This window comes from Triticum aestivum, chromosome 2D (genome assembly GCF_018294505.1).
Source record: "Triticum aestivum cultivar Chinese Spring chromosome 2D, IWGSC CS RefSeq v2.1, whole genome shotgun sequence".
Classification (NCBI taxonomy): Eukaryota; Viridiplantae; Streptophyta; class Magnoliopsida; order Poales; family Poaceae; genus Triticum; species Triticum aestivum.
In genome coordinates this window covers 597,566,420-597,638,508 of record NC_057799.1, presented here as the reverse complement: position 1 = coordinate 597,638,508, position 72,089 = coordinate 597,566,420, and the positions used below count along the sequence as shown (strand labels likewise).

The window sequence follows — 72,089 nt, the reverse complement described above, 5'->3', positions numbered from 1 at the left end:
GGTAAGGTTCCCGGAGTCTACGACGACTGGGAGGAGTGTCGGAGACAGGTTCACCGTTTCAGCGGTAACAGTTACAAAGGGTACACCACTAGGGCGGAGGCGGAATCTAGATACGCGCGCTATCTAGCGGGAGAGAGGAGGGAGCGTTGGAGGAACCGGATGAAGACCAGTTTCATCGCGATGATGCTCATCGTGATGACCGCATCTCTCTTCTATGTGATGGTAGTTTAGATGATCGATATCGACTTGTAATGTGAAGACAAACTCGCTACTCGCGGTCTCGAGACTTGTAATGTTCTATCTTCGTTCGGTCTTTTGAATTCGGAGACTAATATGATGAATTGTATTCGGAGACTAATCTTCTATTGTATTCGATGAATCTGCTGTTGCTGTGTCCTGCTGCTTATTTTCTGTCCAATAATATATTTTGTAATCTGTGCAAAAATCAGAAAAGAAAAAAATCAATCCCTAATATACATACTAATGGCGCATCACGCCAACGTGCGCCATTAGTATGCCAAAGGATACTAATGGCGCATCTCAGAGCAGTGCGCCATTAGTATGCCAGAGGGTACTAATGGCGCATCACCCAGCAGTGCGCCATTAGTATGCCGAAGGATACTAATGGCGCATCACACTGCAGTGCGCCATTAGTATGGCAAAGCACATGGGTATATATGGCCCCCTGGGAGGCATACTAATGGCGCACCATGGCCTATACTAATGGCGCACTGCCCGGTGCGCCATTAGAGTACCAGATACTAATGGCGCACCAGCGGTGCGCCATTAGTAAAAATTACTAGTGGCGTGATGCTAGTGGCGCACCAGTAGTGCGCCATTAGTAGGCAAAACTGGTGTGCCACTAGTAAGCCTTTTTCTAGTAGTGTCACCGGGTATACCTGCAAGCTTAAATAATCCACAAACTTAATCCACATATATTAGGTGCTCATCAGGATGCTTTGTTCCATCTCCTACAAAAGGATTAGCTAGCAGTTTTTCTAACATACCCGAAGGAATCTCAAAGTGGACATTTTCATTTTCAGTAGGTTCAGTAGGTTGAGGAGCAACTCTTTGCTCTACTGGTCGAGGTGAAGATACCCCAAACAAGCCCCTCAGAGAATTACTTTCCATAGTAACAAGTGACAGTAAATTTCAGCACACTATATAATTTTTTCCTTACCAAATTCCACCTACCAAAGGCGCTTCACTCCCCAGCAACGGTGCCAGAAAAGAGTCTTGATGACCCACAAGTGTAGGGGATCTATCGTAGTCCTTTCGATAAGTAAGAGTGTCGAACCCAACGAGGAGCAGAAGGAATTGATAAGCGGTTTTCAGCAAGGTATTCTCTACAAGTACTGAAATAAATGGTAACAGATAGTTTTGTGATAGGATAATTTGTAATGAGCATAACAAAAGTAAATAAAATGCAGCAAGGTGGCCCAATCCTTTTTGTAGCAAAGGACAAGCCTGGACAAACTCTTATATAGAGAAAAGCGCTCCCGAGGACACATGGGAATTATCGTCAAGCTAGTTTTCATCACGTTCATATGATTCGCGTTCGGTACTTTGATAATTTGATATGTGGGTGGACCGGTGCGTGGGTGCTGTTCTTACTTGAACAAGCATCCCACTTTTGATTAACCTCTATTGCAAGCATCCGCAAGTACAACAAAAGTATTAAGGTAAACGTAACCATAGCATGAAACATATCGATCCAAATCAGCCCCTTACGAAGCAACGCATAAACTAGGGTTTAAGCTTCTATCACTCTAGCAACCCATCATCTACTTATTACTTCCCAATGCCTTCCTCTAGGCCCGAATAATGGTGAAGTGTTATGTAGTCGACGTTCACATAACACCACTAGAGGATAGACAACATACATCTCATCAAAATATCGGACGAATACCAAATTCACATGACTACTAATAGCAAGACTTCTCCCATGTCCTCAGGAACAAACGTAACTACTCACAAAGCATATTCATGTTCATAATCAGAGGGGTATTAATATGCATATAGGATCTGAACATATGATCTTCCACCAAATAAACCAACTACCATCAACTACAAGGAGTAATCAACACTACTAGCAACCTACTAGTACCAATCCCGGACTTGGAGACACGAATTGGATACAAGAGATGAACTAGGGTTTTGAGAGGAGATGGTGCTGGTGACGATGTTGATGGAGATTGCCCTCTCCCGATGAGAGGAGCGTTGGTGATGACGATGGCGATGATTTCCCTCTCCCGGAGGGAAGTGTCCCCGGCAGAACAGCTCTGCCGGAGCTATAGATTGGTTCCGCCAAGGTTCCACCTCGTGGTGGCGGAGTCTCGTCCCGAAAGGTTGCTTATGATTTTTTCCTCGACGAAAGACTTCATATAGCAGAAGATGGCCACCGGAGAGCCAACAGGGGGCCCACGAGGCAGGGGGCGCGCCCAGGGGGGTAGGGCGCGCCCACCACCCTCGTGGCCAGGTGGGGCCCCTCTGACATACTTCTTCCGCTCAATATTTTTTATTATTTCCAAAAATAATTTTCTTGGAGTTTCAGGACTTTTGGAGTTGTGCAGAATAGGTCTCCAATATTTGCTCCTTTTCCAGCCCAGAATTCCAGCTGCCGGCATTCTCCCTCCTTATGTAAACCTTGTAAAATAAGAGAGAATAGGCATAAGTATTGTGACATAACGTGTAATAACAGCCCATATTGCAATAAATATCGATATAAAAGCATGATGCAAAATGGACGTATCACTAGCCCATAAAAATTCTTCGTGGAGTTTCCTGGAATTTGGGCTCCGTCTGATATTGATTTCCTGCGATGTAAAAAACATGCAGAAAACAGCAACTGGCACTTGGCACTATGTCAATAGGTTAGTACCGAAAAATGATATAAAATGACTATAAAATGGTTATAAAACATCCAAGATTTATAATAAAACGGCATGGAACAATCAAAAGTTATAGATACATTGGAGACGTATCAGCATCCCCAAGCTTAACTCCTGCTCGTCCTCGAGTAGGTAAGTGATAAAAATAGAATTTTTTATGGGGAGTGTTGTTTATCATATCATATTCTTTTCTTTATAGCATGGACATTTGGACTTTTATGTGATTCAAAGCAATAGTCTAGTTTTGACATAATAATTTAGATACTTAAGCATATCAACAAGCAACCATGTCTTTCAAAATATCAACGCTACAATAAGTTATCCCGAGCCCATCATGCTCAAACATTGATCCATTCATGAAACACACTTGAATATTAGCTACACCCAATACTTTTATAAGAAAAGATGGAGACTCAAATTCAAAATAAAAATTGCATAAAGTAAAAGAAAGGCCCTTTGCAGAGGGAAGTAGGGATTTGTAGAGGTTCCAGAGCTCAAAGCGAAAAAATTAGAGATAAAAACATTTTGGGAGGTGTATCCATCCCACCAACGAAAACGACTTAGAGTTCCCAACACTTTCCATGCTAGATATGCCATAGGCGGTTCCCAAACAGAAAATAAAGTTTATTTTTTTCCACCATACTTTCACTTTCCATGGCTAGCCGTATCCACGATTTCCCTCCATACCAACACTTTCCAAGGAATTTATTATTTGACAACATAAAGTAAATTCATTTTTGCATTTTGGGACTGGGCATCCCTAACACCTTTGCCTTACTCTCGTGCAATGACAAGTGAATAAACACTCACCGTGAGAATAACACATCCAGCATGGAAAATATTAGCCACCAGTCACCGCTCCGCGAGCGAAACAAACACACAAAAGAGAAGTTTATTTTGAAATTAGAGATGGCACATGAAAATTTGCTTAGAACGGCAAAAGAATACCGCATATAGGTAGATATAGTGGACTCATGTGGCAAAACGGGTTTCAAGTATTTTGGATGCACAAGTAGAGATCATACTTGGTGCAAAATGAAGGCTAGCAAAAAGATTGAGAAGCGACCAACCAAGAAACGAATAATCTCATAAGCAAGCATTAAGCATAATTAACACCGAATAATGCACCACAAATTGGATATAATTTCATTGCATGACTATTGACTTTCGTGCTTGCATAGGGAATCACAAACCTTAACACGAATATTCTTACTAAAGCATAATTACTCATCAACACAACTCACATATCTCATCATCATATCTCAAAACTATTACTAAGAATCAAGTTTATTTTGTCCAATGATCTTCATGAATTTTTTTTACTTATCCTTCTTGGATATCTATCACTTTGGGACTAATTTTCATGTGTTGCTTTTCATAAGCTTAAATAAATATAAGTGAAGATCATGAGCATAAAAAAATTCTTTCTCTCAAAATAATTTAAGTGGAGCAAGAGAGAATTTCTTCAAAAATACTAAGCATACCATGCTCAAAAAGATATAAGTGAAGCACTAGAGCAAGTCCTAGCTCATAAAAGATTTAAGTGAAGCATAGAGAGCAATTCTAACAAGTCATGAAATAATTTTGGATCTCTCAAATAGGTGTGTCCAGAAAGGATTGATGACTTTAAACACAAAATAAAACAACAAAGACCCATATCATACAAGACTCTCCAAGCAAAACACATATCATGTGACGAATAAAAAATTGCCTCGAGTAAAATACCGATGGTCGTTAGAAAAAGAGGGGATGCCACTCGGGGGCATCCCCAAGCTTAGTTGGTTGCTCATTCTTGGATAATGGCTTGGGATGATAGGGCATCCCCAAGCTTAGGCTCTTCTATCCTTCTTTCATCCATCGTAAGATAACCCAAAACTTGAAAACTTCGATCACACAAAACTCAACAAAACCTTCGTGAGATCCGTTAGTATAAGAAACCAAACCACTACTATAAGTACTGTATCAAACCAATTCATATTTTGTTTTTGTATTATATCTACTGTATTCCAACTTTTCTATGGCAAAAACTCATCAAAGAAAACCATACAGCCATCAAAATAAGCACACAACACAAAGAAAACAGAATTTGTCAAAACAGAATAGTCTGTAGCAATCTGACTTTTTCGAAAACTTCTGTAACTCCAAAAATTCTGAAAAACTAAGGAGACCTGGGTAATTTGTATATTAATCTTCTGCAAAAAGAATTAGGGCAAAAGCTCTTTCTGATAAAAAAATGAGAATTGTTTTCGTGAGCGCAAAGTTTCTGTCTTTTTCAGCAAGATCAAACAACTATCACCCAAGAAGATCCTATCGGTTCTACTTGGCACAAACACTAATTATAACAAAAAACACAATCATAACTGTATCATAATTGTGCAAACACACAAGAACAGAAATCAAAAAGCAAAAATAAATTTTATTCATTGGGTTGCCTCCCAACAAGCGCTATAGTTTTACGCCCTTAGCTAGGCATAAAGCAAGGATCTAAGTTTTGTCATCTTTGGTTCGAGATCCATAAGATGCCCTCATGATTGATTCATATGGTGGCCTAATTTTTGTTCTAGGAAAGTTTTCCATACCCTTCCTCAAAGGAAATTTGAACTTAATATTGCCTTCTTTCATATCAATCACGGCACCGATGGTTCATAAAAACGGTCTACCAAGAATAAATGGACAAGACGGATTGCAATCAATATCAAGAACAATAAAATATATGGGCACATAATTACTATTTGCAAGAATAAGAACATCATTAATTCTTCCCATTGGCTTTTTGATAGTAGAATCCGCCAAGTGCAAATTTAAAGAACATTCTTCAAGATCGGTAAAACCAAGCACATCACATAAAGATTTCGGAATTGTAGAAACACTAGCACCCAAGTCACACAAGGCAAAACACTCATAATTTTTAATCTTGACTTTGATAGTAGGTTCCCATTCATCATGCAATTTTCTAGGAATATATACTTCCAATTCCAACCTTTGTTCCAAAGCTTTCATCATAGCATCAACAATATGTTTAGTAAAAGCTTTGTTTTGTTCATAAGCATGGGGTGAATTTAGCATGGATTGCAACAAAGAAATATAATCAATCAAAGAGTGGGTGCATCACTAGCTAAAGTCTTGACCTCTCCAAACCCACTTTCATCAATTTTCTCAACAAGATTTTCACCCTCCGAAATATTGGGACGCCTTCTACGTAAAGTTGACTCTTCTCCAGTCCCTTTTTCATCAATCTTAACTTTACTAAACAAGGAATCAATAGAAGAAACACCAATCATTTTAAGATCTTCATCACTTTTGTCCTCTAACGAGATTGGTTTAGCGACCATTTGATTTACTAAGGTAGCTTGTGCATCGGATATTTTTCCTAGCAAACTTTCGGCAAAAGCATACTTAGATTGGATATTGAAAACTTCTCTACTAATACCATCAAGTTGTTTTGTAATAGCATCTAGCACAACGGAGTGCTCCTTAAGTTCTTCAGTAAAATACTTATTATGCTCAAATTGTGTAGTCATATATTCCTTAGTACTTTTCTCAATCTCAAGCAAAATATTTGGGTAAGGAACATCATAATATTTTCTTTGAGGCATCATGACTACGCAAACAAGAAGCACAAAAAACATATCTGGCAAGAAAATGACGAACGGAAAAAGAGAGGCGAATAAAACGGCAAAAAAAATTGTGAAGTGGGGGAGAGGGAAACGAGAGGCAAATGGCAAATAATGTAAATTGCGAGGAGATGAGATTTGTGATTAGGAACCTGGTATATGTTGAAGATCCTCCCCGGCAACGGCGCCAGAAATTCCTTTTGATGTCGCTTGAAGCTACGTCGGTATTTCCCCAAAGAGGAAGGCATGATGCACCACAACGGCGGTAGGTATTTCCCTCCGATATGAAACCAAGGTTATCGAACCAGTAGGAGAACCAAGCAACACAACGTAAACAGCCCCTGCACACAAATAACAACCACTCGCAACCCGACGTGTTAAAGGGGTTGTCAATCCCTTTCTGGTAACGGCGCCAGAAACGGCGTGCGGACGGGAGAAAATTGTAATAGATTTAATAAATAGATCGCAAATAAAATAAAGTGCAGCAAAGTGTTTTTGTATTTTTGGTTTAATAGATCTGAAAATAAATGCAAGGAAAAAGTAGATCGCAAAGGCAAATATGAGAAAGAAGACCCGGGGGCCGTAGGTTTCACTAGTGGCTTCTCTCGAGAAAGATAGCAAATGGTGGGTAAACAAATTACTGTTGGGCAATTGATAGAACTTCAAATAATTTTGACGATATCCAGGCAATGATCATTATATAGGCATCACGTCCAAGATTAGTAGACCGACTCCTGCCTGCATCTACTACTATTACTCCACACATCGACCGCTATCTAGCATGCATCTAGTGTATTAAGTTCATGGAGAAACGGAGTAATGCAATAAGAACGATGACATGATGTAGAAAAGATCTATCAATGTAGAGATAGACCCCATCGTTTTATCCTTAGTAGCAACGATACATACATGTCGTTTCCCTTTCTGTCACTGGGATCAAGCACCATAAGATCGAACCCACTACAAAGCACCTCTTCCCATTGCAAGATAAATAGATCAAGTTGGTCGAACAAAACCCAAATATCGGAGAAGAAATACGAGGATATAAGAGATCATGCATATAAGAGATCAAAGAAACTCAAATAACTTTCATGGATATAAAAAAATAGATCTGATCATAAACTCAAAGTTCATCAGATCCCAACAAACACACCGCAATAAGGGTTACATCTTATGGATCTCCAAGAGACCATTGTATTGAGAATTCAGCAAGAGATAGGAAGCCATCTAGCTACTAACTACGGACCCAAAGGTCTACAAGGAACTACTCATGCATCATCGGAGAGGCACCAATGGAGGTGGTGAACCCCATCCAAGATGGTGTCTAGATTGGATCTGGTGGTTCTGGACTCTGCGGCGACTGGATGAATATTTCATCGACTCCCCTAGGGTTCTGGGATTTTTGGGGTATTTATAGAGCAAAGAGGCGGTCCGGGGGGCACCCGAGGTGGGCACAATCCACCAGGGCGCGCCTAAGCCTCCTGGCGTGTCCTGGTGGGTTGTGCCTCCCTCGGGGCACCCCCAGGCGTAGCCAGGGCCCGTTGTGTTCCTTCTGGCCCATAAAAATTCTTCGTGGAGTTTCGTGGCATTTGGGCTCCGTCTGATATTGATTTCCTGCGATGTAAAAAACATGCAGAGAACAGCAACTGGCACTTGGCACTATATCAATAGGTTAGTACCAAAAAAGATATAAAATGACTATAAAATGATGATAAAACATCCAAGAGTGATAATAAAACAGCATGGAACAATCAAAAATTATAGATAAGTTGGAGACGTATCAATGTGCTTTGTGAAAGTCCAATTAAGCGTCTTGATCTATCTCTATAGATCTTGATGCCCAATATGTAAGCAGCTTCACCGAGGTCTTTCATTGAAAATTTCTTATTCAAGTATCCTTTTATGCTATCCAGAAATTCTGTATTATTTCCAATCAACAATATGTCATCCACATATAATATTAGAAATGCTACAGAGCTCCCACTCACTTTCTTGTAAATACAGGCTTCTCCAAAAGTCTGTATAAAACCATATGCTTTGATCACACTATCAAAGCGTATATTCCAACTCCAAGAGGCTTGCACCAGTCCATAAAAGGATCGCAGGAGCTTGCACACTTTGTTAGCACCTTTAGGATCGACAAAACCTTCTGGTTGCATCATATACAACTCTTCTTTAAGATATCAATTAAGGAATGCAGTTTTGACATCCATTTGCCATATTTCATAATCATAAAATGCGGCAATTGCTAACATGATTCAGACAAACTTAAGCATCGCTACGGGTGAGAAGGTCTCATCGTAGTCAACTCCTTGAACTTGTCGAAAACCTTTCGCAACAAGTCGAGATTTTTAGATAGTAACATTACCGTCAGCGTCAGTCTACTTCTTGAAGATCCATTCATTATGTATTGCTTGCCGATCATTGGGCAAGTCAACCAAAGTCCACACTTTGTTCTCATACATGGATCCCATCTCAGATTTCATGGCCTCGAGCCATTTCGCGGAATCTGGGCTCATCATCGCTTCCTCATAGTTCGTAGGTTCGTCATGGTCAAGTAACATGACCTCTAGAACAGGATTACCGTACCACTCTGGTGCGGACCGTACTCTGGTTGACCTACGAGGTTCGGTAGTAACTTGATCTGAAGTTTCATGATCATCATCATTAGCTTCCTCACTAATTGGTGTAGGAATCACAGGAACTGATTTCTGTGATGAACTACTTTCCAATTCGGGAGAAGGTACAATTACCTCATCAAGTTCTACTTTCCTCCCACTCACTTCTTTCGAGAGAAACTCCTTCTCTAGAAAGGATCCATTCTTAGCAACGAATATCTTGCCTTCGGATCTGTGATAGAAGGTGTACCCAACAGTCTCCTTTGGGTATCCTATGAAGACACATTTCTACGATTTGGGTTCGAGCTTATCAGGTTGACATTTTTTCACATAAGCATCGCAGCCCCAAACGTTAAGAAACGATAGCTTAGGTTTCTTGCCAAACCACAGTTCATATGGTGTCGTCTCAACAGATTTAGATGGTGCCCTATTTAACGTGAATGTACCCGTCTCTAAAGCATAACCCCAAAACGATAGCGGTAAATCAGTAAGAGACATCATAGATCACATCATATCTAATAAAGTACGGTTACAACGTTCGGACACACCATTACGCTGTGGTGTTCTAGGTGGCGTGAGTTGCAAAACTATTCCACATTGTTTAAAATGAAGACCAAACTCATAACTCAAATATTCACCTCCATGATCAGATCGTAGAAACTTTATTTTCTTGTTACGATGATTTTCCAGTTCACTTTGAAATTCTTTGAACTTTTCAAATGTTTCAAACTTATGTTTCATTAAGTAGATATGCCCATATCTGCTCAAATCATCTGTGAAGGTCAGAAAATAACGATACCCGCCGCGAGCCTCAACACTCATTGGACCGGATACATCAGTATGTATTATTTCCAACAAGTCTGTTGCTCGCTCCATTGTTCTGGAGAACGGAGTCTTAGTCATCTTGCCCATAAGGCATGGCTCGCAAGCATCAAGTGATTCCAAAAGCCCATCAGCATGGAGTTTCTTCATGCACTTTACACCAATATGACCTAAATGGCAGTGCCACAAATAAGTTGCACTATCATTATTAAATTTTCATCTTTTGGTTTCAATATTATGAATATGTGTATCACTACAATCGAGATTCAACAAAAATAGACCACTCATCAAGGGTGCATTACCATAAAAGATATTACTCATATAAATAAAACACCATTATTCTCTTATTTAAATGAATAACTGTCTCGCATCAAACAAGATCCAGATATAATGTTCATGCTTAACGCTGGCACCAAATAACAAATACTTAGGTCTAAAACTAATCCCGAAGGTAGATGTAGAGGTAGCGTGCCGACGGCGATCACATCGACTTTGGAACCATTTCCCACGCGCATCATCACCTCGTCCTTAGCAATCTTCATTTACTCTGTAGCCCCTGTTTTGGGTTGCAAATATGAGCAATAGAACCAGTATCAAATACCCAGGCGCTACTATGAGCATTAGTAAGGTACACATCAATAACATGTATATCAAATATACCTTTGACTTTGCCATACTTCTTATCCGCCAAATACTTGGGGCAGTTCCGCTTCCAGTGACCAGTCCCTTTGCAGTAGAAGCACTCAGTCTCAGGCTTAGATCCAGACTTGGGTTTATTCACTTGAGCAGCAACTTGTTTGCCATTCTTCTTGAAGTTCCCCTTCTTCCCTTTGCCCTTTTTCTTGAAACTAGTGGTCTTGTTAACCACCAACACTTGATGCTCCTTCTTGATTTATACCTCCGCAACCTTTAGCATCGCGAAGAGCTCGGGAATTGTCTTATCCATCCCTTGCATATTATAGTTCATCACGAAGCTTTTGTAGCTTGGTGGCAGTGATTGAAGAACTCTGTCAATGACACTATCATCAGGAAGATTAACTCCCAGTTGAGTAAAGTGGTTGTGGTACCCAGACATTCTGAGTATATGTTCACTGACATAACTATTCTCCTCCATCTTGCAGCTATAGAACTTATTGGAGACTTCATATCTCTCAATTCGGGCATTTGCTTGAAATATTAACTTCAACTCCTAGAACATCTCATATGCTCCACGACGTTCAAAATGTCGTTGAAGTCCCGATTCTAAGCCGTAAAGCATGGCACACTAAACTATCGAGTAGTCATCAGCTTTGCTCCGCCAGACGTTCATAACATCCGGTGTTGCTCCTGCAGCGGGTCTTGCACCTAGCGGTGCTTCCAGGACGTAATTCTTCCGTGCAGCAATGAGGATAATCCTCAAGTTACGGACCCAGTCCGTGTAGTTGCTACCATCATCTTTCAACTTAGTTTTCTCTAGGAACGCATTAAAATTCAAGGGAACGGTAGCACGGGCCATTGATCTACAACAACATAGACATGCAATTACTATCAGGTACTAAGTTCATGATAAATTAAAGTTCAATTAATCATATTACTTAAGAACTCCCACTTAGATAGACATCCCTCTAGTCATCCAAATGATCATGTGATCCATATCAACTAAACCATGTCTGATCATCACGTGAGATGGAGTAGTTTTTAATGGTGAACATCACTATGTTGATCATATCTACTATATGATTCATGTTCGATCTTTCGATCTCAGTGTTCCCAGGCCATATCTGCATATGCTAGGCTCATCAAGTTTAACCCGAGTATTTTGCGCGTGCAAAACTGGCTTGCACCCGTTGTATGTGAACATAGAGCTTATCACACCCGATCATCACGTGGTGTCTCGGCACGATGAACTGTAGCAACGGTGCATACTCAGGGAGAACACTTATACCTTGAAATTTAGTGAGGGATCATCTTATAATGCTACCGTCGTACTAAGAAAAATAAGATTCATAAAGGATAAACATCACATGCAATCAAAATATGTGACATGATATGGCCATCATCATCTTGTGCCTTTGATCTCCATCTCCAAAGCACCATCATGATCCATCGTCACCGGCTTGACACCATGATCACAATCGAAGCATCATTGTCATCTCGCCAACTATTGCTTCTACGACTATCGCTACCTCTTAGTGATAAAGCAAAGCAATTACATGGCGATTGCATTTCATACAATAAAGCGACAACCATAAGGCTCCTGCCAGTTGCCGATAACTTTTACAAAACATCATCATCTCATACAACAATTTATATCTCATCACGTCTTGACCATATCACATCACAACATGTGTGACAGCCTGGTTTTTGCCCTCCTCTCTTTGCCTGATTTTCAGTTGATTTAAATTTGAAATTTGGAGTTTTGAATCTTTTCAAATGGACTTAAACACTTGGGTACCCCTTGACTTTCACCCAAGTGCCTCATTTCCCTCTCTAACTATCATTTCCTCTCTCATTCACCTCAAAATAATATTTTGAATATTTTTCTTAAATGAACAATATTCATTTCCCTCTCTTAAACCCTAGCTAGCTCAATGTGCTCCAAAGAAACCCCAATTTTTCTTGCCCACAAAAATCTGAGAAAATTCACAAATATTCTTTGAACCCTAGGGCACCTTCCTGAGCAAAAATATTTCATCACTTTTTGGAATATTTTTGCTACAGAAAATATTTTCTGTTCTGGACAGAAATGGTAGTTTCTACAGCAACTACCATTTTACTTGCTCCATTGTGGCTGATTTTTCTTGTGCATCATCACCTTAGTAGATGATTGCTAACCTCCAAAGCCCAGCTCCCAACTCCCAGTAGTTTGACCACAGTAAGCTCTCAAAGTTACTGTCCAGAAACTTACCAGGCAGTTGAAATCTATTCTACTGCGCCTGCGATCAAACCCAAGTGTGGTAACCTCTAAAACTACCACGAACAACATGCCAGACATGAAGTTTGGGCTTAGGTCGGCCTGAGGTCAGAGTTCACGCGGTGACCACGCGTGTGCACGATGCCAACCTGCATGTCGCCGCGCTCTGAGTGCCGCCGAGCGCTCTGTTTCGCACGTGCTCGCTGCCCCGACTGCCGAAGCTTGCCAAACTTAGCCACAATCTTCGTCCAAACCCTCTTAACTCCCTCCTGGCGCTCGCCGACGCCGGAGCTCGCCGCAGCAAGCACGGGCGCGGTCCGGCCAACGTAACAATGCGGTGCTCACTGTGCTCGTCGTCACCCCCCGTGCCCGTGTGCTCGTCCCCGCTCGCCCACAGTCCCCGCGTGAGCTGCGTCGCTTTCTCCCCCTCTCACTGATGTTGTTCGTCGCCGGGCGCCGTGTCCAGGTGTCCACCGGCGTGGCCCGATCCCCCCTCAACGCTTGGCTATAAATAGAGCCCTCCCCAGCCTCCTCGAGCATCAACCACTCCTCCCACACACTCCACGATCTCGTAGAAAGCCGTAGCCCGGCCGGGCAGGCCGCGGGCCGCCGTCCCCGAGCTCGAGCTCGCCGGCGATCCCCTCGGGTCGTCTCCGTAGCTCCAGCCCCTCCCAGGCTCGGGCCTCCCTTCCAGGGCCTCCGCCGTGCCTCGGCGGTGCTGTTCCACCCGATGGGAGCCCCTGGTGTCGCCTCTGGTCGATGTCGTCTTCCTCTCCGACGACCTCCGCTCTCTGTCTCCGCTAGAGAGGCTGTTTCCGACGCCGTCCGACCACCCCTAGCTACTCTACGGGTACGGGCAGGTGCGCCTCCGTCTCCTCTTTCAATCCCTCCCTCTCGTTCTGGCCAAGAAGCTCTCCTCGCCGGCGTGTGCTCCGGCGAAGCCGCGCCGTCCTCTGTTTCCTTCTCCCCCTCCCCCTCACCTGACTAGCGGAGCCTGCTAGTCAGCCACTCAGTACGCGCGCGAAGCGGTACGAGTGGTGGCGCCCGCGAGGCTTTACGCCTTCGACGTCAACCCCCCCCCAGTCTGTTTTTATTTAAATTCAAATTTCATTTTTTCCAGAGAGCTTCAAACAGCCAAAACTCTTTAACCATAAGTCCAAATGAATTGATTCTTTTTGCATTGTGTTCTTTGTGAAGAAATCTAGCAGCTCACCAAAAATGAGATTTTTCTCTGCTGTCTAGATTTTCCGGTGAATTTCAGAAGGGTTCTTGATGTTTTCTTTTTGTGTTTATAAATATTTTCAAAGAGTGAAGCTTGTCTTGAGGATCACCAGGAGGCTTGTGAACCTCATCTGCACTAAGGCAAGCCACAGCAACATTTTCATGGTGCCATTACAATATTTGTGATTTTACAACTTGAATGAATGATTTAATCCATGCATTTAAATCACTATTATATTATTTATATTCTGTTGGTTGTTTGTTTAAGTTGTCATGCTTAGTTTACAGAAAGTTTGAAGCTAACTAAGTTGGTAAAGTAACTAGAAGTAAATTTTGTTATGAAGAAGTAATATAGTTATGAATATAAGTAATTATTTGAAGTTATTTTTCTTGCATGAGAAAAATGATAAATTTGCTAGAAAAGATTCTGTTTAAAGTGAGGTTTAATCCTAACCAGAGAAGTGTCATGAGTTGTTGATGTTTATGCTTAGTGTGGATATAGTTGACCCAGTTATTTCCGATGATATATGATGCATATGTTGTGTTGCACTTGCATGGCATGTTATGACACCGGTTACTTTCACATTAAGTTGAACCTGTAATAACTCAACTTGAATATATCGTTGACCGGGTCATGGTGCCACTGAATCGAGTTTTTCCCAGTGCAACCACATTTGCCTTTATGGGAAGGCCTTTATTCCGTCCGTTGTCATGCCTCTGGTCGGTGCCTCCAACGAGGGAAGGTTATGGTCGTGCGGTACCCTGGCCCGGTAAGCAGCCATAACCTTGTGTGCCCGTTGTTGAGATTATGGTACCGTGTCCCCGTGTGGGACGTTTATGTTTTGGCCACGACGGTGGTCGTTGGTGTCTTTGGTAGACACGGGTCCACCCAGGACTAGCCCAGTTGGGAGTGAGTCGGAGTGGCCGGGAGAGTGTCATGGCAATGGAGGGGTTTTGTCAGAATGTCGTTGGTCCACCCGAATGGGAGTGCGAGGCCATGGGTTCCGTGGTGTGGGTACAGAGCGCTACCTCTGCAGAGTGTATTAATCTATCGATAGCCGAGTCCACGGTTACGGACACGCTCGAAAGTAGATCACACCATGGGTCAAGGTTTTTAATAAATTTTGCACACTAAGTCATGAACCTTGCACTGTTGATGATGGCGGGAAGGCCATCTTGATGTTTGGGACCAAGTGTTCGTCGTGGTGGTGATCGCCGGAAAGATCACGAGGTAATCTGAGTTAAGACAACAAGGCTGGTACGTTCGTGATCCAAGAGGTCACCGTTGGTAAGCCAGTACGAGGGATTTTCCTCACAAGAGTATGATCACGGCATGTTAGATATATTGTTGCATTATTAATAATTGGATAATTATCATGATATTGTTTGTCATTATGTTTATGCTTGTTGTGAGCTTGCAAGTACATTCAATGTACTGACCTGGCATGTCATGCCAGATTTCAGGAAAGTCTCATTGGAAAGGAGTGTTGTTCGAGTCTAGATCGTGTCCACATCGGTGTCCCTGTGCTATGGAGTTCCGCTACGACGTTGTTCCGCTGCCGCATAGTTGTTATGATCGAGGCCCCTTTATGTTCACTAAATAATGTACATATTGTTCAGCCGCACCGTGTGTGCCGCTTGGCCTCGCCACCTGTTGTAATATAAACTTTGATCCGCTAGCATCAATAAAGTGGTCATTTTCTGTACCAAGATGTTGTGTGTTGCCAGAAGACATGGTCTCTGGGCTAGCAATGCATGGTAAACCGGTTGCTCTGAGCCGGGGTGCCACAACGCTTGGTATCAGAGCCGCGCTGACTGTAGGCCACGCTAGACTACGACGTGTTAACTGGACGATATATACGAGTTTAAGTTGAGTGCCGGTAGCATTTGCAGCTGGTTGTTGCATTGCATGCACTTGTCTTATTTTTATGCTAACCTACTAATGGTTGTGAGTGTAGATGGCTCCGGTGCCGTATCTGTGCCAGTTGCAGCTGATCCCGTACACGTCGCCGCACCTCCTTCGTAACGTGTGGCATCGGCTGTACCCTCTCGGAGACCACCCAGTCTATCATGTGTACCGGGAGCGTCTAGCAAACTCAGTGTATGAGTATCATGCAATGGTTACTCTGCGCACCAGTTCCGATTCTAGCACTTACACTCGTACCTCTCGGAGCGGTTATGCTTCTACCGCTTCTCAGGCTGTCCAATTTGCTGCATTCGAGGTCCTTGTCGAGCTTCGATACAACGAGGTCCGGATGCAGAACCACCCAGGTTTCTACTACTATCCTTCTCTGCACGACAATGGTCGTGTCCGTTTTCCTATCATTGATCCGGAGTCTAATAGTGTTGCTAGCCACCTTGCTCGTTATATCACTGCTAGCTATCTTATGATCCACGAGCTGGCTCGGGAGCTGACTCGTGCTTGTACTGCTTTAGCCTCTGCTTTAGTCTCTACTAGGTCTGTCACTGCTCCATCCTCCCTGGGATTTACATCTTATATTCCAGCCGGTTCTAGTTCCCCTATTTCACCGGTTACTCCTCCGAGTAGCTCGGGCTCCTCGACCGTGAATCCGCTCAGTGCTCCTGCTGAGTGGGTTTCACTTCTCACTACTCCTGTAGCCCCGATGCTTCACCCTACACCTGCCCGGAGGGAGAGCCCTTGAGGCAGCGCCATCGTGTTACCTTTAACCCTGAGGTTTCAGTTAACCTCGTCAGTTAAGGATCTGAGTCCGCTTCAGGAGAGGACCCTGCAGCACCAGCAGAGCAATAGAGCTTCTGAGTATTCGCAGTCGTCGTGATGGTGTACGGATGTAGTCGTACGAGTCATGATGTTTCGTTTCCTGTATGAGAGTAGTTGAACCTGGCATGTTGTTTACCTTTCATGTATGAGTCTATGTATAATTATGTTGGAACTCTATTTCTTTTATTCGCCGTATTTTCTTCGTTATTTCATTTTCTCTCGGGATTTGTTGCTAGCTTTTCCCCAATTTACTTTTGGATGTTTCTCATCTCGGTTGCGTTGTCTTGGGAAAAATCCACAATAGGATGCCGCGGGGAGGCAGCAGTAGCAGCGCTCAAGAGGATGCTCCTGTTCGTCGTTCCGCGCGACAGGCAAGACACTCTCCTCAGCCGTACATACCACCACCACCTCCACCGCCAAATCCGCCTACCACCGAGCACATTCTGCGTATGTTTGAGGAAAGGAGCAATAATGATCTGATTGAAATATTAAGAAGTGTTCAAGCTGTGGTTGGACAGAATGGAAATCAGAACGGTCATCACTCCAGGCTGTCAGATTTTCAGAGGACCAAGCCTCCCAGTTTCAGTCAGGTTATTGACCCCTTGGATGCAGACGATTGGTTGTGAACCATTGAAAGGAAGCTTGAGATTGCTCGTACTGAAGAAGATGATAAAGTTCCATTTGCAACTCATTATCTTGAAGGCGTTGCTGCCATATGGTGGGAAAATGCAAAAGCCATGTGGCCTGCTGATGAAGAAATCACCTGGTCAAAATTCATGGATCAGTTCCGGAAATATCATATCCCTACTGGAATTATGAAGGCTAAGCAGCGCGAATTTCTTGCACTCCTCGAAGGAAATCAGTGTGTGGGTGAATATTTGCAAAAATTCAATCATCTGGCCCGTTACTTCCTATATGACGTGGCCACCGAAGAAAGAAAGATTGACAGATTTCTTGGGGGATTAAACCCGCAACTCCGGTGTACCCTCAGTATGTTTGATTTCCCAGATTTCCAAACTCTGGTGAACAAAGCTTTCATTGCTGAAAGGGAGCACAAGCTCATATCGGATAATAGGCCTGCTAATAACGATCACAAGCGCAAGTTTGAGCCAAGGAAGGAAGGGCACCAGTGCAAAAGGCTCATACCTGGCAGCAGACTCAGGTGGAATACAAGCCCAATTGGCAACAGAATGTTAACAAGACCACCACCCAAGTCAAGAATGTCGTGACCAACCTAGTGCACGAGGAGCGCCAGTGCAACAATTCTTGCTTCAGTTGTGGGCAAAATGAACATTATGCCAGACAGTGTCCCAAGAACGGCAAGGCAAGTGCACTAATCAGGCCACAAGTCAACTTTATGGAGTCATGCCCGAACCAGCAAAACATCACTGGGCACGTTCATCACCTCTCCGCAGATGAAGCCCAAGAGAACCCCGAAGTCGTCATTGGTATGTTTTCTGTTAATAGCATACCTGCCGTCATTTTATTTGACTCTGGGGCTTCCCACTCTTTTATTTCTCGGAGTTTTGTTGCCCAAAACAAATTTCCTTGTTCGCTTTTGGCCAAGAATATGCTGGTACAAACCCCGGGATCCTTAATCAAGAGCAATCTGGTCTGCCGTAATCTGGAAATCAATATCAACGGAGTCCGTTTTCCAACCTCGATAATCATTGAGTCTGTAAAATTGGATGTTATCTTGGGTATGAATTGGTTGACCCAATATCAAGTATGCATAAATTGCGCGACCCGAGAAGTCACTTTGACCAGTCAGAAGGGGCAGACTACCAAATTCTATGCTCGCAGAAGCATACCCAAGAAAGAAATGGTCTTCACCGCTGTGGCTGAGTTGGAATTAATTCCTGTGGTCAGTGAGTTTCCTGATGTATTTCCAGAAGAACTGCCAGGCATGCCACCAGATCAAGAGCTTGAGTTTGCAATAGATCTTGTGCCCGGAACCGCACCATTATACAAGAATTATTACCGGATGCCCTCATCAGAATTAGTGGAGCTAAAGAAACAGCTTGATGAAATGCTCCAGAAAGGATATATCCGTCCCAGCTCTTCACCATGGGGATCACCTGCTATCTTTGTGGACAAAAAGGATGGCAGCCTCCGCATGTGTGTGGATTACCGTCAGCTGAATGATGTCACCATCAAAAATAAATATCCGCTGCCAAGGATTGATGACTTGTTTGATCAGCTCAGTGGGGCCAAGGTATTCTCCAAGATTGATTTACGGACAGGATATCATCAGCTCAAGATTAAAAAGGAAGATATTCCTAAGACCGCATTCACCACTCGATACGGTCTTTATGAATATACAGTTATGTCCTTTGGTCTCACCAATGCCCCTGCCTTCTTCATGCATATGATGAACAAAGTATTCATGGACTTCCTCGATAAGTTCGTGGTAGTCTTCATCGATGACATACTTATTTACTCAAAAAGTGAAGAAGATCACAAAGAACACCTCCGAGCAGTGCTACAACGACTCCGCGACCATCAGCTATACGCCAAATTCAGTAAATGCGAGTTTTGGCTCAAGCAAGTTGGATTTCTTGGACATGTGCTATCCGCCGAAGGTATAGCCGTGGACCCGAGCAAAGTAAAGGATGTGCTCGATTGGTTGCCGCCCACAACCGTATCATAGATCCGGAGTTTTCTTGGACTAGCCGGATATTACCGTCGTTTCATTGAAGGGTTTTCCAAGATTGCTAAACCCATGACAGAGCTGCTCAAAAAGGATAAGAAGTTTGAATGGACTGAGGACTGTGAGAAAAGTTTCAATGAGCTAAAGATACGGCTGACGACTGCACCTGTGTTGACTCTTCCAGATATCTACCGCAGTTTTGATGTGTACTGTGACGCCTCCAGACAAGGACTTGGATGCGTACTTATGCAAGACGGCAAGGCAGTAGCGTATGCATCGCGACAGCTACGACCCCACGAGGGAAATTATCCTACTCATGATCTGGAATTGGCCGCGGTGGTTCATGCTCTAAAAATTTGGAGACACTACCTCATAGGGAAGAGGTGCCAAATTTTTACCGATCACAAAAGTCTCAAATATATATTTACTCGGCCAGATTAAAATCTCCGTCGACGAAGATGGCTTGAGTTAGTCAAGGATTATGATCTTGGAATAAATTAGCACCCGGGTAAGGCCAACGTGGTTGCCGATGCACTCAGTCAAAAGCCAGTCAGCCTAAATGTCATATTGAAATCCTTGCCTCCTGAACTTCAAGAGGAGATTGCTCAGCTCAACATGGTCATAGTTGATGCTGGTCTAGCTAATATTTTGGAAGTTGCCCCCACACTTGAGGAAGAGATCTGCAAGGCTCAGCCAGCTGACACCGTCCTGCAGAAACGTGCCAAGAATATTGTAGCAGGACCGACCTCAGATTTCTCAAAGGATAAATTTGGTACCCTCCTATTCCATGGAAGGATTTGTGTACCCAATCAGGCGGATTTAAAGAAGAAAATCCTGTCAGAAGCACACAAATCTTTGTATTCCATTCATCCTGGAGGTACGAAAATGTATGAAGACCTTCGACAAATATTCTGATGGGATGGAATGAAGAAAGACATTGCCTATTTTGTGGCCTGTTGCGACATATGCAACAAGGTGAAGGCAGAGCATCAGAAGCCAGCCGGACTTCTCCAACCACTGCCAGTCTCACAATGGAAATGGGATGACGTCTGCATGGATTTCATCACAGGGCTACCTAAGACACAGCGAGGCAATGATGCAGTCTGGGTCATAGTGGACACCTTAACCAAGGTAGCTCACTTTATCCCAATCAGAACCACATATCGAGCGGATCAACTTGCACAGCGGTATGTATCCAGAATAGTCAGTCTGCATGGAGTACCCCAGACCATCACTTCTGACCGAGGATCACTTTTTACCTCCGCTTTTTGGTCACGTCTCCATCAAGCCTTGGGGACAGCACTGAAATATAGTACCGCTTATCATCCTCAGACTGATGGACAGACGGAGCGGGTAAATCAAATACTCAAAGATATGCTACAGGCCTGTGCTTTGGCCCAAGGACATAAATGGGAAGACTACTTGTCGTATGCTGAGTTCTCTTATAACAATAGTTTCCAGACCAGCTTAAAGATGTCACTGTATGAGGCTTTGTATGGCCGTAAGTGCCGCACTCCTTTAAATTGGTCTCAAACTGGAGATAGCCGTATTTTCGGAACAGATCTCATGATGGAAGCTGAGAAACAAGTTAAGGAAATCAGAGACAGATTGCAATTGGCCAAATCTCGATAGAAGAGTTATTATGATGCAAAGCACCGACAGATCAGTTTTGAACCCGGAGAACACGTATACCTCCGAGTCACTCCTATGAAAGGAGTCAAGAGATTCCAGACTCGTGGGAAGTTGGCACCTAGATTTATTGGTATATTTCCAGTTATGCCCCGAGTGGGTACTGTTGCATATCAGTTGGAGCTACCCCCTGAATTGTCGGAAGTGCACAACGTGTTTCATGTTTCACAGTTGAGGCGATGCATATCGCCGCCTGAGAGAAAGACTGCTATGACTGAAATAGAGTTGGCAAAGGATTTAACATATGAAGAGAGGCCGGTTAGAATTTTGGATCAGATGGAAAGGGTCACTCGTAGTAAAGTAAGGAAGTTCTACAAAGTTCAGTGGGAGCATCACACAGAGTCAGAATCAACTTGGGAACGGGAAGAATTTCTAAAGGCACATTATCCAGAATGGTTTTCCCAAGCAACCGAATCTCGAGGACGAGATTCATTCTAAGTGGGGGAGGTTTGTGACAGCCTGGTTTTTGCCCTCCTCTCTTTGCCTGATTTTCAGTTGGTTTGATTTTGAAATTTGGAGTTTTGAATCTTTTCAAATGGACTTAAACACTTGGGTACCCCTTGACTTTCACCCAAGTGCCTCATTTCCCTCTCTAACTATCATTTCCTCTCTGGTTCACCTCAAAATAATATTTTGAATATTTTTCTTAAATGAAAAATATTCATTTCCCTCTCTTAAACCCTAGCTAGCTCAATGTGCTCCAAAGCAACCCCAATTTTTCTTGCCCACAAAAATCTGAGAAAATTCACAAATATTCTTTGAACCCTAGGGCACCTTCCTGAGCAAAAATATTTCATCACTTTTTGGAATATTTTTGCTACAGAAAATATTTTCTGTTCTGGACAGAAATGGTAGTTTCTACAGCAACTACCATTTTACTTGCTCCATTGTGGCTGATTTTTCTTGTGCATCATCACCTTAGTAGATGATTGCTAACCTCCAAAGCCCAGCTCCCAACTCCCAGTAGTTTGACCACAGTAAGCTCTCAAAGTTACTGTCCAGAAACTTACCAAGCGGTTGAAATCTATTCTACTGCACCTGCGATCAAACCCAAGTGTGGTAATCTCTAAAACTACCACGAACAACATGCCAGACATGAAGTTTGGACTTAGGTCGGTCTGAGGTCAGAGTTCACGCGGTGACCACGCGTGTGCATGATGCCAACCTGCCTGTCGCCACGCTCTGAGTGCCGCCGAGCGCTCTGTTTCGCGCGTGCTCGCTGCCCCGACTGCCTAAGCTTGCCAAACTTCGCCACAATCTTCGTCCAAACCCTCTTAACTACCTCCTGGCGCTCGCCGACACCGGAGCTCGCCGCAGCGAGCACGGGCGCGGTCAGGCCAACGTAACAGTGCGGTGCGCACTGTGCTCGTCGTCACCCCCTGTGCCCCTGTGCTCGTCCCCGCTCGCCCACAGTCCCCGCGTGAGCTGCGTCGCCTTCTCCCCCTCTCACTGACGACGTTCATCGCCGGATGCCGGGTCCAGGTGTCCACCGGCGGAGCCCGATCCCCCCTCGACGCTCGACTATAAATAGAGCCCTCCCCAGCCTCCTCGAGCATCAACCACTCCTCCCACACACTCCACGATCTTGTAGAAGCCGTAGCCTGGCCGGGCAGGCCGGGGGCCGCCGTCCCCAAGCTCGAGCTCGCCGGCGATCCCCTCGGGTCGCCTTCGTAGCTCCAACCCCTCCCAGGCTCGGGCCTCCCTTCCAGGGCCTCCGTCGTGCCTCGGTGGTGTTGTTCCGCCCGGTGAGAGCCCCTGGTGTCACCTCTGGTCGCCGTCGTCTTCCTCTCCGGCGACCTCCGCTCTCTACCTCCGCTAGAGAGGCTATTTCCGACGCCGTCCGACCACCCCTAGCTACTCTACGGGTACGGGCAGGTGCGCCTCCGTCTCCTCTCTCGATCCCTCCCTCTCGTTTTGGCCAGGAAGCCCTCGTCGCCGGCGTGTGCTCCGGCGAAGCCGCTCCGTCCTCTGCTTCCTTCTCCCCCTCCCCCTCACCTCACTAGCAGGGCCCGCTAGTCAGCCACTCAGTACGCGTGTGAAGCGGTACGAGTGGTGGCGCCCGCGAGGCTTTACGCCTTCGACGTCACCCCCCCCCCGGTCTGTTTTTACTTAAATTCAAATTTCATTTTTCCAGAGAGCTTCAAACAGCCAAAACTCTTTAACCATAAGTCCAAATGAATTGATTCTTTTTGCATTCTGTTCTTGCTAAAGAAATCTAGCGGCTCACCAAAAATGAGATTTTTCTCTGCTGTCTAGATTTTCTGGTGAATTTTAGAACGGTTCTTGATGTTTTCTTTTTGTGTTTATAAATATTTTCAGAGAGTGAATCTTGTCTTGAGGATCACCAGGAGGCTTGTGAACCTCATCTGCTCTAAGGCAAGCCACAGCAACATTTTCATGGTGCCATTACAATATTTGTGATTTTTTCACTTGGATGAATGATTTAATCCATGCATTTAAATCACTATTATATTATTTATATTCTGTTGGTTGCTTGTTTAAGTTGTCATGCTTAGTATACAGAAAGTTTGAAGTTAATTAAGTTGGTAAAGTAACTAGAAGTAATTTTTGTTATGAAGAAGTAATATGGTTATGGATATATAGTAATTATTTAGAGTTATTTTTCTTGCATGAGAAATATGATAAATTTGCTAGAAAAGATTCTGTTTAAATTGAGGTTTAATCCTAACCAGAGAAGTGTTATGAGTTGTTGATGTTTATGCTTAGTGTGGATATGGTTGACTCAGTCATTTCCGTTGATAGGTGAGGCATATGTTAGTGTCGCATTTCATGGCATACTATGACACCGGTTATTTTCACTTTAAGTTGAACCAGATAATAACTCAACCTGAACATATTGTTGACCGGGTCATGGTGCCACTGAATCGAGTTTTTCCCAGTGCAACCACATTTGCCTTTATGGGAAGGCATTTATTCAGTCCGTTGTCATGCCTCCGGTTGGTGCCTCCAACGAGGGAAGGTTATGGTCGTGCGGTACCCTGGCCCGGTAAGCAGGCATTACCTTGTGTGCCCGTTCTTGAGATTATGGTACTGTGTCCCCGTGTTGGACGTTTATGTTTTGGCCACGACGGTGGTCGTTGGTGTCTTTGGTAGACACGGGGCCACCCAGGACTAGCCTAGTTGGGAGTGAGTCGGAGTGGCCGGGAGAGTGTCATGGCAATGGAGGGGTTTCGTCGGAATGTCATTGGTCCACCCGAATGGGAGTGCGAGGCCATGGGTTCCGTGGTGTGGGTACAGTGCGCTACCTCTGCAGAGTGTATTAATCTATCGATAGCCGAGTCCACGGTTACGGACACGCTCGAAAGTAGGTCACACCATGGGTCAATGTTTAATAAATTTTGCACACTAAGTCATGAACCTTGCACTGTTGATGATGGCGAGAAGGCCATCTTGATGTTTAAGACCAAGTGGTGGTTGTGGTGGTGATCGCCGGAAAGATCACGAGGTAATCTGAGTTAAGACCACAAGGCTGGTACGTTCGTGATCCAAGAGATCACCGTTGGTAAGCCAGTACGAGGGATTTTCCTCACAAGAGTATGATCACGGCATGTTAGATATATTGTTGCATTATTAATAATTGGATAATTATCATGATATTGTTTGTCATTATGTTTATGCTTGTTGTGATCTTGCAAGTACATTCAATGTACTGACCTGGCGTGTCATGCCAGATTTCAGGAAAGTCTCGTTGGAAAGGAGTGCTGTTCGAGTCTAGATCGTGTCCACATATGTGTCCCTGTGCTATGGAGTTCCGCTACGACGTTGTTCCGCTGACACGTAGTTGTTATGACCGAGGCCCCTTTATGTTCACTAAATAATGTACATATTGTTCAGCCGCACCGTGTGTGCCGCTTGGCCTCGCTACTTGTTGTAATATAAACTTTGATCCGCTAGCATCAATAAAGCGGTCGTTTTCTGTACCAAGATGTTGTGCGTTGCCAGAAGACATGGTCTCTGGGCTGGCAATGCATGGTAAACCGGTTGCTCTGAGCTGGGGTGCCACAACATGCCCTGCAAAAAAAGTTAGACGTCCTCTACTTTGTTGTTGCAAGTTTTACGTGGCTGCTACGGGATTCTAGCAAGAACCGTTCTTACCTACGCATCAAAACCACAAACGATTTTTCGTCAAGTGTGTTCTTTTAACCTTGAATAAGGACCAGCCATAGTCAAACTCAATTCAACTAAAGTTGGAGAAACAGACACCCGCCAACCACCTGTGTGCGAAGCACGTCGGTAGAACCAGTCTCATGAACGCGGTCATGTAATGTCGGTCCGGGCCGCTTCATCCAACAATACCGATGAATCAAAGTAAGACGTTGGTGGTAAGAAGTATGACTATTATCGCCCACAACTCTTTGTGTTCTACTCGTGCATATAACATCTACGCATAGACCTGGCTCGGATGCCACTGTTGGGGAACGCAGTATTTCAAAAAAATTCCTACGATCACGCAAGATCTATCTAGGAGATGCATAGTGATACGTCTCCAAGATATCCATAATTTTTTATTGTTCCATGCTATTATATTATCTGTGTCGGATGTTTAATGGGCTCTAATATGCTCTTTTATATTTATTTTGGGACTAACCTATTAACCGGAGGCCTAGTGCCAGTTGCTGTTTTTTGCCTATTTCAGTGTTTCGCAGAAAAGGAATATCAAACGGAATCCAAATGGAACGAAACCTTCACGAGGATCTTTCTTGGAACAAACACAATCTAGGAGACTTGGAGTGGAAGTCAGAGACGCAACGATGTGGCCACGAGGCTGGAGGGTGCGCCCAGGAGGGGTAGGCGCGCCCCCCCACCCTTGTGGGCCCCTTGTAGCTCCACCGACCTACTTCTTTCGCCTATATATACTCTTATACACTGAAAACATCCAGGGGAGCCACGAAACCACTTTTCCACTGCCGCAACCTTCTGTACCCGTGAGATCCCATCTTGGGGCCTTTTCCGGCAATCTGCCGAGGGGGATTCGATCACGGAGGGCTTCTACATCAACACCATAGCCTCTCCGATGATGTATGAGTAGTTTACCACAGACCTTCGGGTCCATAGTTATTAGCTAGATGGCTTCTTCTCTCTTTTTGGTTCTCAATACAAAGTTCTCCTCGATGTTCTTGGAGATCTATTCGATGTAATACTTTTTGCGGTGTGTTTGTCGAGATCCGATGAATTGTGGGTTTATGATCAAGATTATCTATGAACAATATTTGATTCTTCTCTGAATTCTTATATGCATGATTTGATATTCTTTGAGATAGGGAAACGTGTTCCCCTTGTGACAGAAAGGGAACCGACACGTATTGTATTGTTGCCATCGAGGATAAAAAGATGGGGTTTATATCATATTGCTTGAGTTTATCCCTCTACATCATGTCATCTTGCCTAATGCGTTACTCCGTTCTTATGAACTTGATACTCTAGATGCATGCTGGATAGCGGTCGATGTGTGGAGTAATAGTAGTAGATGCAGAATCGTTTCGGTCTACTTGACACGGACGTGATGCCTATGTTCATGATCATGCCTAGATATTCTCGTAACTATGCGCTTTTCTATCAATTGCTCGGCAGTAATTTGTTCACCCACCATAATATTTGCTATCATGAGAGAAGCCACTAGTGAAACCTATGGCCCCTGGGTCTACTTTACATCATATAAGTTTCTGATCTATAATTCTAGTTTACTATTTATTTTGCAATCTTTACTTTTCAATCTATACAACAAAAATACCAAAAATATTTATCTTATTATCTTTATTAGATCTCACTTTTGCAAGTGCTCGTGAAGGGATTGACAACCCCTTTATCGCTTTTGTTGCAAGGTTCTTGATTGTTTGTGCAGGTACTAGGCGACTTGCATGTAATCTCCTACTGGATTGATACCTTGGTTCTCAAAAACTGAGGGAAATACTTACGCTACTTTGCTACATCACCCTTTCCTCTTCAAGGGAAAACCAACGCATGCTCAAGAGGTAGCACATAGCAACGAGAGGGGAGAGTGTGTCCACGTACCCTCATAGACCTAAAGCGGAAGCGTTTAGTAACGTGGTTGATGTAGTCGAATGTCTTCACGATCCAACTGATCCAAGTACCGAACGTATGGCACCTACGTGTTCAGCACACGTTCAGCACGATGATGTCCCATGAGCTCTTGATCCAGTTGAGGACGAGGGACAGTTCCATCAGCACGACGGCGTGGCGACGGTGATGATGAAGTTACCGGTGCAGGGCTTTGCCTAAGCACTACGATGATATGGCCGAGGTGTGTAACTGTGGAGGGGGCACCACACACGGCTAAGAGAAGACTTGGTGTGCCTTTGGGGTGCCCCCTCCCACGTATATAAAGGAGGGGGAGGAGGAGGCCGGCCCAAGGGGGGCGCGCCAAGGGGGGAGTCCTACTTGGACTCCCGGTCCAAGTAGGATTCGCCCCCCCCCCCCACTCCCCTTTCCTATTCCAAGAAGGGGAAGTAGGGAAGGAGTGGGAGAGGGAAAGGAAGGGGGGTCGCGCCCCCTCCCCCTAGTCCAATTCGGACTGCCCTTGGGGAGGCGTCACCTTGTGGCCTTCCCTCTCCTACTCCCTTATGGCCCATTAGGGCCCATAACTTCCCCGGGGGGTTCCGGTAACCCCTCGGTTCCCTGATAAATATCCGTAATGTCCCGAAACCTTTTCGGTGTCCGAATACCTTCGTCCAACATATCAATCTTTACCTCTCGACCATTTCGAGACTCCTCATCATTTCCGTGATCTTATCCGGCAATCTGAACAAACTTCGGTCATGAAATCACATAACTCATAATACAAATCGTCATCGAACGTTAAGCGTGCGGACCCTATAGGTTCAAGAACTATGTAGACATGACCGAGACACGTCTCCAGTCAATAACCAATAGCGGAACCTGGATGCTCATATTGGCTTCTACATATTCTAAGAAGATCTTTATCGGTCAAACCGCATAACAACATACGTCATTCCCTTTGTCATCGATATGTTACTTGCCCGAGATTCGATCGTCGGTATCATCATACCTTGTTCAATCTCGTTACCGGCAAGTCTCTTTACTCGTTCCGTAATGCATCATCCCGTAACTAACTCATTAGTCACATTGCTTGCAAGGCTTATAGTGATGTGCATTACCGAGAGGGCCCAGAGATACCTCTCCGATACTCGGAGTGACAAATCCTAATCTTGATCTATGCCAACTCAACAAACACCATCGGAGACACCTGTAGAGCATCTTAATAATCACCCAGTTACGTTGTGACGTTTGATAGCACACAAAGTGTTCCTCCGGTATTCGGGAGTTGCATAATCTCATAGTCAGAGGAATATGTATAAGTCATGAAGAAAGCAATAGCAATAAAACTAAACGATCATTATGCTAAGCTAACGGATGGGTCTTGTCCATCACATCATTCTCCTAATGATGTGATCCCGTTCATCAAATGACAACACATGCCTATGGTCAGGAAACTTAACCATCTTTGATTAACGAGCTAGTCTAGTAGAGGCTTACTAGGGACACTGTGTTTTGTCTATGTATCCACACATGTATCAAGTTTCCAGTTAATACAATTCTAGCATGAATAATAAACATTATCATGATATAAGGAAATATGAATAACAACTTGACTCTAGGGCATATTTCCTTCACTGCCCTGGGATCACAAGCAAACACCCTCCGTCCAGGTGCTTTAATTAAAACATTAATGGAGAAGTTGTGAGCGAGGCGGGCAGCGGTTGGTGCATGGAGGTCAAAGAGCTTGCTTCCCGGTGAGCTTGGGCGGCCTTGCTGCTCGCACGTGTCCCGTCGATCCTGTGAGGTGGACAGGATGCACGCGTCCCGTCGAGCCTTCGTGGCGGACTGCTCGCACGCGTCCCGTTGAGCCTTCACGGCGGACTTCTCGCGCTCGTCCCGTCTAATCAAACAGTTGCACGCACGCCACTGAGTATGGTTAAATTTTGACACGGTTCATATAATACAACCGTTTGCGATATTAACGTGTCAGCTATTTGTTTCAAAAAGGACTTCGTTGGCTATTAATGTGTGCGCCTTGTCTCAAACTGGACGATTTTTTTACCACAGCATATATGTGCCATGTCATGAAACCATGCCATTTTTCATGTTTTTTGGGTGAGTTTTTGATTTACTGGGATTTAAAAACCGAGATTCTTAATGTTTCAGGACGACAAGAAGTTCGTAATTCATTCCCATTCCTTAAATCAGACCTAAACGTGCACCCAATGACACATGTACGATTTCCCACCCATTTTGCTTCACTGGAGCATGTGCTTGTAGTTCAAATTTGAATTATGGACTACATTAAATGCCTAGAAAACTTAATTAATATATACAATGGCCAAACGAACCCTGAACAGTTTCAAATTTCAGCACGATCCCCCTGTTATTCTATGTTGCCTGTAGAAAACAAAGTTCAAGGCGAGAAGAGGCAGCGATTATCGTTTCGCCCACAAGAGAGGCATGTTTACCTACCAGAATGACGAGGGTTGCGAGAAGCTTCGGTTTGTAAGAGGCTTGTAATATAGCTTCGCCCAATTTGGACAATTATATGTACCATGTAATGACACCATGCCAAGTTTCATGATTTCCTGGTGAGTTTTGGATTTACAGATATTTAAAACTGAGATTCACAATGTTTGTGGCCAAGCCAGGACGGCGAGACGGTTGAATTCATTCCCATTCGTTCCATGGGCCCTAAACAAGAATCCCAATGACACATGTACGTTTTTTCTAGCCATTTTGGTGCACTGGAGCATGTATTTGTAGTTCGGATTTGAATTATGGACATTAAATGCCTAGAAAACACAATTAATGAATAAAAAAGGTCAAACGAACCCTAAATAAAGTTCAGCGCGAATCTCCCGTTGTTCCGTGTTGCGTGTAGAAGAAAATACAAGGCTATAAGAGGGAGCGATTATCGTTTGGCCCACAAGGGGACACGTTTCCTATCGAAACCACAAGGGTTCTTGCGACAGGCTCTGGTTTGTAAGAGGTTTGTAATAAAGCTTGGCCCAAATTGGCAATGTTTTTACCACGACATATATGTGCCATGACGTGACACCATGCCACCTTTGATGACTTTCTGGTGAGTTTTCGATTTATGGGGATTTAAAAGCCAAGATTCAAAATGTTTGAGGGCGAGCCAGGACGCCGGTACCATTGTAATTCATTCCCATTCCTAACATGGGACCTAAACATGCACCCAAGGACACATGTATAATTTTTCTAGACATTTTGGTGAACTGGAGCATGTATTTGTAGTTCATGTTTGAATTATGGACATTAAATGCCTAGGAAACTAATTAGTGTATAAAAGGCCAAACAAACCCTGAATAAGTTTAAATTTCAGCATGGATATCCTGTCGTTCCATGTTGCCCGTAGAAGAAAATACAAGGCGAAAAGAGACAGTGATTACGTTTCGCCACAAGGGGAACACGTTTCCCTATCGGAACCACAAGGCTTCTTTGAGAGAAGCTCCAGTTTGTAAGAGGTTTGTAATAAATCTTGGCCCAAATTGGACAACGTTTTTACCACGACATATATGTGCCATGATGTGACACCATGCCAACTTTCATGACTTTCTGGTGAGTTTAGGATTTACAAGGATTTAAAAACCGAGATTCCAAATGTTTGAGGACGAGCCAGGACGCCGGTACGGTTGTAATTCGTTCCCATTCCTGGCATGGGACCTAAACATGTAGCCAAGGACACATGTATAATTTTTCTAGCCATTCTCGTGAACTGGAGCATGTATTCGAAGTTCAGATTTGAATTGTGGACATCAAATGCCTAGGAAACTCAATTATTGTATGAAAAGGCCAAGCGAACCCTAAATAAGTTTAAATTTCAGCACGGATATCATGTCGTTCCATGTTGCCCGTAGAAGAAAATACAAGGCGAAAAGAGGCAGTGATTATCGTTTCGCCCACAAGGGGGACACATTTCCCTATCGGAACCACGAGGCTTCTTTGCCATATAATTTGTAAGAGGCTTGTAATAAAACTTGCGCCAAAATGGACGAATACAATTTCCTTGACATATATGTGCCATGTCGTGACACCATGCCAAGTTTCACGATTTTCGGGTCAGTTTTGGATTTACGGGGATTTAAAAACCGAGATTCTTCTCACAAAATGTCTTCAAATAGCACACGGTTCAGTCACGAAAGTCGTGTGCCTACCAAACCGTGGCCGATGCCCCCCTCCCCCCTGCTGTGCGCGCGATCTAAATCGTGCATTCTGATTGGCCAGAACCCAAACCCCACGGATCGTACGTCTGCGCCGTTGGATGCTCCCAGATTGAACGGCAACCCTCAGCCCTTTCGCCAACACATGCAGTACATGGGTAAGCACTGTGCGCATGCGTCGTGCTAGCTCACGCTTCCTTATCTACTATGTTTTCTAAACAGGCTACCGTTTCCCGCCACTCCTCTCATCGGTTTCCCGCCTCTTCTCCCATCGTTTTCCCGCTGCCAGTGTCAGTGCTCATTGAAGTCTAGGCGGCGACACACCGGCCATGTAAATATCGCACACAGTTTCTAAAAGCACAAATATGCGTGATAGGAGGGAGTAGGGTCCGATAGGGTGACCAGCGTGAAACGCCTTATAGGCAAGGAGGCAATTCCTATCAGCAAGGGACTGCTTCCCATCCGCTAGCCTAGTCGAATAGAACACAGAAGTTAAGCGTGCTCGGGTGGAGTAGTCCAAGGATGGGTGACCCGGTGGGAAACCCTTTTTAGGTCGCATGCATGGTATAGGGGGCAGGGTGTTCTAATCGAGCATGTCTCCCTTGTGCGGTTTATAGACGTTGCACACATATCTGCGGGCTCCCCGAGGTATATATATTATCCTTTACCGACAATGAGGGGGCCCACACAATCTATCCCTTTGAACCAACAACGAGAAGGGGTTGACCATGATGGTTTCCTATTGATACTAGTAAGGTACACATGCATTGCACACATGAGATTTGGTAACCAAATTATGAATAAATACCACACTATAGCATGTAAGCTTTGAGTCATATATGCATGATGTAGATGTTCGTTTAATTCTTATAGTTCATATCATTCAAAATCAATTAGTTTTATGAAAAAATCTATTTTAAGATTCATGGAATTGTGCATTGTAAAGCATAAAGTAAAAACCAATAGTGACAATTCATTTAGAAAAAAAGGTTTGGGAAATTAAGATATGGAAGATTCTAGAAAAAATGAGAAGTGCTTGTGTTTTGAGGTTTAATTTGTGCATTATGCTTAAGTTCAACCATGGAGTCTTCTAGATTGTACATGTGGCAGAATCTGGTGGAATGTTGATGGTATCCAATGGTCAGTAGTGCTTGGATTTGCCATCTCTGTACCGTCGGATTGGCTTCATCCAACGACCAACTTTCAAAGTTATTCGCACACTATATAGGGGTATAGATGTGTGCCATGCTAGACCACATAAAGTTTGAGCACATGCGTGGGACGACCCCCCCCCCCCCCCGCCGCCGCTGCCTCGAAGTTGGGAACCGACATCGTATGTATTAAACCAGGCTTGGAGTCGAGTACGGTGTTCGGTTTGTAATGTAGTTGGTGCCCATCGAACTTGTGCATTCGGGATTTAAACACATCACACACCACCGTACCCATACATATTTTCGGGCCGCATGCAGTCTATACGGGGTCTTCTGATCGACCACTTCTCCCTTGTGCAGTTTTTTGTGATGACACGCATATCTGAGTGTATATATATCATCCCTTTGACCGATAATGAGGGGTATGTGTTGGCCATGAATGGATTCCTCCTAGTTCATGTTAAGGCCGGTCACCGTCACATGTCGCTCAGCCAAAGCTCGAGCTCATGTGTTGTCAGGATTCCCTCCCACATGCTCAGATTGCTGGGTTCGACCTACATCATACCCTGCGTATCTCATCCTTAACTACCTTGCCTTCATGGTTGTTGTCTGTATCGACAGGTAGGCACCACATCTAAATTGTACATTATTCTATATTGAAAACACACATCACCCCTTCCCAACGTACATCATTTTGGGCCACATGCAAGAGGTGCTGGTTTTGTGGTCCCTCTCGTGCGATTTCTATGATGGTTCAATCTATTGGCCCAAGCGGTTTATCGACAACAAAAGTTGTCGTTTGACCAAACGATAGATTCATTGGTCCATCTAATGATAGGTCATGGCGACATGCATGTATGACCAAAGTATCATTACGTGCATCCGCCCCGCTGACATGAAGTGGGAGGTGGTGGGCCAAGCATCCTAGCTAGCTACGACATTATGTCATTATAGATATATCCGAGGGTGCTTTCGGGTTTGCGAGGCAGGTGCCACCAAAGTTGTGCATTGTGTATTTAAAGTTTTAAACATCATGATACGTCTCCAACGCATCTATAATTTTTTATTGTTCCATGCTGTTTTATTATCAATCTTGGATGTATTATAATCATTTTATATCCTTTTTGGTCCTAACCTATTGACATAGTGCCAAGTGCCAGTTGCTATTTTTTCCATGTTTTTTACATCGCAGGAAATCAATATCAAACGGAGTCCAAATGCCACGAAACTCCACGATGTTTTTTATGGGCCAAAAGGAAGCAGATGGGCCCTGGTTGCACCTGCTGGGTCGTGCCCACCTCGGGTACCCCCCCCCCCCGACCGCCTCTTTGCTCTATAAATACCACAATATTCCAGAAACCCTAAAAGCGTCGACAAAATATTCATCCAGCCGCCGCAGAGTCCAGATCCAATCTAGACACCATCACGGGTGGGTTCACCACTTCCATTGGTGCCTCTTCGATGATGCGTGAGTAGTTCTTTGTAGACCTTCGGGTCCGTAGTTAGTAGCTAGATGGCTTTCTCTCTCTCTCCCTCTCTCGTTGAATTCTCAATACAATGGTCTCTTGGATATCCATATGATGTAACTCTTTTGCGGTGTGTTTGTTGGGATCTAATGAACTTCGAGTTTATGATCAGTCATATCTTTTTATATCCATGAAAGTTATTTGAGTTTCTTTGATCTCTTATACGCATGATCTCTTATAGCCTCATATTTCTTCTCCGATATTTGGGTTTTGTTTGGCCAACTTGATCTATTTATCTTGCAATGGGAAGAGGTGCCTGGTAGTGGGTTCGATCTTACGGTGCTTGATCCCAGTGACAGAAAGGGAACCGACACGTATGTATCATTGCTACTAAGGATAAAAAGACGAGATCTATATCTACCGCCATATAGGTAAACAGATCTTGTCTACATCATGTCATCATTCTTATTGCATTACTCTGTTTTTCCATGAACTTATTACACTAGATGCATGCTGGATAGCGGTCGATGTGTGGAGTAATAGTAGTAGATGCAGGCATGAGTCGGACTACTAATCTTGGACGTGATGCCTATGTAATGATCATTGCCTGGATATTTTCATAATTATTTGAAGTTCTATCAATTGCCCAACAGTAATTTGTTTACCCACCGTTTGCTATTTTTCTCGAGAGAAGCCACTAGTGAAACCTACGGCCCCCGGGTCTTCTTTCTCATATATTTGCCTTGCGATCTACTTTTCCTTTGCATTTTTATTCAGATCTATTAAACCAAAAATACTTTTCTATGTATTATTTTATTTGCGACCTATTATTTCAATCTATTACAACTTTCTCCCATCAACACACAATTTCTGGCGCCGTTACCCGAAAGGGATTGACAACCCCTTTAACACGTCGGGTTGCGAGGTGTTGTTATTTGTGTGCAGGGGCTGTTTACGTTGTGTTGCTTGGTTCTCCTACTGGTTCAATAACCTTGGTTTCATACCTGAGGGAAATACCTACCGTCGCTGTGCTACATCATCCCTCCCTCTCCGGGGAAATACCGACGTAGTTCCAGCTACCATCAAGGAGATTTTCTGGCGCCGTTGCCAGGGAGGATCTTCAACATAACCAAGTTCCTAATCACAAATCTCATCTCCTTGCAATTTACATTATTTGCCATTTGCCTCTCGTTTTCCTCTCCCCCACTTCACACAAATTTGTCGTTTTATTTGCCTCTCTTTCTTCGTTTGTCGTTTTCTTGCTCTCTAGTCCTGATGGCTAGCATCCCTACTCCTCCTTTGTCACCAGATTTTGAAGTCCTTTACTTCAAGCAAATACAAGGAGAAAATCCGAAAGATACCTGGTATAGGCTTATGGAATCGTATCGTGTTTCCAATCTAAAGGGGGGTGCTAAAGTTTTGCTTCGTAATTTTTACATAGGATTGGCTTTGCATCATAGACAACTTCTGGACTTTGCCGCTAAAGGAAATTTTATTGAGCTTGATGCTAATGCTGCCTATGAAATTTTAGAGGGAATTTTGGGAATTTCTCCTCAAAAGAAGGGGCTTTCTTTTACCCCTGAGGGAGTTCAAATGTTGGAAAAACTTGGTGATTTGCATAAACATATGGTTGAAATATAGAAATATAATGAACCCCTCAAACACCTCAATGGTAGTATAAATCGCATGAATACCCTGATTACTCTTTGCAACAAGCGATTGGATATTTTGGATCTTAAGATGGTTTCTTTTCCGGAGAATTTAGGGAAGCGTAAAGAGCCTCCCGGGTTTGAGAAAACCCTTACAAAAGTTGTCAAAATTTCGGAAGACAAAACTTAGATCCTTGCCTTATGCCTAGCTAAGGGCGTAAAACTATAGCGCTTGTTGGGAGGCAACCCAATGAATAAAATTTATTTTTGATTTTTATTTTCTGTTCTTGTGTGTTAGCACAATTATGATACTGGTATGATTGTGTTTTTTGTGTTGTAATTAGTGTTTGTGCCAAGTAAAGCCTATAGGATCTTCTTGGGTGATAGTTGTTTGATCTTGCTGAAAAAGACAGAAACTTTACGCTCACGAAAATAATTTTCATAAATCACAGAAAAGATCTTTTGCCCTCATTATTTTTGAACAAGATTAATATACAAATTACCCTGGTCTTCATATTTTGGTAGAATTTTTGGAGTTCCAGAATTATTCGAACAAATCAGATTACTACAGACTGTTCTGTTTTGACAGATTCTGTTTTCTTTGTGTTGTGTGCTTATTTTGATGGCTCTATGGTTTTCTTTGATGAGTTTTTGCCATAGAAAAGTTGTAATACAGTAGATATAATACAAAAAAATATGAATTGGTTTTATACAGCACTTATAGTAGTGATTTATTTTTCTTACAATAACGGATCTCACGAAGGTTTTGTTGAGTTTTGTGTGATTGAAGTTTTCAAGTTTTGAGTTATCTTACGATGGATGAAGGAAGGATGTAAGAGCCTAAGCTTGGGGATGCCCCGGCATCCCAAGCTATTTTCCAAGAATGAGCAACCAACTAAGCTTGGGGATGCCCCCGAGTGGCATCCCCGCTTTCTTCCAACAACTATCGGTATTTTACTCGAGGCTATATTTTTATTCGTCACATGATATGTGTTTTGCTTGGAGCGTGTTGTATGATATGTGTCTTTGCTTGTTTTATTTTGTGTTTTAAGTCATCAATCCTTGCTGGACACACCTTTTTGAGAGAGCCAAAATTATATCATTACTTGTTAGAATTGCTCTCTATGCTTCACTTAAATATTTTATGAGCTAGGACTTGCTCTAGTGCTTCATTTATATCTTTTTAGCACGGTGTGCTTTGTTATTTTTGAGGAAATTCTCTCTTGCTTCACTTAAATTATTTTGAGAGAAAGAAAATTTGTTATGCTCATGATCTTCACTTATATTTGTTTGAGCTTATGAAAAGCAACAAATAAAAATTAGTTCCAAAGTGATAGATATCCAAGAAGGATAAAGAAAAAGAAAATGTCATGAAGATCATTGGACAAAATAAACTTGATTCTTAGTAATAGTTTTGAGATATGATGATGTGATATGTGAGTTATGTTGATGAGTAATTGTGCTCTAGTAAGAATATTGGTGTTAAGGTTTGTGATTCCCTATGCATGCACGAAAGTCAATAATCACGCAATGAAAATTATATCCTACTTGTGGTGCACTATTCGGTGTTAATTATGCTTAATGCTTGCTTATGAGATTATTCGTTTCTTGGTTGGTCGCTTCTCAATCTTTTTTCTAGCCTTCATTTTGCACTAAGTATGACCTCTACTTGTGCATCCAAAATCCTTTAAACTAGTTTTGCCACATGAGTCCACTATATCTACCTATATGCGGTATTCTTTTGTCGTTCTAAGCAAATTTGCATGTGCCATCTCTAATTTTCAAAATAAACTTCTCTTTGTGTGTTTGTTTCGCTCGCAGAACGGTAACGGGTGGCTAATATTTTCCATGCTAGATGTGTTATTCTCAAGATGAGTGTTTATTCACTTGTCATTGCACGAGAGTAAGGCAAAGATTTTAGGGATGCCCAGTCCTGAAATGCAAAAAAATATTTACTTTATGTTGTCAAATAATAAATTCCTTGGAAAGTGTTGGTATGGAGGGGACCTGTGGATACGGCTAGCCATGGAAAGTGAAATAATGGTGGAAAAAGGAATAAACTTTATTTTTTGTTTGGGAACCGCCTATGGCATATCTAGCATGGAAAGTGTTCGGAGCTCTACGTCGTTTTCGTTGGTGGGATGGATACACCTCCCAAAATGTTTTTATCTCTAATTTTTCGCTTTGAGCTCTCGCACCTCTACAAATCCCTACTTCCCTCTGCGAAGGGCCTTTCTTTTACTTTATGCAATTTTTATTTTTACTTTGAGTCTCCATCTTCTCATAAAAAGCACGAACTAGGAGGCAATATGATCGTGCTCAAGTATTGGGTGTAGTTAATATTCGAGTGTGTTTCACGAATGGATCAATGTTTGAGCATGATGGGCTAGGGATAACTTATTTTAGCGTTGATATTTTGAAAGACATGGTTGCTTGTTGATATGCTTGAGTATCTAAATTATTATGTCAAAACTAGACTATTGCTTTGAATCACAGAAAAGTCCAAATGTCCATGCTATAAAGAAAAGAATATGATATGACTTGATGAACAGCACTCCACATCAAAAATTCTGTTTTTATCACTTACCTACTCGAGGACGAGTAGGAGTTAAGCTTGGGGATGCTGATACGTCTCCAACGTATCTATAATTTTTGATTGTTCCATGTTGTTTTATTATCAATCTTGGATGTTTTATAATCATTTTATAGTCATTTTATATCATTTTTTGGTACTAACCTATTGACATAGTGCCACGTGCCAGTTGCTGTTTTTCCCATGTTTTTTACATCACAGGAAATCAATATCAAATGGAGTCCAAATGCCACGAAACTCCATGATGATTTTTTATGGGCCAAAAGGAAGCAGATGGGCCCTGGTTGCACCTGGTGGGTTGTGCCCACCTCGGGTACCCCCTCGACCGCCTCTTTGCTCTATAAATACCACAACATTCCAGAAACCCTAAAAGCATTGACGAAATATTCATCCAGCCGCCGCAAAGTCCAGAACCACCAAATCCAATCTAGACACCATCACGGAGGGGTTCACCACTTCCATTGGTGCCTCTCCGATGATGCGTGAGTAATTCTTTGTAGACCTTCGGGTCCGTAGTTAGTAGCTAGATGGCTCTCTCTCTCTCTCTCTCTCTCTCTCTCTCTCTCGCTGAATTCTCAATACAATGGTCTCTTGGAGATCCATATGATGTAACTCTTTTGCGGTGTGTTTGTTGGGATCTAATGAACTTCGAGTTTATGATCAGTCATATCTTTTTATATCCATGAAAGTTATTTGAGTTTCTTTGATCTCTTATATACATGATCTCTTATAGCCTCGTATTTCTTCTCTGATATTTGGGTTTTGTTTGGCCAACTTGATCTATTTATCTTGCAATGGGAAGAGGTGCCCGGTAGTGGGTTCGATCTTACGGTGCTTGATCCCAGTGACAGAAAGGGAACCGACACGTATGTATCGTTGCTACTAAGGATAAAAAGACGAGATCTATATCTACCGCCATATAGATAAACGGATCTTGTCTACATCATGTCATCGTTCTTATTGCATTAATCCGTTTTTCCATGAACTTAATACACTAGATGCATGCTGGATAGCGGTCAATGTGTGGAGTAATAGTAGTAGATGCAGGCAGGAGTCGGTCTACTAATCTTGGACGTGATGCCTATGTAATGATCATTGCCTGGATATCATCATAATTATTTGAAGTTCTATCGATTGCCCAACAGTAATTTGTTTACCCACCGTTTGCTATTTTTCTCAAGAGAAGCCACTAGTGAAACCTACGGCCCCGGGTCTTCTTTCTCATATATTTGCCTTGCGATCTACTTTTCCTTTACATTTCTATTCAGATCTGTTAAACCAAAAATACAAAAATACTTTGCTGCGTTTTATTTTATTTGCGATCTATTATTTCAATCTATTACAACTTTCTCCCATCAACACGCAATTTCTGGCGCCGTTACCCGAAAGGGATTGACAACCCCTTCAACACGTCGGGTTGCGAGGTGTTGTCATTTGTGTGCAGGGGCTGTTTACGTTGTGTTGCTTGACTCTCCTACTTGTTTGATAACCTTGGTTTCATAACTGAGGGAAATACCTACCGTCGCTATGCTACATCATCCCTCCCTCTCCGGGGAAATATCGACGTAGTTCCAGCTACCATCACATCACACCCAATAATCCTACATATATTTGGCCACTTCCAGGTGGTTCTTGACTTCTGGCCCCTCTCATCGATCTTCGACGACGTGCCCAACCGTGGGCCTGCGCGGTCAAAGTTGTGCATTGGAATTTTGAACATCACAGACCACCCTTTTCACTCATATATATTTGGGCCACATGCTAGTGTGGCTGTCTTCTGACCCTCTCTAACATTTTTTGCTGCAAAGACTCTGATGACGCTCAACGGACATGGGTATAATGTCTTAACCGTGTGCGATGCAAGTGCGCTGTGAATCACAATGACTGCGCAAGTGCGAGCAAAGGTGGAGGTACTGGCTCAACTGTGTGCGATGCAAGTGCGCTCTAAAATCACCACGACTGCGCAAGCGCGAGCAAAGGGTGGAGGTACTGGCTTAACCGTGTGCGATGCAAGTGCGCTGTAAAATCACCACCTATGCAAGCTAAAGGCGGGTAAGTTTATTTAGAAATTAGGACGAACCAGGTGCGATAGACCAGCTAGTTAGAAATATAAAACAAACTACCCGCCTTGAGCGTTGCAAAAATCGGCGGTTCGGCCACTTTTCCTTATTATCATACACGCATATTCTTATTGGACCGTGCGCGATCTTGGGCACTCCCGCCCCGCATCAATTCCCTTACCCAAATTTTAGTAGCCGCCATACTTCAACCGTCGCCCACACTCCTCCAGCACCGACCTTATAGTAAAATTGCAGTAGCCGAGGCATTTGAACCGTCGCCCTCCCTTGTCCACCACCATCTCCACCCACCATTACTAAAAAAATTAGTAGCCGCGGCGTATCCTCAAACACCACCCCCCCTCCACAGTCACCCACCCGGCCCCCTCTGATACATCTCCAACATATCTATAATTTATGAAGTATTCATGCCAATATATTATCATTCTTGGGTGTTTTACAATCATTTTATAGCAACTTTATATCATTTTTTGGGACTAACCTATTGACCCAGTGCCCAGTGCCAGTTGCTGTTTTTGCTTGTTTTTTACATCGCAGGAAATCAATACCAAACGGAGTCCAAACGCAACGAAACTCCACGGAGATTTTTTATGGGCCAGAAGACTCCTGATGGGCCAAAGAAGCACCTGGGGGGTGCCCCGAGGGGGGAACAACCCACCAGGGCATGCCAGGCCCCCCTGGCGCGCCTAGGTGGGTTGTGCCCACCTCGGTGGTCTCCCGCACCCCTTCTTTGCACTATAAATTCCCAAATATTCCGAAGCCCTTCGGGGTTAACCTAGATCAGAAGTTCCGCCGCCGCAGGCCTTTGTAGCCACCGAAAACCAATCTGGACCCCGTTCCGGCACCTTGTCGGAGGGGGGAATCATCTCCGGTGGCCATCTTCATCATCCCGGAGGCCACCACAATGAGGAGGGAGTAGTACACCCTCGGGGCTGAGGGTTTGTACCAGTAGCTATGTGTTTTATCTCTCTCTCTCTCTCTCATGATCTATATCATGGGCTTTGTTAATATAGTCGGATCATATGATGTTTCTCCCCTCTATACTCTTGTTGTGATGAATTGAATCTTTACCCTTTGAAGTTTTGTCATGTCAGATTGAATGTTCAGATTTGGGAACACATGATGTATGTCTTGCAATATGAATACTTGAGGTGACAATTGGGGTATCATATTGATTCACTTGATATATGTTATGGTACTCAACTTGCGGATTCCCGCGGTGATATTGGGGTAATCTATGCATAGGGGTTGATGCACATTTTTATTATCTTTTCTCCGATAGAAACCTTGGGGCTCCTTATAGTTCTTTGTGTGGATTGAATATTATGAATATGAATTTGCTTTGGTGTTATTCTAGTACGAACTCTTGATTAGATCGATCGGAAATTATAGCTTGCGTTATTTTAGTACGAACTCTAGGATAGATTGATCGGAAAGAATAGCTTTGAGGTGGTTTCGTACCCTACAAACAATTTCTATCTTTTATTCTCCGCTAATAGGAACTCGGGAGTGACTCTTCGTTACACTTTGAGGGATAATCATATGATCCAACTATGTTAGCATTGTTGAGAGGTTGTGATGACCCACAAGTATAGGGGATCTATCGTAGTCCTTTCGATAAGTAAGAGTGTCAAACCCAACGAGGATCAGAAGGAAATGACAAGCGGTTTTCAGTAAGGTATTGTCTGCAAGCACTGAAATTATCGGTAACACATAGTTTTGTGATAAGGTAATTTGTAACGGGTAACAAGTAACAAAAGTAACCAAGGTGCAGCAAGGTGGCCCAATCCTTTTTGTAGCAAAGGACAAGCCTGGACAAACTCTTATATAAAGGAAAACGCCCCCGAGTACGCATGGGAATTATCGTCAAGCTAGTTTTCATCATGCTCATAAGATTCGCGTTCGTTACTTTGATAATTTGATATGTGGGTCGACCGGTGCTTGGGTATTGCCCTTCCTTGGACAAGCATCCCACTTATGATTAACCCCTCTCGCAAGCATCTGCAACTATGAAACAAATATTAAGGTAAACCTAACCATAGCATGAAACATATGGATCCAAATCAGCCCCTTACGAAGCAACACATGAACTAGGGTTTAAGGTTCCGTCACTCTAGCAACCCATCATCTACTTACTTCCCAATGCCTTCCCCTAGGCCCAAATAATGGTGAAGTGTCATGTAGTCGACGTTCACATAACACCACTAGAGGAAAGACAACATACATCTCATCAAAATATCGAACGAATACCAAATTCACATGACTACTTATAACAAGACTTCTCCGATGTCCTCATGAACAAACGTAACTACTCACAAATCATATTCATGTTCATAATCAGAGGGGTATTAATATGCATGAAGGATCTGAACATATGATCTTCCACCAAATAAACCAACTAGCATCAACTACAAGGAGTAATTAACACTACTAGCAACCCACAGGTACCAATCTGAGGCTTTGAGACAAAGATTGGATACAAGAGATGAACTAGGGTTTGAGAGGAGATGGTGCTGGTGAAGATGTTGATGGAGATTGACCCCCTCCCGATGAGAGGATCGATGGTGATGACGATGGTGATGATTTCCCCCTCCCGGAGGGATGTTTCCCCGGCAGAACAGCTCCGCCAGAGCCCTAGATTGGTTTCGCCAGGTTCCGCCTCGAGACGGCGGCGCTTCGTCCCGAAAGCTTCCTTATGATTTTTTCCAGGGCGAAAGACTTCATATAGCAAAAGATGGGCACCGGAGGCCTGCCAGGGGGGCCACGAGGCAGGGGGCGCGCCCAGGGGGTAGGGCGCGCCCCCCACCCTCGTGGACAGGGTGTGGCCCCCCTCTGGTGCTTTCTTCACCCAATATTCTTAATATATTCCAAACTGACTTTCATGGAGTTTCATGACTTTTGGAGTTGTGCAGAATAGGTCTCTAATATTTGCTCCTTTTCCAGCCCAGAATTCCAGCTGTCGGCATTCTCCCTTTTCGTGTAAACCTTGTGAAATAAGAGAGAATAGGCATAAGTATTGTGACATAATGTGTAATAACAGCCCATAATGCAATAAATATCGATATAAAAGCATGATGCAAAATGGACGTATCAAGTTGCACTAGCGAAAGTACGGACCCTAGGCCTTGTTTCTAAGCATTGCAATACTGTTTGTGCTCACTTTGGTTACTTGCTACCTTGCTGTTTTTTATTGTTACCATTACAAAAATCAATATCTACTATCATTACTACACTTTTATCACCATCTCTTCGCCGAACTAGTGCACCTATACAATTTGTCATTGTATTGGGTGTGTTGGGGACACAAGAGATTTCTTGTATTTGGTTGCAGGGTCGTTTGAGAGAGACCATCTTCATCCTACACCTCTTACGGATTGATAAACCTTAGGTCATCCACTTGAGAGAAAATTGCTACTGTCCTACAAAACTCTGCGCTTGGAGGCCCAGCACGTGTCTACAAGAATAAAATTGCGTAGTAGACATCACCCTCCCCCCTCGAACCCTAGCTCGCAGCCTTCTCTTTTTACTGCCCATAATGAGTTGTTAGACAACAATGTCTGAATCTTTTACGTTCGCAGTGATTCCCGAAGCAGTTCACTCAAGATTAACTCGCAAAGTACATGATTGGTGGACATGCAATGAAGGTTAAAATATTTCATCTAGACTGCAATGAGCATCGAGAAGTCGTAGTGAAGACAGTGAAGGATGGACGGGCAGCCATCACAAGGGGTTGGCCTACAGTCATGCGCGCATTACGCATGGAGGAGGGCACAATATGGGCATTCCGCTTTACCTTCTCCAGCAACCAGAATTTCTTTCGTCTCTCTCTTTACAGTCTTTAGTACAACTGTGGTTCATCATTCTTTACTTGGCACTTCTGTAGTTCTTCAGTATATGTACCTGTGCATCAAATTATGCATTCGTGGTTGAACCTATATTTGTAATAAACATGGTTGAATATGAAATAAGTGATTGCCTACTTTCAAATTCAAAACATGTGATTTTTAAATTAGGGATTACACTGCATACGGTTTGCAAAAGCGAAACGTCTGCGATAGACGTGGAGATCAGACACGTTTCTAGGATCCACTACGTGTGTGATCAATCTCCACTACACACACAATCACACACGACATTCTCTTGAAAACTGTTTGCGTTAGGCCACCTTGCGCAAACGTTTACCACATAAAAACTGTGTGTGATGCGCAGCCTTTGCCACACAGTTTCTTCTACGCACCGTGTTTGATGCTTTTAATAACGCAAATGATAAAATTATTAATATTGTGTGCAATGGCAACGCTATCACAAACGACTTACCGGAGAAAATTGTGTGTGATGTACCTGCGAACGGGAATGTGTTCCTTGGAGCGACTGTGTGAGATGTACATACGAACGGAAATGTTTAGCGGAGACTGACTGTGTGGGATGTACTTACGACCAGAAACGATTTTGCCTGTATAATTATATTTTTTTTAGCACTACTATACTTATAACCGTATTTGAGCGCTCGCCGGTCGCACACGACCTCATTTGGCCGAGCGTGTGTGCCAGGAGAGCATATCCCCGACGGTTTCTTGGTCGTGTGGGAAGGACCCCCCCCCCCCCCCCCATCGCAGTCACTCACTTGGCGACGGTTCCGAACGCCGTCACGGAAAGGGGTTAAAAACGTTTGTATAGCACCGACGCGTACCAGTGACACACTCAGGTATAGCCATGTGTTTCTAGATTATTTAGGTTTATGCATAGGAAAAAAGAGGATTTAAGTAAGTATTTCAGTTTTGTTACGAAGGGACATATTGGGGCATTTATTCACAATTTCATCTATGTTGAAAGGGTTTTCGTGGTCATTGGGTACAAATTATATTTTGACGAACATAGCTTGGTTTCACAAAGTTTGTATGTTTCAGGTTGGCGGTATGGATTTACTCAAGGGTGAGATCAACATAGGCTAACAAATGTCCACACAACACTCAGATTACGAGATTACAAGATTAGCTAACAAATGTCCTTTTAATCAAGTGCAACCTTACTCATCCCGAAAGCAGACAAGTACAATCGATATCTCTTCCCAAAACAAAGTTCAGCTATCACTAACTTCATCACCATTTGTCTCTGTATCTGAAGGGGTGCCTCCTGAGTAAAGAAAGTATCAGTTGGAGTCCTTAACCTTGCATGTGGAATATAAGAAACCTAGTATGAAGTTTCATGTACGAACCACGTCCAACTACAGATGCCAACCTACAAACATGTCCATTCACGAACCCAAGTAGTGAGTAAAACTAATCAGGCATGTTGGTCCTAAAACGTTAAACCATTCACGAACCCAAGTAGGATTTTCTATCATAGCTTGCCACAGAACTAGTTAAGATTTTCAACGGTGTAAAAGTTTCCAAAAATCCTGAAACAATACTGAAATAACACACCTATAATGCACATGCGAGCTGAATGCTTGTTTTTTTGCCTAGGACGCATAAATGCATATTTTCACTATCCCTCCGTTGGATCATCTTATTACATTAGAGAGATGGTCCACTATTTATTTCATATTTTTTGATAACTTTTAAGCCATTAAAAGCTTAGCGATCCTAAAGGAGTTATGTGGCAAGCTATATATATACCTAAATAGTACAAAAAAACTCGAGACATTTGGTCATGTCTGGCAAAAAAAATCATTCAGAACTTCTCAAATGGCAATTTAACTTCACATAACAATTTTTTGGGGCATCAAACATAAGTGTATTTTTGAATGATGTTGGATTGTTCGTTGTAGCAAACTCAGTGTATTTCGTTTGGGGATTTAGATGGACAAGGTGAGCTGTATGTAGTAGTAGTAATATGGTCTTCCTTTAGTTCACACCAAAGATTAGATCAGAGTTAAAAGGAATGATACATACCTTCCTCGATGATTTCCACATCATCAGACATAATTGTTGTCAACCGCATCCTATCGGGGTTACATTTCCTTCCTCTATTTCTATAGAATACATCAACCTATATAGTAAAATTAAATACTTGTTAGTGCCACTATTTAAAATTAACTGGAATGTGATTTGTAGCAATTGTACAATACCCACAAGGAAGATTTTAAATGAGGTCATTTCATCACAAAATTTTCAATGCGGATTTAAAGCATCTGTAGCAACTATGAAAGTTTTTAACAACAAAACCTCTACCATTACAACATGGAGTCACATATTTAGATTAGATATCATCACTATTGTTCACATTTAAAAGGTCATATATCGTTGTTGATGCACTTTGCAAACAAATGTATTTCTGAACGTACCCACAATCCCCCTCTAATTAGATATATGATACATTCATCAAAATGAGTGTTGCTTGAGCTTGAGAGAACACCGGTTTATGTGCACCAAAATAACAATTCATAAAATGAAAATTGGTCATTTTACAAGCCTTCATTTTCATCTTTTTTTCTCTCTTCGTCGCATCTTGTCTCTTCTCTTAGCCACTCTAGAATATGTTGTCAGGTCAACAAATTTAAAGGAGCACTAGATAGGCATATGCGGTGGCAGGGGAAACACATCACACCGTACGAGCAACTCAAACTACAATGGCCAATGATTTGGCAGCAACAAGGCCTCATTATCGAGATCAACCTCTACACCAGATTTTGCCAGCAACCCCTCACACCATCATTCTAGAAAGCTGATGTAAGAGCTATTGTGATGGCATTTCTGTGGAGAAGCACGGTGATCCCAGAGCAACAAGGACGGTGAGAAGACATCTTGGGTAGTAGAACAAATGGGACAATAAATTACATGACAAGACTTAATTGTTTAAAATAATAAGAGTGAATCCATCAATGCGAAAACATATATATGCAGAAACAAGTAAAGAGATATTCCAGTAAATGGACATGTGGATCCAGACACTTTCCAATGCCACTTAAGCCATAATGCGACATCAACAACACCCTCGAAGCAAACCAACCTTTGGATGGATCCGATGGATATTTGTATGGCACTTATAGACTTATAGTTGGGATATGTCAGTTATCTAGTTTTAGAGTCCAAGAGGAAACCTGACTCGCGCAATCTTTCAAGGGACAAATGGTCATTTGCCTAGATATAAAGATAAAAAGGAAAAAATGTAATAGTTAAACATGAGCAAACTTACCGGTATATCCACATTTGAACCAAGCCCATTTCCTCTGACTAAATTGTCCTCACATATGCGTAGCAACATAAGCTCCAGCTAAAAATAGTAATAAGTGGTAGATATAATATGTGTAGAGCTATACAAAATACATGAGATGAAATAATTTCTTTCCATGGTATTTATAGGGAAAGTGACAACTATGATGCGCCAACCTCAACTGTAGTGGAAACACATTCTCCATTCACCGATAAAATAATATCACCATTTCTCATATCAAGTTTCTCAACAACTGATCCTCTTGCCACCTACAATTCAATTTAGAATAAAACTAGATGCAGAAATGAGACATGGTTCCAAGAATAAGTATCTATAGAGAATAAATACCTCTTCGACAATAAGACCTCTCTCAGTATTACACTCGCGAGAGATCTTCTCAATATAAATGAGGTTTTGGAAGATAATGGGTGAAAACTTCATTCCAAGCTGAATCCGAGGGATGCATCTAGAAATAAGTATTTGTTAGATTTCATATAAGTAAGTACTCCCTCCGTCCCACAATGTAAGACGTTTTTGCACTTTTAGATAGAGTGGTTAAAAGTTACAAACAAAATTACATGCCTACCAAACTAGTCTAAAACACATAATATTAAATAAGGCAAAAAAAATTCAAGTGGCATCTATGTTTTTATAAAAGATTTCATTCTAAACCTTGAACTTATAAATTGGAAATGCTATCCCTCAATTTCTATAGCCAATTCAGATGTTATTTTGCATCGGTTTTGACAAAATAGGTGATGGCATGACACAATTTCATCCTAGCTTGCTTTTGGCAGCTAACACAGTAAGGTCCCTTCACTCTCAATCTTTAAAACCTTGGTGACCTCAAACGAATTTTTGTGCGACATGGAGATTCATCCCTTTGCCTGCCTCGTTGTTGGCAAGCCGCCATCTGAGATATACATTAAGACCAAGTCCACATGGACGCCACACAGAAGAACAACTGCCAATGAGCGCCATGTTGGACCAAATCCACCTTCGATTGGGCTTAGGGTCTAGAATGTCTGGTTTGAATAGTTCAGTTGAGATTGATCTTTGCATTGTTGCATTACATTGGAACAAATCATACTTTATTGATGCTTGCCATGATTCCAAAAAGGGTCATTTTTAGCAACAACAAAAATGTCGTACCCCTGTCCCAGTGAAATAGCAAGCCAACCATACAAAAGATGAAAAGCCGCTACACAAAACCCTTCTACGGTATACCAACTCATATCTCAACTGTTTCCCATCTCACATAAACACCTGACAAGTTCAAGTGGTTGTCATTTCAGGGGTCAAATAGATTCCTTAAAAATGTATTGCAATGGAACGACGCCATAAAACAGTAGAAGAAATCCCTTCAAAAAGGATTGAGAATCATTATAAAAAATGAATGAATGGAAACTTACCCATGTACCCTCCAGAGATGCAAGCACTTGAGCAAGACTGAAGAGGGTATGAAACCCATGTTTGCAGAAAGACTTGCCATTCCCATAACATTGCCATTTTCATCTATGACTGGCCCTCCAAGTGTGCACTACAACATTTGTGTGGTCAATATCAAAATGCAAGATTCGTACTATTAACCTAGAATCTATGAAGGCATGCAACTTAAAATGAAAAAAAAAACATGCATAATTTGATCTCACGACAGAATATTATGTATACCTCACGGACTACAGCTTCGATGTGTATGTGATGGTGATATTCATATATGGTTAGGCCTTCATACTGGACTCTGCCATTGCTTAGTTGTATATTGAAGTTTTCATCTCTCCCGAGAACATAGAGAAGTTGCGCCAAGTTAACTTCATTTCCAAAGTGAGCCAGCTCGGCAGGTCGACCCATAGTTACACGAATCAGAGCAAAACCATAGTGCTTATGGTAATACAATAATTGGGCCTTGATTCTATCATCCGCCAACTGAATATAGACCTGGAAGGGCAGTTGCAAAAGATATAGCATTATGTCTTCTTGAGAAAGTTGTTTTATTTTTATTTCTCAATGTGGCCTACTAAATACACAACTAAAAGTCTACAGAAGTAGAGGCATTCATCTGATCTAGACAGACTGAACAAGTGATATATTAGGCATGGAATACTTATCACACAAAAATATACTGCAAGATAAGAGTTTCATTTCACAAACTAGAACCATTCAACTATTAACTCATTTCACAACAATTAATACAAATGAATTGCTCTCCTAAAAAAGCTTGGTATGCATAAAAAACCTCTGCGTCAGGTGCATACTTATGTTCGCCTGACCACTCATTCAAGGAATCCTCACAACAGATAAGATGTGTGGATGTCAAAACCACCGCATCTTTACTATTCTCATCCCATTCGATCAGGAAGCCAGAACACTGTCTCAACAACTTATTATCTGCATTTGCACTTCCACATGCGTTAGCAAATATCAGACATGTTTAGAAAAAGAAAACAAGAGCGTGTGACGTTACCAATATATGATGAAAGAAATACAACAGACTTTGCTGCTTTGAGGATGATCTTAGTTGCATGTGCACGGACAGGAAGAAACTCCTTGTGATCAAGGCCTAAAGATTGAAGCCTCCTGTGTGGAAGCTTCATTTGGGAATCTGCATAGACAGGACATAGAAAAACCATTGTAAAAGACAGAAGTTTGCTGGCCAATTATGTTGGGGCTTGTGTCACCTCAAACACAATACACAAGTTTTACTCATCCATCCATATATTGTATCCATTTTTGTTTGGTTTCTTGGTCGTAGGTTACTACCTACATGCATATCAATTTAGCCTTGCGTATTCTTTTGTCGGTTCTTAGACAATGCACAAATATCGGTTAAGTGTTGCCTATCACATAAGTTCCAGAAAATAAGGATCGGAAGGGAACACATACCTAATTTATTGAAGTACTTTTCTCTTCCCCTCTGTTGCCGGGCCGTCGCTGAAAAGTTCTTCATGGATTTCTTGATGAAGCACAAGATAGCGAGAATCTAAACTTGCACGCGTTAGCAGCCCAGCAGGCTTTCACAGTACTTGGTGAAAGGACAATGAACAGAAGTTGCAATAAGTGTACACGAAGTAGATGTAACCCAACGAACACTTCGTATCAAGCCATATATACTCCTATAAGTCGCAAAAAAAAAGCCATATATACTCCTATGCAAGAAACCAAGGCAGTGGAATCTGCGCAAGATTAGATCAAAAAGGGGTTAATCTTCTCTAGCAGCCCTCGTCCATCGTGTTCTAACTCCCCCCGAGACACGGCTGTGCCCTCCTCGCCTTTTAATAGCGCACGGTCGCACAGCTGGAGGTGCAGCCGGACTGGATTCCAATGGAGTCACCGGCCGATCCCGTGTCATCCAAATCGAATCTATACCAAACTCATACGCGACCTTTCCTCTATAATTAACTAGGACTCTTTCTAACAGCAAAGCTAATTAACTAGGCAAAACCTATACGTCAGGACTCGTACCGAAATTTCTGGGATTTTCTGGCGTGTATACACGGTGTTCCCGAAAAGCGTGGAGTGTGCATACGCACGCTGCCGGATGAGGACGTGCGGGCGCCGCTGTGCCCACTGTCGCCCCCGATTAAGTCCAGTCCAGCTCGTGGCATCGGCCTTCGCGCAAGTCTTATGGGCTAGCATCGACAAGGCCCATCAAGGAAAATTGGACCAGCCCAGTCGGGGCGTACCCGCTTTTTCCTCCGATGCGATGCGCTCCTGCAGCATTTCTTTTCGATATTTGTTTGATTTTTCTTTTTTGGATTTCCCTTCGCTATTCTGGTTTGGTTTATCTTTTTTTTTATTTGTTAAAATTTTGGTTTTTATTATAGGTTTAGTTGATATTTTGTAAAATTTCTTTTGGCTTTGTTTTTTCTTGCAATTTTCCCTTTCCGCTTTTAGAATATGTTTCTACAGAATAAAATTGCTATGGTGAAACTTTTCTCATACAAAGTAAATATTATTCAATGTATGTTGGCACATTTTTAGTATATGGTAAAATGTCTTTGCTATACACTAAATACTTGTAAACATAGTCTGAATATTTTTTATATATCTAACAACGTAAAAAGTCCAACAGCTGGTTTACTGGAGAAAACCAACTGGAAAACCGAAGAGAAAAACCAATAATATATATCACCGTCTAAGGTACCAACATCGCCAAAGTGGGCTAGACCACTGCATTCGTCTAATGTCGTCTATTTTTCACACTAAAGAGGTCTCACTACGACAACTAACGCTCCTTCGTGCAGGGCACCCAACGACTGGGCCGGCCCATTTGTAGACCGCACAGTGAAAAATCCCAAAACAACCTCCTGGTTGTCAGTGCATGTGGCTAGGTACTAAGCTTATGAGGTTTGGTGGCTGATAGGCAGCGCGAATCGTTAAGAACAATCAAAAGTGAAAGATCTGAGACATTTTTTGAAACTTCAAAATTAAACTTTTATATTGGAACAAAGTGCATATTTTTTGAAACACAAACCATTTTCAGAATTGTGAATAATTTTTTAACAAATCAGATAGTTTTGAAAAATAAAATAGTTTTCTAAATGTCTCAAACACTTTTTTGAAAACTTGAACATTTTTTAATATTTGATCAATTTAAGAAAAATATAGGGATATTTTTTCAAATTTTGAAACACGAACATTTCTTTTTGAAACGGGAACATTTCTTAATCTTTGAATTTTTTTGGAAAACGCGAACATTGTTTCAATTATTGACCATAATTTGAGTCAAGAATTTTTTTTAAGACAACAACAAAAATTGAAAAACATAAATTATTTTTGGATATGTGAATAACAATCGAAAGCATGAATAATTTTGAAATTCGAACACAATTTGAATACAAAAACATTTTTCCAAATTTGGGAACATTTTCTAAATTTCTGATTGTGAAAATAGGAACATTTTCTGAAATGTTCAAACAAAACTTAAAATCTGAATAAGTTTTGAAGATTTAGAATTATTTTTGAAAAGTTGAAATAAAATAAAACTCTGTTGTTTCAGACCACAAACAAATATTTGAAATTCGGAACATCTTTTAAGAAAAAGGAACATTTTTTTAAGATTTGAAAATGCCTCTATACACACACCTTCATGTTCAGGGAATTTGCTTCCTCATGCGCAGGGCAAGTGTCGGCGAGTAATCGGCGGCGGCCAATGGGTCGGCTAACAAGGGAGCGTACAGCAACGAGAGCACCGACAATGAGAGTATGCATGGAGCATCATGAGCTAGGCACAAAAAAAAACTTGTAGAATTTGAACCGCGGAGCGTAGAACAACATAATTTGGACTGCGGATAGGCTTGAGTAACATCATGGGCAATTACTGCAACGAGCCCTCGGACCAGCACCGTGGCAGCAAACACGCCGGCGTATAGAAGATGTTTACAACGACGTGAGCACGGCGGCGAGGTGGAGGAGGCTGTTGGTGATGGGATGGGACCGCGGGCAACGATGCCATTGGAGTGCATGCATGATGCATGCGGCCAACAACGCAGGCTCAGATCATGCTATCGATGTGGCTGTGCCATGAGGACGTTATTAGCTATAGAACACAGGCACCGTATAGCACGCATGCTCTTGGCCCACATGGCGGACGGAGGTGAAGGCCAGGGTTCTCGTTGGAGACGATGGCGCAGGACAACAGCTGGAACTGGACTGCTTACCGGGAGAGGACAAATTTTGTGTTTTGACCCTTTTCACCTACTCGAGATCTGACTCTAGTTTGAAATTTTTTCAAGATCTGACCTTTTTGCTATCGACAGGGTCCATGGCGGTAGGGTATAACAGCCTACCGCCAAGGTCCCTGGCAGTAGGGTTGCATGCCCTACCGCAAAATCCCCCTAAGTATTGAACATAGTGTGTGCTCGTGTCTACCGCCGAGCACCTCGACGATTGGGTTGTACAGGCTACCGCCAGTCTGTTTGGCGGTAGGGATGTTTCCTACCGCCAAGGTCCCTGGGGGTAGGCTGTTACACCCTACCGCCATGAACCTTGGCGGTAGCAAAAAGGTCAGATCTTGAATTTTTTTTAACTAGGATCATATCTCGAATAAGTTTAAAAAAGGATCAAAACACAAAAATTTGCCACCGGGCGAGTGCAGGATCGGCGGCGACCTTACCGTTTCGTACTTGCATGATGCACCAGCACCATGCACGGTCGGCGTCGCCGTGCCCGTGATCGTAGAGGGATCAGTCACGTAAACACTTTTTTTAGGGAGATTCACGTAAAGAATTTAATTAAAAAATAATAATTCCCGTAAAGACTTGATGCACACACAAAAAAGTAAAGACTTTGTTTTGAGGGAAAAAAGTAAAGACTTGATGCATGTGATATACTAAGCTTTTAATAAATTTTTATTTTTTCTCATTTTTTATTTAATTAAACTGGAAAAACAGCTACATACACGGCGGTTGCATGCACGACTCCTGATTTATACGTAGGAAACCAACCGAACTCATGCAAGCGAAGTTTTTTTTTTAGCATCGGTACAGACACAAGCGCTCATATATACGCGCATACACTCACCCCTATGAACGCACACACGTACACCCTACCCCTATGAGCACCTCCAGAGACTGAGCCGGCATATCATCTTGAGATTTATGAAGTCACCATAGGCGCCTCGTCGTCGACGGGAACGTCTCCTCCCACTGAAAACACATCGCCGGAAATCCTGAAATAAATCCAGGAATAATGCAAGCGAAGTTGTAACGTGATTATCCCTAAAAAAAAGTTGTAACGTAATTATTGCGTAGTACGGGTTAGAGACCCGCCCGAATTAGATTAATCACCTGGGCCCTCTTATATACTCAACCCTTAGTTAACAACCTCCTAATCTAATCTGATCAAAACCTCAACAGCCTTTTCTAAACCCTAGACAGATCCGTTCGACATGGGCGTCGGCCCTTCCGTCGCCGACGGCGGCGACACCACGGCGGTGACGGGGTCCATCAGCGAGGTGCCCAAGGTGTCCGGCACCCACGAGTTCACGATCCGCGAGTACAGCCGCACCAAGGGCATGGGCGTGGGCAAGTCGATCCTGTCGCAGTACTTCTCCGTCGACGGCCGCCGCTGGTACATCCGCTTCTACCCGGACGGCTACAGCACGGCCGACGGCGCGTGGGTCGCCTTCTACGCGCAGACGCTCTACAAGCCGCAGTTCCGCCCCGTGCGCGCCGAGTTCACCTTCCAGCTCCTCGGCCCCAACGGCGACGTCCGCCACACGCGCCGCTCAGATCGCGCCTGCAAGTACGACACCTTCTGCAACAGCTGGGGCATCCGCCGCTACATCACCCGGGAGCAGCTCGAGAGCGCGGCGCTCGGCGCCATCCACGCCGACTCCATCACCGTGCGCTGCACCGTCACGATCCACCTGGCGCGGAGGAGGAGCCTCGCGATCAACCGCCCGGGCCTCGTCCAGATGCCGCCGCCGCCGCCGTCCAACCACGGGGAGAACGCCCTCAGGTTCCTCGCCGGCGGGAAGGCCCCCTTCGACGTGCGCTTCGACGTGGACGGCGAGATCTTCGAGGCGCACCGGATGGTGGTGGCCGCGCAGTCGGCGTGGTTCGAGAGCCTCCTCTACGGCCACGGCCGCGAGGCGGGCAAGGACGTCCTCGAGGTCGGCGGCGGCATTGTCACCGCGGAGGCGTTCCGGGGCGTGCTCCACTTCATCTACACCGACGAGCTGCCCCCCGAGGCCGCCAAGGGGAGGGGGTCGTACGACCTGACGCTGCGGCTGTTCGAGGCGGCCGACTACTACCTCATCGAGAGGCTGAAGCTGATGTGCGCGTGCAGGCTGGGCGACTTCATCAAGGACTCCACCGTGGACGAGCTCATGGAGATCGCGGAGGACTACTCGTGCAAGGACCTCGGGCAGGCGTGCCGGAACTTCGCGGCGCGCAGGGGCCTGAGTTTGGCAGCGATAAAGAGGAGATTATTGTCCAGCGGCGCTGCTCCGGCGACGAGGAGGATCATGGACGTGCCGGCTCCGTCGACGAGCGGCTGAGTGAAATTTTCTTGTGCATGCATGCATGCATGTGGTACGTATACTTAGTAGGGTAATCTGTCGGACTACATATATTATAGCGTGGGTTGTATAATGCTGATCGCGATATAGCTTTGTTTTCTGTTCGAAGGTCGAATTTTGTAGTTAATTAGGTTATTGGTGTGCTGAATTTCTGTTTATACTCCATACTCCATAGTATATTAAGCAAGGGTCCAGTTTATGATAGTTGCCTCGGTCGTCGTGTCATCGTCGTGAGAAAGAATTTGATACCTGTGTAGTTAGGCTATTGGTCATGTCTACAATTTGATTGCCTTGAGTTTGCACTTTACACTACGCGTGATATGTAAGAATTTGCTTTCACGTTGTTCTTGGTTTTCGTTGTTCTTTTCGCTGGGTTATGAACTTGCTCTATTGTTCTTTTCAAAACCTGTCCTTATTTGTCGCTTAATCTACAGAGATTACAAAGGAAACACAGAGATGGAAAAAGCGACAGAGATTACAAATCAAACACCGAGAAGAAAAACATGACCAAGAAATTAGGGGTCTAAGGGAGGGTTTGCGTCAGTTTTAAGTTATAGGGTATCTGAGGTTGATCATCGGGTATTGAGACAATGCATGGTGCTCAGCCCAATTGTTGTGAAATAACTAATCGCTGAAGTAACTGACGGACCTCTGGGCATACGTGTACCAGCATTGGCGTCACACATCAAATTAAATCGTATCCTGTGTTTTTCCTTTTGACACACATTGCACTGAAATCAGCACTATCTTAGAAGAAAATAATGAAGAAGGCATGCAATTCAAACATGATAATGGTACCCCTGTTTTCCTGAACATAGCAAAAACAGGGCGTTCGACAGCAATTTGTACACCGTCAAGCTGACCATTCAGTCAGAGCTTGTTCAGATCGGTGTTTTTCGCGCCTCTGGCGCTGGTAATCTGCTTCCCGGCGAAGAGGTGGATCGTGCCATGTACTTGTGTGCTGGGGGGATAAGATTGGTTGCTAATAAGTTGGAGCTTCGTCTGAAAATATCTACAAACACAGTCGATTTTGATGCTAGAGCTAGTACAAAGTCAAGACACTTATTTTAAAATGGAGGAAGTATATTTGAACCTCTAAGACCACAGCTTTCTTGATTCCGCTACCGTCAAGTTGGCGGCACAACGGCCGGATAAGGCCATCCCACTAAACCCTATCGGGTCGACACCATTAACCAAATCTCTGACCTTATATTACCTTAACCTGAAACATCGAATTCAGCTTGTTTGGTTGATCGCCATGAGTACCCATGACAACAATTCTTTTTCATATTCTTTGTTTTGGTTGGGCCGTGAGCTTGCTCTCTTTTCTATCAAAAAACCATCACACTGTTTATGTTGTCAATGCTTATCGGTTATCAAGGCATCTCCAACCCCGACCCTCAAATCGCCCGCATCCGTCTGGACCGTGTGGTCTAGACGTGTTGTGTCATCCAACGCGTGTCTGTATCGGTCCGCTCAATAGTCCGGACGTATTTTCTCTCGCAAGCCAGAGACAAGCTAGGGGGCCTTTGCGGGCGTATGGACATCAACCACGCCCGCTTGTGATCACCCTGGCCCACCCAAAACCCTCCTCCCTTGCCCGCGCGCGTTCCCGCCCGGCGCCAGCTGCCCACATTCCGGCCCAAAGCTGACGCAACCTCTCACTGACTCCGGCATTGAAGCGACACGCTGGCCAAGGTCGCCGCCCGCTGCACTCCTTGCTGAACACGCCTCCTCGTCGCATTCAAACCCGCGCCTGCGCCGAGAAACCTACTCCGGTCAGACGTTCGTTCACGAGCGGGTCGACATTAAACACAACGTCAGGTAAGCTCCTCCCGTCAGCCGGTATTTAAACGATGCCAGACGCCGGGCAAGAATTGCACAATAACTCCGCTTCCCATCTTATATTTGCACCATTTTCTCTACACCGTCCATGGCATCCAGCGAACAGGAAGAGCAGTTGTCCGGCATAAAAGCCGGCTGGGTGGCCCGCCGGATACGAGCCAGGCAACTAGCTGCTTCACCTCCCTTGCTTAGCCCGACAGAGCAAGTTGCCACTCCAAGTCGGCGTGGTTCAGCAACTCGCCGCTCCAAGCCAGCTCGCGGAGGAGTTGCGAGTTGCTCCAGGCAGGCAGGCAGGGGAGCACGGCGGAATGGGCATCGTGGCTGCCATGAACGAGGCCCGACGTCGTGCCATCCGCCATCAATGTTGGTGGAACCGTGTCCGGTCGGCGGAGAAAGAAGCCGGCTATGCGGAGATCGACGAGTCGGTGGCCAGCACGTCCGCGTCGATCGACAACATCGAGGCAAAGTAGAACCTGGGAAGCCGCCGCCGCTTGGGTCCCAGGAAGGCCACCGCCGGCGCGCCGCCGACGTGCATAGCCGGTGACTTGCCCGGTTCAACATAAACCATCGTCGACCTCCGCCTCGGCTTTAGGGAAGCGAAGGAGCCCTCTTGCACCCCCTTTGCCACTCCGATGAGCAGCGCAACCAGACATAGGGAAGATATGGGGGAAGAGTATACCTCCGGTGCTCCCGGCAGTCCGATGAGCGGGTTGTCAGACATGGGGAAGACAAAAGGATACAACGCGGCCGGCCGTAGACTAGTGTAGTGTATATGTGTCATGGGAATGGAGCTCCGCGCAGCCGGACGTGCACATATTTTTACCCTTTTTAGTTAAATTATGTCCAAAATGTAAATGTTTTCGTCCTCTTTGTATGAAATTCGCTGTGTTTGCATGAATTTCATCCGGTTTGTTGAAAAACTGTTTGAAATGTATGCGGACATCTTTGGATGGCTGACTTTCACATCAATGTCCGTGGACGGATGCCGGAGCAAATTTTTGGGTCACAGTTGAAGATGCCCTTAGAGATAGGGGGTTCTCTCACAAGTGGATCATCGGGGGTAAAGAAAACATTTGTGTGGCTGAGTCCAATTATTGTACTCCCTCGGTTCACAAGTATAAGATGTTTTAACTTTTCTGTGAATCAAATGTATATAAACATGTTTTGATGTATTTGTTCACTCATTTTATTTCATATGTAGTCTATATTAAAATATCTAAAACATCTTATATTTGTGAACGAAGGGAGTATAATTCAGCTATTTATCAGCTACTTGAAAATAAGATTTGGATAAGTCAATTCCTCGTGAAAGCCGCGACGTGTAGGCTGAGACGGGGGTGATGCACTAGCTTATGTGTCTCCCGTGAGGTCGAGTCAAGACCTCGCTGGAGATAGAGATGATGCAGCTGCCCATGGCATCACTAGCATACACCACGGCCGCCGGCGAAGCATGTGGAGTGGACGATGCAGAGAAGACATTGTGTATGTTGTGAGGTAGAAGATGAACAACCCACCGCCAATCGGCCTGCAACACGACGTGTTATTGTGGCCCACACTACCGCTTCTCCTTAACCTTATCTCTTTAAACAGCTTATCATCTAATTGTTGGACGCGTCTAGCGGGTGGCCGACTGCCCACTAGTGTGATGGAGCGGCCGGCCTGAAAAGGTAAGTACCTGTGCCCCGCGGTTCCGCGCTTCAGAAAAGGAAAGTGAGCACCAACCCGCGCGATCGAGCGGCTGCTCGCGGTACGCGCAAACAGAACGAGAAGAAAAGTCCTCCCCCACGTGGCCAGCTGTACCTACCCAGCCCTCCCACGCCCGCTCGCCCCCACGCCACCACGGTTCCTTCTTCCTCTCCACAAAAGAAGGGATCCAAGGCCCTTCTTCCTCCTCCTACATAGCAGCCATTGCAGCCCCAAAGTAGAAGAAGAACTTGCTTCAGAAAAGATCTAAGGGCAGGGTGGTCAGATCCATACCAGGCAGCAACATCAGGGCAGGTAATTTCCCTCCCTCTGCCCCTCTTCACTCCCCCCCCTTCTTCTACTGCATATGTCAACCCTCTGTAGAAGCTGCTTCCCCCCTTCCTCCATGGATCTAGCAGAAATCCATGGAGAAGCTGCTTCAAAAAGAGGTGGACCTGGCAAATAACCCCTCCAATAACACCACCCTCCCCCCATGAGTGTCATATCTGCAACTGAAAATAAGTACCATGAATTGCTGTGCAACTAATCATGGATAGAGGCCTACGGTTTCCTGGTTTGTGCAACTAAACACAAGTCATTAGGTTTAGTTGCACACCAAACATGGTTTGAGACCAACTTTACTGAACATTTTTCTAACATGCATGCCAGCCAAGTTTCCCCCACCTAGATGTGTTAAAGAAACCAACTAAAGCAAGTTCAGTGGCCAACTGAAACATGGTTCTAGCCAAAAACCTAAACATGCATTGTAGCCAACGGAAAATGCATAAGTGTGCAACTGAACATGCATCCCAACCAATTGAACCTGTATTCTGTCAACTCAGCATGCATGCTAGGCAAAACTAAACATGTATCCTGAACATGTATTTTGAGTGAACACTATAGAAAAGCTGGAGTATATGTGCAATAAAAACATGTATCCTGGCCAACTGAACATGCATGCTGGCCAACTGAATATGCATCCTCGCCAAATAGAACATCTATTATAGCCAACTGAACATGCATGCTGGCCAACTGAAAAAATGCATCCTGGCCAACTGAGACATCTATTCTAGCCAAAACCAAAAATTTGTAGTACGACAGCAAAAACACAAGAAACTTTTGTACATAGCAAACGAAACCACAAACCAAATATTAAAGTAGTCACGCATATAATCTTGTCCCACACATATATTCTGGTGCCAAACCTACTGCAAAGCTATAGTGTAAGAAATATGTTCAATATACTAGAAGTAGAAACAGAAACAGTGATGGAAACATATATCTATAATCTGTCATCCAATTCTTCTTTCTTCTTTCACCTGGATTTCACCGTCTCAATTGTGGCATCAAATTATGTCCAAATTATGTGCAGAAAAATCTAGATCAGCTGCTTGCCAACAGAAAACCTGCACATCATTGGAACAAACAGAGGGAAAAGTCAGAGAAACTCTGTACCAAAAAAAGTCATGTTCTTGCCAACTATTTACTGCAAACTGTGCAACTAACATAACAAGGTTGTGCAAACAAAAAATGCATACCTGTTATAAATAAAAGATTCTGCTATAGAGATGTTGCTTTTTGAACTAAGATTGTCATAAAATGGTGTGCAACTACCTATTTACTAAGTTTTTAGGTTGTTTCAAACACTCTTTGATGATTAAAACTTGACATCACTTCCTTGTTTTGTATATGCAGTGCTTGTGTGGCAGCAGCCTGAAAAGGGAAAAAATGCTTGATCTCAATGTGTTGCCTCCTGATCTCAATGAGCTTCCTCGTGATATGGATCAGCAACAACCCAGCATACCGCAAGGGGATTTGACAGAAAATTGGCGCTCTGTTTACTACACGTAGACAAGTCGTGGGCCTAACCCTATGGGCCATGACAATGTGGCAGGGCAGTCATCAACCCGTGGTGTCCCTGTAGTGGTGTCTTTGCAGTCAGAGAGTCATACTCTTGATGACACGGGCACCGCGGCAAATGTTCCTGGTCCAACCAGGACTGAGCTCGGTGCTGGCGCTGTTGACGGTGCTGTGCAAGGAGAAGAAGGAGAAGATGAGGCTGGTTCTCAGCCAATGGAACCATATGTTGGCATGAGGTTTGACACCCTTCAAATTGCTAAGGATCACTACAACAGCTACGCCTTACGGATGGGTTTCTCTGTCAAGATGAACACCTCTAGGCGGACAGGCAATGTATTGGTAAAACAGCAGTTTTGCTGCAACAAGTATAAGAAGCCAAAAGCTGATGATGGTGGAGCTGAGGCTCCTCCTATCCTGGACCCTATACCAGATCCAAGACCTGTTGACACTGATGAGGAAATGGAAGATGAACCTCCAATCTTTGCTGAAGAGGAGGCTGGTGCTAGTAAGAAAAAGAAGAAACGAAAATGCGAGACAATAAAGCAGACTCAATGCAAAGCGAAAATGTTGGTGAAGCTAATGGATGGGCGATGGGAGGTGATGCATTTTGTTCGTGACCACAATCATCCGCTGGTGAACAAACCTTCATTGTCCAAATACTTGAGATCCCACCAAGGCATCTCTCCTGATGAAAAGGAGTTTTTGCGCATCTTGTATAACTGCAACTTGACTACAGGTGTGTTTCTATATCCCTTACAGAATTAAGTTTCCCTCTAGGCAGTCCAGTGTGCAACTGTTATGTTACTGGTGTGCAACTAAAATGACTTAACTGTGCAACTAGATTACCTTCACCGTGCAACTACATAATGTTCCTGTGCAGCTAGATCACCTTCACTGTGCGCCTACATAATGTCCTGTGTGCAAAATAAAAGTGTTTTTTAAAAGGGGCAGCTGGTTGTCAATTTCCTGTAACTATCTTCTGTGCCAACTCATATCGTGTTATTGTGCAGCTGGATATGTGCATTCGTACGACTAATAAAATGTATATTGTTTCTTTTTGTATTATGCAGGACGTATGATGCATTTAATGGCAGAGTTCTATGGATCTGAGATGATGGTGCCATTCGGACCAAAGGCAATAACAAATCTGTGTACAAGTTTCCGTAGAGATGACACAAAGGAGGGTGATCTGATTGAGACAATTGCGCACTTCAAGGATATACAAAAAACCGATCCAGACTTCTTCTATAAGGTGAAATATGATGAAGAGGACAGAGTTGTCAACATATTTTGGGTGGATGGCTTAGCTCGAAAAGCTTATGCGGAGGCGTACCACGATTGCATATCGTTTGACACCACCTACATGACCAACATGTACAATATGTCGTTCGCGCCCTTCATAGGAATAAACCGACATGGCCAATCTTTCATGCTGGGTTGCGCGTTTGTGAGGCAGGAGTTGGCATCGAGCTTTGATTGGGTCTTTGGAGCATTCCTAGAGGCTATGATGGCAAACCTCCTGACAACTTCATCACCGATCAGGATGGTGCAATGATGCAGTCAATACAGAGCATCTTTCCAACCACCGTGCACCGCTGTTGTCGATGGCACATCATGAAAAAGGCTCAGGAAAAAGTTGGTTGGCTGTTGTGCCGGAATCCAGGACTCTCTGATGATTTCAACAAGTGTGTTGACTTCAGCTTCACTATAGACGAGTTTGTGCAGAATTGGGCTGGGTTAATGATGAAGTACGAGGCTATGACACACACGCACTTTGAGAAGTTGTATGAATACAGGTCAACTTGGGTGTCGTGCTACTTCAAACACAGGTTCTTCCCCTTCCTACAGTCTACGCAGCGTAGTGAGGGGTTCAACGTCGTCCTAAAAAGATATGTGAACCCACACAACTCAATGCTGAACTTCATCAAGCAATATGAAAAAATCCAGAACCACATCCTTGCCAAGGAAGGCTGCAATGATTACAGGACAGAACACCTTGAGATTGAGCTGTGGTCCAACTTCCCAATAGAGAAGCAAGCTTACAAAACCTATACTAGGGACCTTTACCGCAAGTTCAGAGAAGAGTTTGAGCTGATTGGACGTTATAATGCATTCCAAGTTGGTGCTGATATATTTGAGCTCAGACCAAACCAGGAATTTGTTGCCAAATATGGTTCTCGAAACTACTTGGTGCAGGCAAGGGTGGAGGAGGGTTCATATTTGTGTGAGTGCTGTAAAATGGACAAGGACGGCATCCTCTGTTGCCACATCCTCAAGGTGTTCACCCATATTGGAGTTGATGTCATACAGGAAAGGTACCTGCTAAGACGGTGGACACCTACTGCTGTACCTAGTGCGCCAGGGACTGGTTATGAGCAATCGGATGAAATGCCTCCTCAATCAAAGAAGCAGATAAGGAAGAGGAACATGATATACGATTTTCAGAAACTAGCAAAGTTTGCGAGTGGTTCTGATCCAGCACAAGCTATTGTATACAAGCATATGCGCACAGCACGTGCCGAGATCAGCCACCTGAACAAGTCCAAGAAAAAGAAAAAACCGACTGCTGCCACGGGGCCATCAAATGATGGCAACCCTCGAGGACCTCCTCCACCTCCAGGCAGCAATCAGGGGGCTCATCATCCAGGTAATTACCTGCCCCAACTTCTGATCTAACTAGGTGTGTAACTTCAGTTGCACACATCATTGTGCCCAGTTGCACACATCATGGTGGCCAGTTGCACAGAACAGGCTGCCTAGTTGCGCACACTGTGTTAGTTCAAGCATCAAGATAACACAACTAACTTGTTTTCCCTGATCTGGATATAGGTGATGTCAACCCTCAAGGACCTCCTCCACCTCATGCCTGTACACAGCATCCTCCGCCACCTCCTCCCTCGCGTGCTCCTCCTAATGGCCCTACAGGCAGCACTCAGGGGGCTCATCGTTCAGGTAATTACCTGCCCCAACTCCCCATCAAACTAGGTCTGTAACTCCAGTTGCACACATCATGGTGCTCAGTTGCACAGAACAGGCTACCTAGTTGCGCACGCTGTGTTAGTTCGAGCATCAAAGATAACACAACTAACTTGTTTGTCCTGTTCTGGCTATAGGTGATGCCAACCCTCAAAGACCTCCTCCCCCGCCTGGCCCAACTAGCAGTGCCATGCGTGCTACTCCCAATGGACCTACAGGCAGGACTCAGGGGGCTCATCACCCAGGTAAATACCTTCCCCGACTCCCAACAAAACTAGGGTGTGTGACTTCAGTTGCACATATCATAGTGCCCAATTGCACAGAACATGCTGCCTAGTTGCGTACGATGTGTTAGTTTGAGGATCGAGCTAAAAATCTAACTTGTTTTTCCTGTTCTGCCCATAGGCGATTACAATCCAAGTACCATGACGGGCCGTGCTACTACAGGTGTTTTTTCAACTTAACTTGCACATAGCAACCAGTTAGTTGCACAGCATGGGCTGTGTGGTTGCAGAGAACATCAGTGTTGGTTGCACAAGAAAAAAACTACACTTTTTATATGATTATTACACAGGTGATCGTGATGGTCCTACTGCCCCGTTGGAGGCTGCATCCCCTGCACAAGCTTCTGATGATTTTGTGCCCAGGGATCCTCCAAGGTCTACTACAAAGGGTAGGGCAAAGAGTCGACGGTACAAATCGGCGCTGGAGCTACACCCAAAGAAGAAAAACAAATGCAGGCAGTGCCAATCTACAGAGCACACTGCTGGTGTGTGTCCACTCAGGCTACTGTGATTCTGTTTCATCGTTTGTAACTTTGGGACAAATAAGGAAAAGAATGATGTTTTTTAGCAATGTTGGGACCAAGTGGACACATTCAGCATCTATGATTTCTCTTTATCTAATTTATGCTCCTTGAATTAGTTCATGCACTGTGTAAAAAAGGTTGCTATTTGTGTCTTTGTTGGCAACTGGTTAAATATTTAGTTGTTGAACAATTGTATGTCCAGTGCTCCTAATGTATCAACAAAAGTGGTGATATTGAGTTGCAAACAGAATTACTACTAGTGTGCAACTACAAAATCTGCTTAAAAATTGTGCAAACCAGCAACTTCCTCCATGGAGCAGAGAAAGAAAAAGAGTACTGACCTAGTCCTTGTCGTATCTCAGCAACTTCCTCCATGGGGCGGTGTTGTGCACGCTGGTGACCCAATCATATGCCAGCTTCTTCCTGGTGTTGAGTACTTCCTTGGGTTCGTAGTTGGGCAGTTGGCTACCGTTCCATTCGGTGGCGTTAAGCAGTGCGAACAGCCCACACTCATTACTGCGATGGGCAAAAAATAAAATTTGTCACATAAAATTAAAACCAATAAAGATAATGCACTCTGTGCAACTGCTTATGTTCTACTATGCAACTGCTTATGTTCTACTGTGCAACTGCTTATGTGCCAGCGTGTAACTACTTATGTGCCACACTGCAACTGGCTAGATAATCCATTAGAAACTCATAAAAATGATAAACAGATTGCAGACTAGTACTGTGTCTTAAAAAACTAAAGATTGCACATGTAGAAAAATTTAAAAACTACAAAATGATGGTAAGAAATTGAGAACAATGCCATGCTTATTGTCTTACTTGCCGAGCTGCTTCGGTACGTCAATGTCAATAATCTGGAAGTGCTCGATGCTGAACTTTGGGTAATGCTTCCTCCATAGCTGGCGTACTGCCCCCGCGATGGTAGAGGCAATGGTCATCAGCTCAATGTTGTCCAGCGTCCTGTTTGAGTCAAGAACTTCGAAGCGTTCGTCCCTCAAGTTGACATTGAAGACCCAATAATGCCTCCCTCCCTCCTTATCGGTTACATCAGCGCACTCGAGCACTGGCAGCATGACCTGCAAGCGTGAATGATTTCAGACACAGATACAGGCTGTAGCTAAGAAAAACAGTAAAAGACTTGGTCAAGTTAAAAACAGGTTGCAACAAGTATGTGCCAACTAACAGATGTGTCATGTGCAACTGAACATGCTGTGGGTGCCAACTAAAAGAGATGGATCATGTGGGCACAGCACTCACCAAGTCTTTCTTGTTGAGATGGTTCTTGTAATCAAACTTCTTGCTTATCTCATTCACGTTGTGGATCCCTTGCTGTAAATTCATCTGCAGAGATTATAAAGCATGCCTCAAACTCCTTAGTAGATGAAAGGCCTCCCTCAATTGGTCAACAAAAAAGTGCTACAGAACAAAGATGAGGGTAAAGAAGGTTTTGGAAAAACTTACAGAAAACCTCAGTGGCATAACAACCTTCTTTGACCCTTCTGGTAAGTTATCCATGATGTGTAAGATTCCAGTCTCAATAACAATTTTTGACAGCCATTGAACCGGCTTCATCGAATCAACTAACTCCTTTAAAGAAATGTAGAAAGCACCAAACCTGATTATCTCAGGGCTGAATTTTTTTTTGAAAGCAATAAAAAGACAAGTTAGCTCGAAGGGTCACAGCAGCAAAAAAAATGTGCATGAAATTGAAAACAGAACAGTGTGCAACTAAAAGCCCTGTTCTGTGCAACATGCTATGCTTTTTGTGCAACTAAGTGGCTGGTCCTGTGCAACTGAAAAAGATATGTATGTAGGCTGTGGGGAGTTAGTTTACCTGGTAGCTTCATCATTTGCTCCTTCATGATGCCTGACCCAATACAAGAGGGCAGCATAAAGCTTGTCCACTGCCTCATTGGAGCTGAAAGTCTTCTTGTTATTGTAGTCAATGAATGGAGACCTTTGAGATGCTATGGGCCTTATTACCCTCCTCTGTCTTCGTGCAATAGGTGGTCCCGAAGAACTGATCGTGCCAACTTCTGGTTCTACGCATATCGGGGTGTGGCAATTCTCTGGTGATCCAACATCTAGCTCTTGAGCTATTGCCTTGCCAGCATCAGCAGCAGCGCATCCTTCATTCACAGCTGCTGGGTCCAACTCACACTCGTCAATACAAAATCACACCGGCTTCCACTGTTTCTGCTGCTGGAGCAGGTGCTGGAGCATCACCATCTATGTCGAGGTCAAAAGATGGTGCATCGTAGAACCCGTCACCATGATAAGACTTTGATCTTCGTATGGGTTCAAGGACCAGGGCATCTCCTTGCAGCACAAACACGGGTGCATCGTTCACTGACTTGGTTCGCAATAGTGTTGTAGTTGGCGGCCTTGGAGGCTTGCACCTACTTATAATGTTGAACACCTCCTCTTGTGTTAATGGTTGCTGAAAGTCAGCTCTTGGTGATGCAGGCTTGCTTGGCTACTGTGTGCTAGCTCTTGGGGATGGCACTTCGGTAGTAGGATCACCTCCTGTTGTGTTTGGCATTGAAGCATCTCTATGAGTAGGCACCTTGGGGCTTGCAGTTGCAGTGGTGCCTTCCTGAGCAGCTGTGGTGGTTTTGACTGTGACCACGCTGCTAACTGACACATCAGTTGGCACACTGGTATCTGTAGTTGGCATCTTTCCAGTCTGAGTTGGCAGCAACCTAGCGGAACTTGGCACCCATGCATCAATGGCTGCGGCACGCAGTTCTCTCTCGTCTCTGAACCCCAAACCTTTTGTGACATGTTCCCCCTTTGTGCCCCTGGCAAACTTGACAATCTTTTGCTGCTTAGGTGGTTTTGGTGGGACTGTTGAAAGGGGAGTCTTCCCCTTGATCTGTTGAACTCCTGTGATGGTGGTTGGCTCTCTGCTCACTACAGTTGGCATATCAGTTTGAAGCACAGCTTCCTTGACCATATTTACTTCAGCATCTGCACTCACCATCTTCTCCTTGGTTTGAGGCAACTGCAGATTCTTCTTCATTGAAACTGCTTTACGCTTCTGGACCACGTGAGGGTTTGCCATGGATGCTCCCTTGCTCTTGCTGGAGCTTAGGTCTGGAAGCTGCTTCAAATATTCCTTGTATTTTTCCTTTGAATGAACCCAGTCAAGACCCTTTCCTGCTTCCTCCATGTCAATTTGATTCTTTTCAGCATCACTTGATAAGAAGAGGCTCTTGTCAATGGCAAAGTTGACCTTCTCACACATATTCTGGTCGCTAAAATCTGGCACGGGAAAGGTGGTTGGCAAAGCTGGCTTCAAGTTGCAGAGCTTGAACATATCAATGCTGCCCTGAGACTATGCTTCGTCATTTTTCTTTGACTTCGGCAAATCCTTGTCTTTCCAGCAAGTTTTGTCAATCAACATCTGTAGTGTGCTCCTGCTACTCAATGAATTGCTGCTGCTGGCAGGTGTGGCAGAAGTGCTAGTCCTCCTGGATGTGTTGCCGCCTGTACCACCAGAACCAGGGGCGTTGTCATCATCATCATCATCGCTGCTGTCGCTGCCTCCATTGGATCCCCCTTTATCATCACCATAATCATCCTCGTCTTCTTCATCGTCGTCTTCTTCCCTCTCACTGCCATCAACTGCTGCGCATTTGTCTTCTCCCCTCTCACTGCCATCAACTGCTGCACCTTTGTCCCCGTCCCCCTCTTTGGCCTCACCTTCTTCTTCCTCCTCCTCTGCCTCACTATCTTCTTCCTTGTCCTCCTCCTCTCCTTTGTCCTCTTCTTCTTTGTCCTCCTCCTCCTCCTCCTCCTCTTCCTCCTCCTCCTCCTTTGCATCTTCTTCATTGTCATCCTCCTCCTTGTCCTCCTCCTCTGATTCATCCGCATCTGTGTCCTCGTCATCGTCAACGTCTATCGCTGCTTCCATTTCCTCATCTTCTTCTGACTCATCCTCAACAAACTCTTCTTCTTGTATAGTTGACCCCCGTCTCTTTCTTTTTGGAGCACAGCGTGACGGCGCGGTTCGCATTGATGGCTGCTGTACGTAAGGATCAATATCCGGTTCCTCGTCATCGATCTTGGCAACTGCTTCAATGAAGGTGCCAACCTGTTCAGTTACAGCCTTGCACAAGTCATTGACCACTTTCGCAATCTTTGCCTTTTTCTGCATCAACACAAAAAAAAGATTCAGTTAGAAAAAAATAAAAAGTAAAATGTCTGTAACTGACCATGATGTGATAAGCAAAAACCGACTAAGACACACTTTCTGCCCAACTAAAAACATGATTCTAGCCAACTACACATGCACTGTGGCACAAACTAAAAACATGCATTCTGCCAACTTGATGTCAATGGTTGCAAACGAACACTTTGACTGTCCAAAGAACATGTGCAACTACAGAAGCTTATATGTGCAACTGAACATACATCCCAACCAACTGAATCCTGTATTCTCGCAACTACAAACGTTATACATGTGCAACTGAACATACATCCCAGCCAAAAGAAAATGTTGGTAAGTGGTACAAATTTCTGTATGCAAAACACTAACCTACGGATTGTAGGTTATTGGTAACTTGGATGCCACGAATGCTTCAGCTTGCAAAATTCCACCAAACAGTGGTGTCTGCTCCGTGCCTCTATACTCCTCTTTAAGCTGATGTAAAAAAAAGAGAAAAAGAAAAGAAAAAGGTTATCAAAATAGATTTTTGTGTTGAACGAAACCAAACATTATAACCTGTGCAACTACAACAAGATACTGGGGTAGACAATTCAACTATACATATATGCAACTAAACAAAGACACAAAAACTGTGCAACCCACATGGCACCTAAAAAAAGTTTCTACCAACTGATTCCACACATCTGTGCAACAAGATTAGTAAAACTGTGTAACTTAAAAAAGATGGTGTGTGTAAGGGCATATTTATCCCTAAGGTGTTTTGGTGATTGATGACAATGCTTTTGCGGACTAATCATGTGCCTTGAGTTTCTCAGACGTTTCATCGCTAGGCACAAGACGGTTTGGTGCCCCTCGAAGACTATTGAAGACGGCGTTCTTTTTACGTTTCTTTTCGGTGGAATTGAGTCGTAGGAAAGCCGTACTATCAAGAGGGGGTCCGCTTCGGAAAGGTTTGGGTGGAATCATCACGTGCACGTTTTCTTCCTTGTCTCCACCTTCCCCCCTGCGCTTTGGAGCATCCTCCGTTTATCCTCTATGCATTATGTCTTGGTTGCTGATATTGGGCTTGCGGTAGTACTGCTCCCTGGAGCGGTAGTACCGCAGGCACCTGCGGTAGTACCGGACCTCGGCGCGGTAGTACCGCAGGAGCCCACAGTAGTACCGCTCCTCTGGAGCTGTAGTACCGTGGCCCCCAGGCCAAGTGCCGCTGCATTGCGGCAGTAGGGGCGGATGTAATTTTTTACATCCGCGCCTCCGCGGTAGTACCGCACCTTGTGTGCGGTAGTACCGCGCGCGGCCTGGCTCAGCCGCCACGCGGTAGTACCGCTCCTCCAGCTGTAGTACCGTGTCGGATTTTTGCATCGTTTGATTTTCAGCGGAAGTAGGCACGGATGTATTTTTATTCATCCGCGTCTTTCCCAGGCTAGGCCATTCCTGCCTTGCGGTAGTACCGCAAGGGGGAGCGGTAGTACCGCTCCTGCGGAAGTACTGCTCTCAGCCTCTGTGCTTCAGGCTTGACCTAGTTCCTGCCATAGCAGTGGTAGTACCGCGGTAGTACCGTGTGGCTGTGCGGTAGTACCGCTTGTCAGGGGCGGTAGTACCGCGAGTCGCGGGCTGGTTAGGTGGATAACGGTTGGATTTAGTTCTCGACTATAAAAGGGGTGTCTTCTTCCTCTAGTTGACCACCTCTTCCAACCCTAAGCTCCATTGTTGCTCCAAGCTCCATTTTCGCCCGATCTCACTCCCTAGCCAATCAAACTTGTTGATTTGCTCGGGAATGGTTGAGAAGGCCCCGATCTACACTTCCACCAAGAGAAATTTGATTCCCCCCACTAATCCCTTGCGGATCTTGTTACTATTGGGTGTTTGAGCACCCTAGATGGTTGAGGTCACCGCGGAGCCATAGTCCATTGTGGTGAAGCTTCGTGGTGTCGTTGGGAGCCTCCAATTAAGTTGTGGAGATTGCCCCAACCTTGTTTGTAAAGGTTCGGTCGCCGCCTCCAAGGGCACCAATAGTGGAATCACGGCATCTCACATTGTGTGAGGGCGTGAGGAGAATACGGTGGCCCTAGTGGCTTCTTGGGGAGCATTGTGCCTCCACACCGCTCCAACGGAGACGTACTTCCCCTCAAAGGGAAGGAACTTCGGTAACACATCCTCGTCTTCACTGGCTCCACTCTTGGTTATCTCGTGCCTTTACTTGTACAAGCTTATTTGTGCTATATCTCTTGCTTGCTTGTGTGCTTATTGTAGTTGCATCATATAGGTTGCTCACCTAGTTGCATATCTAGACAACCTACTTTGATGCAAAGTTTAAATTGGTAAAGAAAAGCTAAAAATTGTTAGTTGCCTATTCACCCCCCCCCTCTGGTCAACTATATCGATCCTTTCAATTGGTATCAGAGCCAGGTTTCTTTATTAAGGACTTTACCGTCGAAGAGTATGGCTGACGTCGTAGACGGTGTGGAGGAGCACTCCGGTGCGAATCCGGTCTCATCTACGGGAGATGGGGGAACCGCGGTCTCTCGTGAGGAATTCAATGTGGCGTTGGACACATTGAAAACCTCCATGACGACCGAGGTCGAAAGCATGTTTAATAAATTCTTAGAAGGGCTTAAACTTTCCACCGCACCGTTGAAAGTGGGTGATCCTGCTAACAAGGTGACGGATGCTACCTCCGACAAGGGGGAAGCTACTAGCGAGAAGCTCCTTCTTCTAGTGGTAAAAATGGCACCGGCATCTTTGTCCATGTGGAACCTCCACTTGTCTATGGTGGACCGCTTCCTTCCACTCATTTGAATCATGCCGGCCCGGCCCCTAAGATTGAGAAGAATGTAGAATTTGATTCTTGGGTCTATCGTTTTAAGCGTCATTTAAATCATGTGAACACTAACCTTAGGAGAATCATTGAAGAAGGTTTCTATCCGCATGACCGAAGTAACTTCACTCCTAGAGAAGCCGTGGATAATCAATTCAATGAAAATGCTCTCTTCATCATCCAAGAAGCAATCCCACCCGAAGATCTTCCTCATCTCCGGCCCTACACCATGGCCTGTGACACCTGAATAATTAAGCTATAGTAATCCCCTACTAATGCTGCCATGTCACCATCATTACTGTTGCTAATCTCACTCGAGTCAAAGCCGGTTCAAATTCAAATTTAAATCGAAGTAAACATTTAAAGTTTTCAAAGTCAAAACTAAAAAGTACAAGTTGTGGCAAATAAGTCCTAAGTAATAATGGTGGAAAACCAAC

At 44.0% G+C, this 72,089-nt stretch overlaps 2 protein-coding genes across 2 annotated transcripts; one reads left to right on the top strand and one right to left on the bottom strand.

The window, feature by feature from the left end:
- Window positions 1-45,257: 45,257 nt before the first annotated feature.
- LOC123050278 (probable periplasmic serine endoprotease DegP-like) lies at window positions 45,258-51,088 on the bottom strand. Its single transcript, XM_044473100.1, has 10 exons — window positions 50,343-51,088; window positions 49,924-50,061; window positions 49,696-49,847; window positions 49,131-49,397; window positions 48,872-48,999; window positions 47,808-47,925; window positions 47,636-47,728; window positions 47,442-47,519; window positions 46,199-46,295; window positions 45,258-45,437 (listed from the first exon to the last, which is right to left on the bottom strand). Exons 1-10 carry the CDS (start codon window positions 50,404-50,406, stop codon window positions 45,385-45,387), a joined length of 1,188 nt encoding a protein of 395 aa, XP_044329035.1. The 5' UTR covers window positions 50,407-51,088; the 3' UTR covers window positions 45,258-45,384.
- Window positions 51,089-54,306: 3,218 nt separating this feature from the next.
- On the top strand, window positions 54,307-56,045 carry LOC123050277 (BTB/POZ and MATH domain-containing protein 2). Its single transcript, XM_044473099.1, has 2 exons — window positions 54,307-55,495; window positions 55,917-56,045. The coding sequence occupies exon 1, from the start codon at window positions 54,349-54,351 to the stop codon at window positions 55,459-55,461; it is 1,113 nt and encodes a 370-aa protein (XP_044329034.1). The 5' UTR covers window positions 54,307-54,348; the 3' UTR covers window positions 55,462-55,495; window positions 55,917-56,045.
- The last annotated feature ends 16,044 nt before the right edge of the window (window positions 56,046-72,089 follow it).

Coding starts and splice junctions, on each gene's coding strand:
- LOC123050277 (XM_044473099.1), top strand. CDS start 54,349: ATGGGCGTCGGCCCTTCCGTCGCCGACGGCGGCGACACCACGGCGGTG.
- LOC123050278 (XM_044473100.1), bottom strand. CDS start 50,406: ATGAAGAACTTTTCAGCGACGGCCCGGCAACAGAGGGGAAGAGAAAAG. Junction 49,398..49,695: donor AGTATGCACCTGACGCAGAG/GTTTTTTATGCA, acceptor CTGCCCTTCCAG/GTCTATATTCAGTTGGCGGA. Junction 46,296..47,441: donor GTTCAAATGTGGATATACCG/GTAAGTTTGCTC, acceptor TTTACTATATAG/GTTGATGTATTCTATAGAAA.